Source organism: Alosa pseudoharengus, unplaced genomic scaffold (assembly GCF_046254945.1).
Source record: "Alosa pseudoharengus isolate Yale_2024_CS ecotype anadromous, Long Island Sound unplaced genomic scaffold, YU_APseudo_1.1 YU_APseudo_1.1_scf_46, whole genome shotgun sequence".
In the NCBI taxonomy this organism is placed as follows: Eukaryota; Metazoa; Chordata; class Actinopteri; order Clupeiformes; family Clupeidae; genus Alosa; species Alosa pseudoharengus.
The window spans coordinates 164779-236187 of NW_027468809.1; the positions used below are offsets into that span (position 1 = coordinate 164779).

The 71409-nt window shown below is 46.1% G+C and overlaps 2 protein-coding genes and 3 long non-coding RNA genes across 13 annotated transcripts; 3 read left to right on the plus strand and 2 right to left on the minus strand.

Annotated features, from left to right (window-relative positions):
* The first annotated feature begins 13160 nt into the window (after positions 1-13160).
* LOC143103493 (uncharacterized) lies at positions 13161-16310 on the plus strand. Its single transcript, XR_012982835.1, has 3 exons — positions 13161-13440; positions 13814-14027; positions 15833-16310. It is a non-coding gene; the product is annotated as an uncharacterized LOC143103493 (long non-coding RNA).
* A 66-nt stretch (positions 16311-16376) lies between these two features.
* LOC143103495 (uncharacterized) lies at positions 16377-20658 on the plus strand. Of its 2 annotated transcripts, none has more exons than XR_012982837.1 (10): positions 16377-16924; positions 17490-17714; positions 17824-17889; positions 18014-18632; positions 18727-18803; positions 18935-19121; positions 19212-19333; positions 19485-19713; positions 19928-20074; positions 20242-20658. XR_012982837.1 is itself a non-coding variant. In XM_076267272.1 (10 exons), exons 6-10 carry the CDS (start codon positions 18962-18964, stop codon positions 20496-20498), a joined length of 915 nt encoding a protein of 304 aa, XP_076123387.1. In that variant the 5' UTR covers positions 16383-16924; positions 17490-17714; positions 17824-17889; positions 18014-18632; positions 18727-18803; positions 18935-18961; the 3' UTR covers positions 20499-20655. The 2 variants fall into 2 exon arrangements, 1 of the variants encoding a protein (XP_076123387.1); XM_076267272.1 differs by having other exon boundaries at positions 16383-16924; positions 20242-20655.
* Positions 20659-20676: 18 nt separating this feature from the next.
* LOC143103497 (uncharacterized) lies at positions 20677-21638 on the minus strand. The gene is made up of 2 exons (XR_012982841.1): positions 21161-21638; positions 20677-20967 (listed from the first exon to the last, which is right to left on the minus strand). It is a non-coding gene; the product is annotated as an uncharacterized LOC143103497 (long non-coding RNA).
* A 42-nt stretch (positions 21639-21680) lies between these two features.
* LOC143103496 (uncharacterized) lies at positions 21681-24699 on the plus strand. Of its 3 annotated transcripts, none has more exons than XR_012982838.1 (5): positions 21681-21769; positions 22326-22464; positions 22585-22679; positions 23236-23279; positions 23864-24699. It is a non-coding gene; the product is annotated as an uncharacterized LOC143103496 (long non-coding RNA). The 3 variants fall into 3 exon arrangements; XR_012982839.1 differs by having other exon boundaries at positions 22326-22427; XR_012982840.1 differs by lacking the exon at positions 21681-21769 and adding an exon at positions 22068-22138.
* Positions 24700-27360: 2661 nt separating this feature from the next.
* LOC143103498 (uncharacterized) lies at positions 27361-38865 on the minus strand. 6 transcript variants are annotated; one of them, XM_076267276.1, is made up of 10 exons: positions 34103-38865; positions 32143-32265; positions 31283-31387; positions 31111-31177; positions 28786-28879; positions 28507-28590; positions 28303-28392; positions 28113-28205; positions 27905-27981; positions 27361-27778 (listed from the first exon to the last, which is right to left on the minus strand). In XM_076267276.1, the coding sequence occupies exon 1, from the start codon at positions 38828-38830 to the stop codon at positions 36068-36070; it is 2763 nt and encodes a 920-aa protein (XP_076123391.1). In that variant the 5' UTR covers positions 38831-38865; the 3' UTR covers positions 27361-27778; positions 27905-27981; positions 28113-28205; positions 28303-28392; positions 28507-28590; positions 28786-28879; positions 31111-31177; positions 31283-31387; positions 32143-32265; positions 34103-36067. The 6 variants fall into 6 exon arrangements, 5 of the variants coding, with proteins under 5 accessions (XP_076123391.1, XP_076123389.1, XP_076123388.1 ...); XR_012982842.1 differs by having other exon boundaries at positions 31111-31387; positions 33982-34169; XM_076267274.1 differs by having other exon boundaries at positions 31111-31387; positions 32148-32265.
* Between the last annotated feature and the right edge of the window lie 32544 nt (positions 38866-71409).

Below are 71409 nucleotides of genomic sequence, written 5' to 3' on the forward strand. Positions count from 1 at the left end.
GGCGACATCTTATGAAGCAGAGAACCTGAGTGTTTGTAACTGATTGCATTCCTGTTTCTTGTGTTTTTTTACTGAGGGCAATCATATGAATCATTGATATCCATTGCAACACCCAGGAGAGTAAAAAATAATTTTACAAAATAGGGGAATGCTGCGATCGGCGGACTTTGACCTACACACGCACGCACGCACGCAGTAGCCGGCAGTCACGAGACTCTAATCATGTATAATGAGCACTGCATTAATGGTGTCTCCGTAGCACACATGGGAAAGGCAGCGCTGTGCTACATAGCACTTTAAGAATGTCATCGCAGGTTCGAATCCAGCCTGAAGCACCGTCCGGCCATTTCCGCGGTCTCGCGTTGTTTTACGCGACGGTGCCCTCTGCTCAGCGTCTTCCCGATCGCCGGCGACATCTTATGAAGCAGAGAACCTGAGTGTTTGTAACTGATTGCATTCCTGTTTCTTGTGTTTTTTTACTGAGGGCAATCATATGAATCATTGATATCCATTGCAACACCCAGAGGAGTAAAAAAATATTTTACAAAATAGGGGAATGCTGCGATCGGCGGACTTTGACCTACACACGCACGCACGCACGCAGTAGCCGGCAGTCACGAGACTCTAATCATGTATAATGAGCACTGCACTAATCAGCATCTCCGTAGCACATATGGGAAAGGCAGCGCTGTGCTACATAGCACTTTAAGAATGGCATTGCACGTTCGAATAAGGCCTGAAGCACCGTCCGGCCATTTCCGCGGTCTCGCGTTGTTTTACGCGACGTGCCCTCTGCTCAGCGTCTTCCCGATCGCCGGCGACATCTTATGAAGCAGAGAACCTGAGTGTTTGTAACTGATTGCATTCCTGTTTCTTGTGTTTTTTTACTGAGGGCAATCATATGAATCATTGATATCCATTGCAACACCCAGGAGAGTAAAAAATAATTTTACAAAATAGGGGAATGCTGCGATCGGCGGACTTTGACCTACACACGCACGCACGCACGCAGTAGCCGGCAGTCACGAGACTCTAATCATGTATAATGAGCACTGCATTAATGGTGTCTCCATAGCACACATGGGAAAGGCAGCGCTGTGCTACATAGCACTTTAAGAATGTCATCGCAGGTTCGAATCCGGCCTGAAGCACCGTCCGGCAGTTTCCGCGGACTCATGTTGTTTTACGCGACGGTGTCCTCTGCTCAGCGTCTTCTCGATCGCCCGCGACATCTTATGAAGTAGAGAACCTGAGTGTTTGTAACTGTTTGCGTCCTGTTTCTTGTGTTTTTTTACTGAGGGCAATCATATGAATCATTGATATCCATTGCAACACCCAGAGGAGTAAAAAATAATTTTACAAAATAGGGGAATGCCGCGATCAGCGGACTTTGACCTACGCACGCACGCACGCAGTAGCCGGCAGTCACGAGACTCTAATCATGTATAATGAGCACTGCATTAATCAGCGTCTCCGTAGCACACATGGGAAAGGCAGCGCTGTGCTACATAGCTCTTTAAGAATGGCATCGCCGGTTCGAATCCGGCCTGAAGCAGCGTCCGGCAGTTTCCGCGGACTCACGTTGTTTTACGCGACGGTGCCCTCTGCTCAGCGTCTTCCCGATCGCCGGCGACATCTTATGAAGCAGAGAACCTGAGTGTTTGTAACTGATTGCATTCCTGTTTCTTGTGTTTTTTTACTGAGGGCAATGATATGAATCATTGATATCCATTGCAACACCCAGGAGAGTAAAAAATAATTTTACCTAATAGGGGAATGCCGCGATCAGCGGACTTTGACCTACGCACGCACGCACGCAGTAGCCGGCAGTCACGAGACTCTAATCATGTATAATGAGCACTGCATTAATCAGCGTCTCCGTAGCACACATGGGAAAGGCAGCGCTGTGCTACATAGCACTTTAAGAATGGCATCGCCGGTTCGAATCCGGCCTGAAGCACCGTCCGGCAGTTTCCGCGGACTCACGTTGTTTTACGCGACGGTGCCCTCTGCTCAGCGTCTTCCCGATCGCCGGCGACATCTTATGAAGCAGAGAACCTGAGTGTTTGTAACTGATTGCATTCCTGTTTCTTGTGTTTTTTTACTGAGGGCAATCATATGAATCATTGATATCCATTGCAACACCCAGGAGAGTAAAAAATAATTTTACAAAATAGGGGAATGCCGCGATCAGCGGACTTTGACCTACGCACGCACGCACGCAGTAGCCGGCAGTCACGAGACTCTAATCATGTATAATTCGCACTGCATTAATCAGCGTCTCCGTAGCACACATGGGAAAGGCAGCGCTGTGCTACATAGCACTTTAAGAATGGCATCGCCGGTTCGAATCCGGCCTGAAGCACCGTCCGGCAGTTTCCGCCGACTCACGTTGTTTTACGCGACGGTGCCCTCTGCTCAGCGTCTTCCCGATCGCCGGCGACATCTTATGAAGCAGAGAACCTGAGTGTTTGTAACTGATTGCATTCCTGTTTCTTGTGTTTTTTTACTGAGGGCAATCATATGAATCATTGATATCCATTGCAACACCCAGGAGAGTAAAAAATAATTTTACAAAATAGGGGAATGCTGCGATCGGCGGACTTTGACCTACACACGCACGCACGCACGCAGTAGCCGGCAGTCACGAGACTCTAATCATGTATAATGAGCACTGCATTAATGGTGTCTCCGTAGCACACATGGGAAAGGCAGCGCTGTGCTACATAGCACTTTAAGAATGTCATCGCAGGTTCGAATCCAGCCTGAAGCACCGTCCGGCCATTTCCGCGGTCTCGCGTTGTTTTACGCGACGGTGCCCTCTGCTCAGCGTCTTCCCGATCGCCGGCGACATCTTATGAAGCAGAGAACCTGAGTGTTTGTAACTGATTGCATTCCTGTTTCTTGTGTTTTTTTACTGAGGGCAATCATATGAATCATTGATATCCATTGCAACACCCAGGAGAGTAAAAAATAATTTTACAAAATAGGGGAATGCTGCGATCGGCGGACTTTGACCTACACACGCACGCACGCAAGCAGTAGCCGGCAGTCACGAGACTCTAATCATGTATAATGAGGACTGCATTAATCGGTGTCTCCGTAGCACACATGGGAAAGGCAGCGCTGTGCTACATAGCACTTTAAGAATGTCATCGCAGGTTCGAATCCGGCCTGAAGCACCGTCCGGCAGTTTTGCGCGGACTCACGTTGTTTTACGCGACGGTGCCCTCTGCTCAGCGTCTTCCCGATCGCCCGCGACATCTTATGAAGTAGAGAACCTGAGTGTTTGTAACTGTTTGCGTCCTGTTTCTTGTGTTTTTTTACTGAGGGCAATCATATGAATCATTGATATCCATTGCAACACCCAGAGGAGTAAAAAATAATTTTACAAAATAGGGGAATGCCGCGATCAGCGGACTTTGACCTACACACGCACGCACGCACGCAGTAGCCGGCAGTCACGAGACTCTAATCATGTATAATGAGCACTGCATTAATGGTGTCTCCGTAGCACACATGGGAAAGGCAGCGCTATGCTACATAGCACTTTAAGAATGTCATCGCAGGTTCGAATCCAGCCTGAAGCACCGTCCGGCCATTTCCGTGGTCTCGCGTTGTTTTACGCGACGGTGCCCTCTGCTCAGCGTCTTCCCGATCGCCGGCGACATCTTATGAAGCAGAGAACCTGAGTGTTTGTAACTGATTGCATTCCTGTTTCTTGTGTTTTTTTTACTGAGGGCAATCATATGAATCATTGATATCCATTGCAACACCCAGGAGAGTAAAAAATAATTTTACAAAATAGGGGAATGCTGCGATCGGCGGACTTTGACCTACACACGCACGCACGCACGCAGTAGCCGGCAGTCACGAGACTCTAATCATGTATAATGAGCACTGCATTAATGGTGTCTCCGTAGCACACATGGGAAAGGCAGCGCTGTGCTACATAGCACTTTAAGAATGTCATCGCAGGTTCGAATCCAGCCTGAAGCACCGTCCGGCCATTTCCGCGGTCTCGCGTTGTTTTACGCGACGGTGCCCTCTGCTCAGCGTCTTCCCGATCGCCGGCGACATCTTATGAAGCAGAGAACCTGAGTGTTTGTAACTGATTGCATTCCTGTTTCTTGTGTTTTTTTACTGAGGGCAATCATATGAATCATTGATATCCATTGCAACACCCAGGAGAGTAAAAAATAATTTTACAAAGTAGGGGAATGCTGCGATCGGCGGACTTTGACCTACACACGCACGCACGCAAGCAGTAGCCGGCAGTCACGAGACTCTAATCATGTATAATGAGGACTGCATTAATCGGTGTCTCCGTAGCACACATGGGAAAGGCAGCGCTGTGCTACATAGCACTTTAAGAATGTCATCGCAGGTTCGAATCCGGCCTGAAGCACCGTCCGGCAGTTTTGCGCGGACTCACGTTGTTTTACGCGACGGTGCCCTCTGCTCAGCGTCTTCCCGATCGCCCGCGACATCTTATGAAGTAGAGAACCTGAGTGTTTGTAACTGTTTGCGTCCTGTTTCTTGTGTTTTTTTACTGAGGGCAATCATATGAATCATTGATATCCATTGCAACACCCAGAGGAGTAAAAAATAATTTTACAAAATAGGGGAATGCTGCAATCGGCGGACTTTGACCTACGCACGCACGCAGTCGCCGGCAGTCACGAGACTCTAATCATGTATAATGAGCACAGCATTAATCGGCGTCTCCGTAGCACCCATGGGAAAGTCAGCGCTGTGCTACATAGCACTTTAAGAATGTCATCGCAGGTTCGAATCCAGCCTGAAGCACCGTCCGGCCATTTCCGCGGTCTCGCGTTGTTTTACGCGACGGTGCCCTCTGCTCAGCGTCTTCCCGATCGCCGGCGACATCTTATGAAGCAGATAACCTGAGTGTTTGTAACTGATTGCGTCCTGTTTCTTGTGTTTTTTTACTGAGGGCAATCATATGAATCATTGATATCCATTGCAACACCCAGAGGAGTAAAAAATAATTTTACAAAATAGGGGAATGCCGCGATCAGCGGACTTTGACCTACGCACGCACGCACGCAGTAGCCGGCAGTCACGAGACTCTAATCATGTATAATGAGCACTGCACTAATCAGCATCTCCGTAGCACATATGGGAAAGGCAGCGCTGTGCTACATAGCACTTTAAGAATGTCATCGCAGGTTCGAATCCAGCCTGAAGCACCGTCCGGCAGTTTCCGCGGTCTCACGTTGTTTTACGCGACAGTGCCCTCTGCTCAGCGTCTTCCCGATCGCCGGCGACATCTTATGAAGCAGAGTTTGTAACTGTTTGCGTCCTGTTTTTTGTGCTTTTTTACTGAGGGCAATCATATGAATCATTGATATCCATTGCAACACCCAGAGGAGTAAAAAATTATTTTACAAAATAGGGGAATGCTGCGATCGGCGGACTTTGACCTACGCACGCACGCACGCAGTAGCCGGCAGTCACGAGACTCTAATCATGTATAATGAGCACTGCATTAATGGTGTCTCCGTAGCACACATGGGAAAGGCAGCGCTGTGCTACATAGCACTTTAAGAATGTCATCGCAGGTTCGAATCCAGCCTGAAGCACAGTCCGGCTTTTTCCGCGGTCTCACGATGTTTTACGCGACGGTGCCCTCTGCTCAGCGTCTTCCCGATCGCCCGCGACATCTTATGAAGCAGAGAACCTGAGTGTTTGTAACTGTTTGCGTCCTGTTTCTTGTGTTTTTTTACTGAGGGCAATCATATGAATCATTGATATCCATTGCAACACCCAGAGGAGTAAAAAAATATTTTACAAAATAGGGGAATGCCGCGATCAGCGGACTTTGACCTACGCACGCACGCAGTAGCCGGCAGTCACGAGACTCTAATCATGTATAATGAGCACTGCACTAATCAGCATCTCCGTGGCACATATGGGAAAGGCAGCGCTGTGCTACATAGCACTTTAAGAATGTCATCGCAGGTTCGAATCCAGCCTGAAGCACCGTCCGGCAGTTTCCGCGGTCTCACGTTGTTTTACGCGACAGTGCCCTCTGCTCAGCGTCTTCCCGATCGCCCGCAACATCTTATGAAGCAGAGTTTGTAACTGTTTGCGTCCTGTTTCTTGTGCTTTTTTACTGAGGGCAATCATATGAATCATTGATATCCATTGCAACACCCAGAGGACTAAAAAATAATTTTACAAAATAGGGGAATGCTGTGATCGGCGGACTTTGACCTACGCACGCACGCACGCAGTCGCCGGAAGTCACGAGACTCTAATCATGTATAATGAGCACAGCATTAATCGGCGTCTCCGTAGCACACATGGGAAAGGCAGCGCTGTGCTACATAGCACTTTAACAATGGCATCGCCGGTTCGAATCCGGCCTGAAGCACCGTCCGGCAGTTTCCGCGGACTCACGTTGTTTTACGCGATGGTGCCCTCTGCTCAGCGTCTTCCCGATCGCCTGCGACATCTTATGAAGCAGAGAACCTGAGTGTTTGTAACTGTTTGCGTCCTGTTTCTTGTTTTTTTTTACTGAGGGCAATCATATGAATCATTGATATCCATTGCAACACCCAGAGGAGTAAAAAATAATTTTACAAAATAGGGGAATGCCGCGATCAGCGGACTTTGACCTACGCACGCACGCAGTAGCCGGCAGTCACGAGACTCTAATCATGTATAATGAGCACTGCATTAATCGGCGTCTCCGTAGCACACATGGGAAAGGCAGCGCTGTGCTACATAGCACTTTAAGAATGTCATCGCAGGTTCGAATCCAGCCTGATGCACCGTCCGGCCGTTTCCGCGGTCTCACGATGTTTTACGCGACGGTGCCCTCTGCTCAGCGTCTTCCCGATCTCCCGCGACATCTTATGAAGCAGAGAACCTGAGTGTTTGTAACTGATTGCATTCCTGTTTCTTGTGTTTTTTTACTGAGGGCAATCACATGAATCATTGATATCCATTGCAACACCCAGAGGAGTAAAAAATAATTTTACAAAATAGGGGAATGCCGTGATCAGCGGACTTTGACCTACGCACGCACGCACGCAGTAGCCGGCAGTCACGAGACTCTAATCATGTATAATGAGCACTGCATTAATGGTGTCTCAGTAGCACACATGGGAAAGGCAGCGCTGTGCTACATAGCACTTTAAGAATGTCATCGCAGGTTCGAATCCAGCCTGAAGCACCGTCCGGCCGTTTCCGCGGTCTCACGATGTTTTACGCGACGGTGCCCTCTGCTCAGCGTCTTCCCGATCGCCCGCGACATCTTATGAAGCAGAGTTTGTAACTGTTTGCGTCCTGTTTCTTGTGCTTTTTTACTGAGGGCAATTATATGAATCATTGATATCCATTGCAACACCCAGAGGAGTAAAAAATAATTTTACAAAATAGGGGAATGCTGCGATCGGCGGACTTTGACCTACGCACGCACGCACACAGTAGCCGGCAGTCACGAGACTCTAATGAGCTCTGCATTAATCAGCGTCTCCATAGCACACATGGGAAAGGCAGCGCTGTGCTACATAGCACTTTAACCATGTCATCGCAGGTTCGAATCCGGCCCTTAAGCACCGTCCGGCAGTTTCCGCGGACTCACGTTGTTTTACGCGACGGTGCCCTCTGCTCAGCGTCTTCCCGATCGCCCGCGACATCTTATGAAGCAGAGAACCTGAGTGTTTGTAACTGTTTGCGTCCTGTTTCTTGTGTTTTTTTACTGAGGGCAATCATATGAATCATTGATATCCATTGCAACACCCAGAGGAGTAAAAAATTATTTTACAAAATAGGGGAATGCCGCGATCAGCGGACTTTGACTTACGCACGCACGCACGCAGTAGCCGGCAGTCACGAGACTCTAATCATGTATAATGAGCACTACATTAATCAGCGTCTCCGTAGCACACATGGGAAAGGCAGCGCTGTGCTACATAGCACTTTAAGAATGGCATTGCAGGTTCGAATAAGGCCTGAAGCACCATCCGGCCATTTCCGCGGTCTCGCGTTGTTTTACGCGACGTGCCCTCTGCTCAGCGTCTTCCCGATCGCCGGCGACATCTTATGAAGCAGAGAACCTGAGTGTTTGTAACTGATTGCATTCCTGTTTCTTGTGTTTTTTTACTGAGGGCAATCATATGAATCATTGATATCCATTGCAACACCCAGGAGAGTAAAAAATAATTTTACAAAATAGGGGAATGCTGCGATCGGCGGACTTTGACCTACACACGCACGCACGCACGCAGTAGCCGGCAGTCACGAGACTCTAATCATGTATAATGAGCACTGCATTAATGGTGTCTCCGTAGCACACATGGGAAAGGCAGCGCTGTGCTACATAGCACTTTAAGAATGTCATCGCAGGTTCGAATCCAGCCTGAAGCACCGTCCGGCCATTTCCGCGGTCTCGCGTTGTTTTACGCGACGGTGCCCTCTGCTCAGCGTCTTCCCGATCGCCGGCGACATCTTATGAAGCAGAGAACCTGAGTGTTTGTAACTGATTGCATTCCTGTTTCTTGTGTTTTTTTACTGAGGGCAATCATATGAATCATTGATATCCATTGCAACACCCAGAGGAGTAAAAAATTATTTTACAAAATAGGGGAATGCTTCGATCGGCGGACTTTGACCTACACACGCACGCACGCACGCAGTAGCCGGCAGTCACGAGACTCTAATCGTTGCAACCTGGTCTCACGGGAATCCGTGAAATATCCACGGACGCTTAACTCAAAATCCGTGGTGGGCCCACGGAATCACTGAAATTTCCGTGAAACTCACACGGATTTCGATTCAATGCAAGTTAATGACACTCATATCCCGTGGCTATTTCACGGATCCCCGTTTAAACAACTGAGTGCAGATTTCGTTCAACGGACGTTGTTATCTTATTGGGAAACACACTTTTGATACTTTCAGTTCGATTTTTATTGCCTTTTTTAGTGTCTGTGTAATGTTAGCCTGTCAGGCGTTGCATTCCATCCCTGTTTCAACAACTGAGTGCAGATTTCGCTCAACGGAAGTTACATTTCCGTGAAACACACACGGATTTCGTTCCAATGCAAGTTAATGACAATATATTCCGTGGCTATTTCACGGATCCCCGTTTAACAACTGAGTGCAGATTTCGCTCAACGGATGTTGTTATCTTATTGGGAAACACACTTTTGATACATTCAGTTCGATTTTTATGTAATGTTAGCCTGTCAGGCGTTGCATTCCATCCCTGTTTCAACAACTGAGTGCAGATTTCGCTCAACGGAAGTTGACATTTCCGTGAAACACACACGGATTTCGTTCCAATGCAAGTTAATGACAATATATTCCGTGGCCCACACACGGATCCCCCGTTTCAACAACTGAGTACAGATTTCGGTCAACTGACTTTTATAACTTTGGGATACATGGATATTGAATAATTACAGTCGTTTCAGGACTGCATATTTGCCGTTGGCTTAAATTATGCCCTCATTTAAGTGGGATATTTAATAAAAACGTTCTCACTTCTCATTTCAGCGAGGCATAGTAACCGTTGCTAGGTAAACAAAGCCCATGTCAGAAGCGTATCCCCCACTGATCTATAAAGAACACTGGATAGCGCAACTACGTCACAAACCTGAAGCCTCCGTGAAATCGGCGCGGCGGCCATATTGGGACCACTTGCGAGTCCGAACTACGCTGCTCCGTTCTGAAACCTCACCAAAATGATCTAGCCTAGGCTACTGTGTGCTGCACCCACGGAGAAAATCACTGTAGGCTTTTAATGTTGTCAATGTAGCCTGTCTGGAAGAAGTTAAGTGGGCGTGATAATAATATGAATAATGCTATAATCATGTATATAAAACAGACAGAGGTCTCCATTCAAAGAGACCAGTATCCTATTTATTTCTATAGGTTTTTTCACTATTTTTTTTTATTTGTGCGATCGACCTAGCATGGAGGGGGGAGACAAACAATGTTAATAGGCCCATATCTATATTTCAGTATGCAATAGCTCTTACAAATACAAATAGTTTTGTCATATCATAGGCTAGCCTACATTGGGGTTTTGAACAATTATCAACTTCTTCCGGACGTAGTCCCGTCGCTTTTCTGCCTGCATTCTTTCCCCGGGTGATATAGCCTTATTTTGCAGTATGATTTCGTAATCAATTTTATTAAATTGAAAACATGATTGTCATTGATTGCAGTGTCTATCATAGCTTATGATTAGGCCTATTCAGATCAGAGAAGATGCGTGCAAGGCCAGCTCTCGCAAGCAGCACGTTGCTTGTTACAGATGGCTGATAACGATTTATTTTAAAAAATTTATCAAAAGTTTCCCATCCCCAGTGGGGAATAGGCTAGTAGCCTAGGCTACGTTAGCCCATCTGCAAGTATCAAGTGAGATCAAGAGATGTTCTCGGTAGGCTAAACTAGGGGGAAATGTCTGTTAACAAATCTGGTAGCTAGAAAAAAAGAACATTAACGGAGGATAGAAAATACAAAAAAGGAGGCAGAGAACGGTTCTTGGCTTAATGTTTGGGCAGCAGACGAGTTCGAGGATAGCATAAAGTTTTAAGGTAGGAGAATGAGGACGTTAATAACCTGTGCCCGCTGTGGCATATGGTCGCTTGCAATTGTACTGTATGACTGATCTATAGGCCTAATATTATTTGATAATTAATGAATTAATATTAATTGATATGAATTGTTGTTTCTCCTGGTAGGCTGTGCTGCGTGCGTAGAGTGAATAGAGAACGGCCTTGTCATCACATCACATATGATAAAGAACTGACTCCACATTTCACTTTTGATTTGAGGTTTGTTTATAAAGAGTCAAGACATAATTTAACAATACACTGTTGAGAAAGAACGTTTCAATGGCAGCTGCATTCTCATAGTATAGACCCACGGTTGTCAAACTGGGGTACGCGTACCCCACATTAAAAACGTATTTTCTCCGCATTAACAAAATATTCGAGAGTGGAGACATGGAGGGTAAAACGGCGTTTCTCAAACTGTGGGTCGTGGAGACATGCCAGGTGGGGCGCGAACTGACGTGAGTTTTTATTTATTTATTTTTTATCTGTAGCCTAGGCCCAGGTAGCACCTGATGCGCAATGGACGCACTGTGTTATTCATAGGGAAGCGCTCGTGTCAAGGCAGCTTAGTTAGTCCCGACCTGAATGAGATTTTGAACGAGGTTGTGAGAGTGGTGAATTTCATCAAGACCCGACCCTTAAAAGCGTGTCTATTCTCCGCACTTTGAGAGGAGATGGGAGCTGACCAAAAGGCTGTAGGCTACTGTTTCACAGCGAGGCAAGGTGGCTTTCCCGAGGTAAAGTGCTGTCGCGTGTTTGAGCTCCGAGTCGCCTCTTCTTGGAGGAATTAGCGCATGTTTGAATCTACAAGCACATTCACTAATGAACATTTCTTGACGAAGCTGGCCTATCTTAGCGATATATTTGGAAAGCTCAATGAGTTAAATCTCCAGTTACAAGGCAAAGACAAGCACCTAGCCGATAAGATCATTGCATTCAACAAGACGAGTGTGTGTGAGATAGCCTAGGTGCAGATCTATTTAAAATCATTATATTCAGCACATTTGTAGATTATTGATGAGATTTGTATCATATGTTTATGATCCTATTCACTATTCTCGACAAAATTGATCAAAATAAATATTAATAAAACAATTAAAAAAAAACTTCATAATGTCTCAGGGGGTACATGCCTATTAAAAGTTTGGGAACCACTGGTATAGACATAGAGTGAAATTTCCTTTGAATAGGCTACGTTAATTGTATTGAGATATTTTACACATTTTAGTATAGATGAATAATTTAAGTAAATGCCCATGATTTTTTAAAGACTATATATTTAAAAATAATAGGTTTATATTTCCCCCCTAATATTTTCGAGTAATTAAGTTGCCTCACTTTTTTCATGCATTTCTACTGTAAGCCTATAATTTTCTACAGTGCAGTGGTCCCAATATGGCGGCGGTGTTCCGATTCCATTGGCTTCATTGTTGATGGGGCGGCAACAATGGGATAGTCTATCCAGTGTTCTTTATAGATCAGTGGTATCCCCAGAGAATGTCAACTTAAAAAGAATAGCTTACTGATAGCACTAGTTCTTTCGTCTCAATACTGATTATGAAGTTGTTATAAATGTAATACACTACTGCAGAAATGTTTATATTGCTTAAGGTGGAAATAAAGTTCTTTGGCAAAGAGATGCATTCTGGGAAGTGATGTGTTTAAATGTAATGGCTACATATACCCAAGTTTCTTTCATTCGGAGATTTATGCTCATTATTTTACAAATTTGAGCAAGGATATAAAATATTAAGACTGTACTTTTTCATTGCTATTGATATTTTGGCGCAATTTTGTGCATCGCGTCACTGTGTGCGACGATCCCAGAAACCATTGCCTGGGCGAGATTCCGAGCGGTAAGTACAAGGGTCTAATAAGCAAGAGAAATGCATAGGCATTTAACATGTCTAAAATTGAGTTTTGGCCAAAACAATTATGTCCTCCTATTTGTTTATTTCGAACTCCACTGTAAGAGCTGTATTTGAAAGAGACTGACATAATACAATTCTTTGTTGCATCAAAATAAAATGCAACGTACTTAGCCAGAGCCTCTGCTAGCTAGATAGATTAGCTAATTCGGAACTCTGCTGTTGGTTTATTTACATTGATTTGGACGTGTACTTTTGGCATCGCCAGCTATGTGGCACAATTTGCATATATGTGTAACACGCTTCCACCTAATTTCTGCGCCAGCAAAATTTTGTGTTCAGGGCTCAACATTAACTTTCTGAAGTAGCAGCTACTTGCCAACTGGGCAACCAGACATGGGCTTTTGGATGCCACATTAGCAGCTAGCTAAGCCAAATGGTTTCATCCTGTATAGTTCATGCTACTACTTGAAGTTAAAGCGTTTATAAGTCTGGCAAGGCTAAGTTTATACAAGTACCCAGCGAGCCACAGACACACAGACGATTGTTGCTTTATATATTATGATAGATAGATGGTGCAGATCAGCAGGGGTTGTTTTTTTTTTTTTGGGGGGGGGGGGGGGGGTATGCAAAAGTAGTAGTAGTAGGCGCCAAGTGGATATGATATCTTATGTGTGTGCAATGTACACATGTGCTTCAATCATTCTTGTGTAGAATATAACATGAATGGTTACTGAGCAATTTGATGGTCAGGCGATTAGAGTCAAGGAGATTCTATTCTTGTAGAACATGTAACTAGTAATCATATCATATCTATCATTTTTGCTAATAATGTAGAGATAAAATATCATTCTAATAATGTTTTTTGTCTTTGTTACAGATAATTTACGAGATACATGCTTGTCTCTCTCTCTCTCTCTCTCTCTCACACACACACACACAGACACACACACTCACCCTTTCATTCTCATATAGTAAGTATTCCAAGATTTTTATTTTCACAAATTTGAAAGACACTAAATTGTTACTTTATTATTGTTAACCTGAAGAGCATCGGATTCTGTTAAATATCCAATTGGCATTGGGGGAACACCGAATCATCAATCCACGTTTAATGTAGGAACAGCAAATCGCATAGTGTTATACTAGATACCCTGAGTTGGTCCCAAATATCAGTCTTGAAATAGATGAAATCTTGTTTATTACAGGATTGCCTTTATTACAACTGAGTTGAAAGACTGAACATGTTGTTTAATGGTTCAATCTCTCTAAACAACTGAGGAATTTGTATTTTTAAACAATAGCAATTCTAATTACCGGTATGCTTTTCTTGTTGATTTTTTGCAGCCTGTCATGGGAGGGTTAAAAAAAAAAATGCCCTGCATGTCTTGCATCCATTTTTAATGGGTGCAAAATATGCCCAGTATGCACGGCACCACAGCCACAGAAGCTGAGGCAAAAAAAACAACTAGAAAGCTTCAATGAAAAAAAGGAAACCTGGGAGGCCAATACCAAAAAGAATCAACTGACCTCCCATCTGATGGATGATGCTATTATTCTGGTAAGTCATTTGTGCTACATTCAGTGTCGGTGCTCCGCACAAGCAGAACATGCACTGCGCGTGGGGCACCAAGTGCCTGGGGGGCACCAAAAAAATATAGCTCGTAGAAAATCATCATGCCGCAAATCCTCAAATTGTGGCGGGTCTTTTATTTAGGCTACTTAGGTTGTGCAAACCACAGGCCTTTATTCGAGGCAGGCATTTATTTCTTATAAGGCTTCTGTTGAATAATTTTATGTAAAGCCTGTGCTAACAGTTCTCCTGCCCGCTACCGCATCTGTGTGAGCGCGTCCCTACTGGATATTGTGGCCTGTTCACACGTTATGTCTCTTCCTTGCAAACTTGACTAGCTAAACCATTAATGAAAGCAAAGCAACCAGTTACATCTTCATAAAATATCAATTTGCCAGGCATGCCTTCATGGACAACAGGCCTAAGGTATTTTTTCCTGCGTTTTATGGTGAGACACATTTGGAGTGGCATGGTATCAAAAGCAGAAGATTCTCGGTCTAGTTTGGATTTATGCCTAATTAACTTTTGGATTGTTTGATTATATTGCTCAATGTTGGAACTCATGGCCAATATCAAATATGATTGGTATTTTATGCTTCAATGTTCAGTTTAAATTTAGTTCAAACTGTGTCAGGTTTTCCATCCGCTGTTTATTTGCGAGCCAATAGCCACTTCATTCATTTTTTGCACATTAACCTTACTGTGTGTAGCCAAGCCTTATGCCATACCCAAGTAGCCTAAATCAAGGTAATTTTTAATTATGCATGATTTATTTTGTTATTGAATTCGTAGGCTGGGATTCCTCTCAGCAACAATTATGTTTAAAGGTAGCCTACTGCTTTAGCCTTCAGAAGGGGCAGGCAGCCAGGCTACTGACAGAGCGACGTTGGAGACCCATAGTAGATTTACGACTTTTCATTGCCAACAGTAGGCCTATTAAACCAACCAACAATATAAAGTATCCAAAATAGTGGGGGCACCAGAGTGGCACCATGCATTTGTGCTTTGGGCACCCAAATGGCTAGCACAGGCCCTGGTTACATTACCATAGTACTAATGTTAGGTTAAAGGTTGTATCAGCGATGATGAGCGATTTGTAAAGACAAAACACTTTTATAATGTTCAGCTAATATTTTCTCATGGTCGGCTAGCTCTCCTGTCATTCTAGGCGCTGAAAAAGACTCTGGTATTTTTACGCAGCCCATGCACCACAAACCGCGGAGTCTACCGGACATTAACATTGTGGTTGGTAGTACACCACTAACAATAACCAAGCATTGCATGGATTTTTTAAAAATGAATACTGGTGGTAAGGTTGAGTTATCTCTTGTGTGTCTTGTTTGGTCCTCAGACAAAATATAAAATGAGTTATATATCGGACAAAAACGTCTGCTAAGAAATTTGAACATAAACAATAACAAAAACACAGGCAATATCCGCCAGGATCACTGATACAACCTTTAAGAATGAAGTGTCAAAATGAGTAATACCTCTACTATGCTCCTGTAGTGACACGTTCATACATGAATCATGCACACATGCAAATAGACATGCACACCAAACCCACGCACATATTTTCACACCTTTCCCACATACACTCTCAACAAGTACATTCTCAACTAGTACATTCTCAACTAGTGCATTCCCGTAGCATCTGCTAGCCCGTAGCGTGTTGTAATTTATATGTATGTTGCTTTGGATAAAAGCGTCTGCTAAATACATAAACGTAAACATATATCACTGGCACAATTTATAAATGTTTTTTTAAAGTAACAGGGTTTTTTTTTTTTCAGATTGAGAAGCTCAATGCTGTGGGCTGGAGTCCCGTCCTCCTTCTTGAATACCCAAAGAGAAACCCACAAATGCTTCTCCCTCAGGGCCTGAGGTTAAAGGAGAATTCCGGTGTGATTTTGACCTAAAGTGTTCTGAAACATGATACCGAGTGTGAACGTATGTCATATAGCTCATCTCGGCTTGTCCCCTGCACTCCGAAATCTGGCGCTAGTTAGCCAATGCTACCAAGAGGCGGTCAATGTTGGTGGCTCGGGCATCGGCATAGCCATGCAAATAAATCACTGTTTTACACCATTTACAAGGCTCAACGTATCTCCACACTTCATTGGTATACTTCCCAAGGCCCTGACATTTGAAACGAGACATTGAGAACTTTGAAAAAGCACTGGTAGTTTACTTACAAGACGATTTATACAGACAGTATCTTCAGGAAGTTTAGAGCTTGCAGCCATCTTGAATTTAGTCACGATAAGTCGAGCGACGAGCACGAATGAACAGGATATGGATCAGATTGCAAAAATAATTCTGTGGAAATGCATGGATTCCAGTTGCTGCTTAAAATATGTATTGACGATGTACATGACAACGAAGAGCACCTTACAACAAATGGCATAAACTTAGCTCAAAATGTTTTAGTACTCAGTGTCGTGAATCTTGCATAATGTTGTTGACGGAAGACGTGCTGTAGGCTACACGTGAAGAAGGAGGAGTGGCCGGCCGGCATGTGTGCATACTACATAGCCTACTGACTGCAGCTTCAGCTGGCATTACGAAGGATAAGAGAAAAGGAACAGAAGACAGAATGGTTCGCGCTTGTGCTTTTCCAGGTTGCGGCAAGGAGATGCTATGTTCCAGAAAGTTTTCACAGGCTACCTCTACACGAGTCAACTTGGAAGCAGTGGCTTGTTGTCGATGTCGAGACACCTATCCATATACTGAAACAGAAGGATTACCGTGTTTGTAGTGCACATTTTGATCCAGACGACTTCATTACAACAGGCTCTAACCCTCGACAACGAATGCGTCTGAAGAAATGTGCCATCCCGAAAGCGACACAACCTTCTCCGAAAGCGACACAACTTTCTCCGGAGGTATGAATTTATTTGGTTATTAGACTGTAAATTGTGTGAACCATGTTAGCATGTATAAATCGTGTGCAGCACTGAACATTGTGTTTGCAAACAATTCACGTAGCAGCTAGTTTTGTATTCCGGAAAGAGAAATGAGGCAGATTATGCTACATTTATTATTTAGCCCACCATCATAAATGTTGCTGGAGAGGGACGGAGGGGTGTGGTTTGTTCTGATATTTTTGATAAATACAATATAGAACTTGCCATGTAAGCTAACCTGGCTGACCGTGATTGGGGTCCGCTAAGGTGTTTGGGGGATGGGTTTGCTATGCTGCATTCAGTTGCATTGTTAGGCGTAATGGTGTAAAGTATTAGCGGGGGGTGTTGGGGAGTACATTCCTCACAGTTTGAAGTGTTAGAACTTTCCAGGTAGTTAGAGTACCTAAAAGTAGCAAGTGATGGTCAATGAACAGAGTGGGGCCACTTTGGATTGATTGCAAAACAGATGTGCTGCTGTGTGCATCTAAGTGTCCTATAAACCAATGAATAAATAAACTTATTTTGTGTGTATGTATTTTCTTAGACCAGTACCTCTGAGGACCCGGCAATGTATCCCTCTGAAATGGCTGCTGCCCCCCAGTCCACGCCTAAAAAACCCCATAGACAACTGCAACACAGGAGGTCTGATTGGTCCACTGGCCTCAGTTTTACCATTTCAAGCCCCAAACAGCCATCAGTAAGGCCACGAACTAGGCCATCAGCATCTGGACAATACACTGCACGACCTGCATCATGGCAATACCCACAGGTAAGTCACGTATTGTGTTGACAGTCAGTGTTCACATTTCACTGTAATGTCTGTAACACCTTGGTCACCATTGAAGTATCAATGTGTAATTTTTTTTATCAATTTGAAGGAAAGGACTGAAACACCCCCATCATTGTTGAGTCCCTCAAGGGAAGCCAGTGGTGTGACACAATCAGTGAGTTGAATTTTTAATTTCATATATGGTTCTGGTGATAATGTGCTACACTGATGCTCCATTTAGAAGTAAATGTGTAATCTTTTCCAACAATGACATTATTCATCTGTCCTTTGATCAACAGGAAGATGTAGAGGAAGGAGCTGCAGGTGCTTCAGACACATCTGTGCAAGATATGAGCATTAGTTTTGGGGAAATGGATTTGGACCCTAAAGACACCAGTTTTGTGCCCCTGAGTGACACCACCTCATCCAGCCCAAGCTCTGACTCTGTCTCCAGCTCTGGCAGCACAAATGGATGGGCAGGAAGAAAGTGGCTAGTCGATGAGGCCAAGCTGATGGAGCTTTTTAGAACATGCGCTCAGTGTGGTGTGGCCATTGAGGAAAAACGAGTAGCCACACGTGCCAGCCAGATCCGAATACACTGGACGTGTTTGAAGGGACACACCGGGGAATGGGCATCATGCACTGACCAAAGGAATATGGGCCGCAACAACCTCTTGGCATGTGCTGCAACATTTTTCACCGGAGCCACCTACTCGGACATCAAAGATTGGGCAGACCTGATCAACCTGCAGCTACCAGGCAAGACTCAGTTTTACGCCATTCAATCGAAATACCTCATCCCTGTAATCAATCATGCATACAAGGGACAACAACAAAAAATTCTGGAGAGGATTTCTCAACTTTCTGCTTCGGGGGAAAAACTGGAAATGTGTGGTGATGCGAGGTGTGATAGCCCTGGTAAGCATTGTTATTCATCAGATTTTGGTTGACTTTCAAATATACACAATTCCTTTTTTTTTCAAAATCACAGACATGTTTGTTTTTCCAAAAGGCTACAGCTGCAAGTACAGCACCTATTAATTTCAAGGTGATGCAACAAAAGAAATTCTTCATTTTGAACTTGTACAGGTAAACAAGCATAGATGCCTGTTGTTGTTATGTGAAATAAGCATACAGTTGCTGTCAAGGCAATGAGTTGGGACTATGTACATGCACATGCCCTGTGAAATAACAAACTGGTATTTTTACTATGTTATTAGGTTACAGAAGCATCGAGTTCGGTGGCAATGGAGGCAATGGGCTTTCAGAGAGGCCTAAATCACCTCCTCGATCTCGGGCTGGACATTGGGGTGATGGCGACCGACAGATCGCCATCAATAAGGAAACTAATGAGGGAAAGCTATGGCAACATTCGTCACGAATATGACCCTTGGCATGTGAACAAGAGTATGCATCATATTTACTAGATATCCACACGTGTTTGACTGGTTGTTGCTGGTGAAATGGAAGCTCATATTGTTTTTGAACTCTCCATAGGTCTCAAGAAGAAACTGGTGTCTGTCTCTAATAAAAAAAATTACAGAGAGCTTCGACCATGGCTGAGGTCTATCAGCAATCACCTATACTGGGCATGCAATTCCAGCCATGGTGATGAACAGGTAACCATGAAATTATGAATCATTATTTTATGACCCACATTAGGAAAAATATTTTAGTTAAAACATGTATAACCCAAGACCGTGTTGACACATGAACTCACAAAAGTATTCTCCATAATTTCTAAGGGTTGTATTTTATGTGGTTTTTCAGGAGTGTGTGCGACGGTGGACATCTGTTCTTCACCATATTCGTGGCATCCACAGATGGGAAGAGAATGGGCGGGAGTACCAATGTGCTCATCCACCTCTCTCAGAGGAGGATCAGGAGAAGAAAAAGTGGCTGGAACATGACTCCCCAGCTTTCCGTGCTCTCACAGAGTTGGTTGAGGAAAAAAACCTCCTGCGTGACCTGAGACAGATGGCTCTGTTCAAGCACACTGGTATGCCTTCACAGTCATTGAAATGAGTTTCTTAGAATTGCATTATCTTTGTTATTAAAAAGAGGAAGTGAACAGCTGTTTATTATCTAGTCACACTGTTATCCTTTGTAACCTCAGTCAGCATTCCTTATACATCTTAACTTTTCAACACCAGCTATTATCACTTTACATGACTGATATTGATTGATATATTTCAATTGGACATATTTTGCAGGATCTCTTGAAGTCTTTCACAACGTCACCCTGAAGTACGCACCAAAGCGGCTTCACTTTACATACGACTCGATGAGAGCCCGCACAGAATTGGCCATCATAGATCACAATATCAATATTGGAAGGGAACAAAAAACAACGCTTGAGGGTAAGGAAGCGGCTTTGTCTCCAAATTTTGTGTGTTCTGAACAGTACAGTAATTAGTAGAATAACTAACTTGATTTCGGACTTATTTTACCATGGCACACATAGCTAAACAGTGTTATAGTAGCCTACATAATCAACAACTTATTTTTACTTTTGTCTGTGGGATAGGAAAACCGCAGTACAAGTACATGTACACAAAGACGACACAGCAGTGGGTGGCTAAGCCAGTGTATGAGCCCACCTCTCAGGACTTTCGAAAAGACCTGATGAAGGACGTCTTGAAGTTGAGGGAGGAGAAAAGCCTGGAACCTTGGCCCCGTCCTCCTCCTCGCCCAAGAAGGTTGTTGCAAAACATAGCACCAGTGCCGAGGCCAGACCCGTCTGAGTTGGTGGCCCAAAGGCTGTCGCGGTTCAAGCAACTCTGACTTGTAGTGACATTTCTTTTGTTCTTTTAGAGTATCGTTTTCTTTGCATTTTTTATTTATAATGTACATAGTTTGTTTTTCCTTTTGTGTTTATTTCATGTTCTATGATGCTGTCTACATCTTTGTTGTTTGTCTATAAATAAATATTGTAGTTTGGAATGAAAACAAACAAAATGTGTTGATTTTATATTGTTGTTATTTCAAATGAGTATGAACAATATTATTACCCCCTCACATTGCAATACAAATAATATCAACAAAGTAACACATTTTAGTAATTGGTAACTAGATGATCCTGGAAGCGTCTTCTGCCTCCTGGAATCCATGGTATACTCCACTGGTAGAGGGGTATTTTTTTCTTATTGCTGTAACCACACAGCTTGGCAGAACTTGTCTTTCCCCTCGTCCCAGTTTCTCTCCTTGAAGCACCCACTCAAGGAAAACCCGGTAAGCCACAAGTCTGCACTGTCTGGGAGGTAGGGGGAGGGTCGAGGCGATGATGGGGGAGGGAGAGGCAAGGAAAGGTGAATACACTTCGGTCAATATCATTGTTATCATATCATTATCATAATCAAGTAACTTTAGCTGCCAATTAAAACTACAAATACAGTAACTATTGGATTGATCAAAAGCAATAAAACCCAAGTGTGTAGAGTACTTACTCAGTAGATAAATGTCCATCTTGCCCCTCCGGCGTGGGTCTTCGTGTCCAGTTTAATTTTGGGACATGGAAAAAGGCTTCCAATACCCACAAGTCCAGAAGGGAAGAAAAGCCTTGCGCTAATGTCACGCAGCGTGCGTCTTGAGTGCGATGGTGCAAAAGGTCCCACTCTTTGCAACAAAAACACTCCATATCGGTAGGCATTATCTCACAGCACCGGCAGGAACACCACCATTTCCCCGTGATACGAGGCTGTGTTGTGGCTGTGCTTGCAGCTGCTTGCTCCGCACGCTGTCTCTCAATCTCTCTCCTTTCACGGCGCTCACGCAGCTCTTCCTCCGTATTCAGGCTCAAATAAATAAGGACGCCCATTATACTCAAATGTTTCCTCCTCGTCTTCAAAGTCTTCATAAAACTCCGTAGCTTCATCATCCGACATCCTTGCAATAGCCTAGCTAGCCCACTAACTCCAGTCAACAACTAAAGCGAGTATTCACGTGACTTATCAGCTGTAGTTTCGCTCCTGCTCGTCACTCGACTTATCGTGACTAAATTCAAGATGGCTGCAAGCTCTAAACTTCCTGAAGATACTGTCTGTATAAATCGTCTTGTAAGTAAACTACCAGTGCTTTTTCAAAGTTCTCAATGTCTCGTTTCAAATGTCAGGGCCTTGGGAAGTATACCAATGAAGTGTGGAGATACGTTGAGCCTTGTAAATGGTGTAAAACAGTGATTTATTTGCATGGCTATGCCGATGCCCGAGCCACCAACATTGACCGCCTCTTGGTAGCATTGGCTAACTAGCGCCAGATTTCGGAGTGCAGGGGACAAGCCGAGATGAGCTATATGACATACGTTCACACTCGGTATCATGTTTCAGAACACTTTAGGTCAAAATCACACCGGAATTCTCCTTTAAGTGGGGGGGAAAGTAAATGCCTCAATAACATTAAGGACATTTTCACCTTAATGGTTAAAGGTGATTCCACATTTTCTATACATTATAACGTCTCTATACAACCCCAATTCTGAAAAATGTGGGACACTGAAAATTAGATGACATCAAATAACAAAATGTACAGAAAAATATCATGACATCACTCCTACATTTCACATTTGACCTTATTGTACATTGTGTATTGTTTGTGTTGCTTGTATTCTTTCAGGAAAGAAAGCGCTGACCGATCCAAACAATTTGCCGGGTCAATGAGAGGAGGCCATCTTCATGTCAGAAAATGTGGCTTTCCACCAAGTGTAGATTAGCAATGGTAATTGCGTTAGGGAAGAAAGTCAGTTGCGGAGAATGTAAGATACAGGCCCTAATCTGTACACTGTATGATGAATTATATGATATGCTTGTTATTTGTGTTCTGTATGTATGTTAACATTTTGATTAACATTCTACTATTTGCTTATGTCAAACAGTTTCTAGAAAAGGAAGTGAAGAACAAGAGTGCCCCCACAACAGCCCTATGTACAAGCAGCAGTACAGAAGAGTACTAAAAAAGAGAAAGACAAAGGTTATTTCCATACACAAAATTGAAAATAAAACAATGGATGATGTAACAGTACTTTTTGATCACTTTTAAAAATGTATAATGGCACTGCGGAATAATTGAAATCAGTGATCAGTAACTGTCAGTATCAGTAATCGTACCAGATATTGCGTTTGTTCATCTTTGTGTTTATGTTCAAAATCCCGAACAAGACACGCCAGAGATAACTCACCCCTATATTATATATAAATATAATATAAAGTATTCTCTGAAAAATATTCATGGCATGTTTTAGTATTGTTAGAGATGCTACCAACCCCAGAATGTTTGTCTGCAGTTACTCTATGTTCCAGTTTATGGGACTGTGTAAATTGACCAGGATGTTTTACAGCTCGTATAGGGAATGTAAAGTGAGTGGACCATGAGGAGATATTAACTGAACATCATAAAAAGTGTTACGTGTCTACAAAACGCTGATAGTCACTGATGTGAAGTGTTAAAATTTGAATGTTAAGTTGAGTGCAATGTTATCTTTTTAAGCAAGACACTTTTTTTTTATGTCTTTGTTTGCCTGCCACAGGGGAAGATGGAGATCCTAATAGATTGGGTGCCTTCCAAAATGTGGTGAGTTGGTTATCTTTTACACCAGATACTCACAATTACACAAAGGGAAATTACGTTGTTCCAGCAGCCATACATATACTGTAGGACATGTAAATGTACCAGATTTAGTTATTATAGTCTATGCTATAATTTAGTTATATACCGGTACTGCAGGCTACATGTAAACATATATACCGTAAATCAGTTTATATTGTAACACTCCTGTGTACCTGATGTTTTAGATGGATAGAAAGATACTTTATTGATCCCCAAGGGGAAATTCAAGTATGAACAGTAGGGTTTTATGGCAATTGGTAGTAGAGTGTTGTCTGGGGTGAGTGTGAGCTATAAACTATTTTTTATTCATTTGCACTCTGAACTTGTAAATGTACTAACCTGAGATGTTGATAATGTAACTTTTGTCAATTCAGAATGTCAGGGCCCAGTTTTTTTTATTTCCATACTGTGGAGTATTCAGATATTTTATTAGTTGTAACACTATTATGACATTGGTTAATCTAAACATCCCTCCACTAGAATATCTAATCAAACTGGAATACAGGTTACAGTCTTTTTCACTAACCATCTTCCCCCTTTTTTCTCAGCGGGAAAACCTGTCTGCCAACCTGGGAGCCTGCAAGATAAAGATCTACACACACACACACACACACTCACTCACTCACTCACTCACTCAACAGTCAACAAATATTTTAGCTGAGTGTTGTTCTTTTGTATTTTTTTATATAATATAAGTTAATAAAGACTACTAGTTGCCATATTGAATAGGAAGTATCACACATGTTTTACCACCCTGTTTTCTCAACAGAATCACCGTGTTGTGTGTTGTTAGCTTGTCTCCCACTACTTCTTGTATTGCAGTTGTTAGGACAAACTGGCAGAAGAACTTTCATTCACTAAACATTTAAAAGTGCCACAGAGTAATTACTGCTTTTGATATTTGTTTTAAGTCATTGTTGCTATTGTAGTATACTTGCTGTTGTTTTTGACTGTGGTCTAGAGGGTCCAGGTGCCTTGTGGCATGGGAGCTCCTGTTACTTCTTACATCAGTAAGTGCATCGATGATGTGACACACACAAAGACCCGGCTAACTGGAAGACATGACAGGAGATGTCCATAGGCTGCCGAGAACGCCTTCAGAGCCAAGGATGAAACTGATCTGAGAACAACGAGAGCCAAACTTTCCCCTAGCATCAGTAAAGCAAAACAGGAATACACACAAAAGATAACCTGCCATTTCAAAGACAGCAGAGACACATAGAGCATTCCCATCATGTGCATATAGCAAATTCTACTACAGCGCAGTCAGAGCCAGACAGTAACGGAGTACATTTACTTGAGTACACCAAGCACCTCATAACATCTATATTGTGCTTTTATCTGATGCAAGTGTTTTGATATGAAATAAACATAATTTGCATGACATGGTCAGTTCTGCTGGTCAGTTTTGACCTACGCGACAGCCCTGCAAAGTACCATCCACACAGCTATTCGGCTGCATTTTTTGACAGTTTTCAAGTTCAATTTATTTCTTTGTCCCAAATGGGCAATTTGATTGCAGACAGGATCACATACCACACGACATAAATAGGTCTGACAATGCCTAAAAAGTCAGTAAAACCAAGATAAAACTTAATTAAATAAGTTAGATATAAGAGGAGGAAGTGAATGAATATGGGGGGGGGGTCACTAAATGGACAAATCTATCTTTTCCTGTTGTGTACATTCAGTACTTGAATAGAAAAGGGGATGAAGGAATTTTTGTACCTATGGTTAAAAGCAATAGGATGCCAACAAACGCAAGCCAGGTGGCAGCAGCACGTATTCAGAATACAGGGTTGTATTCTTGTGTCTTGATATATTTGTATCGCTTTGTTGAACACCTGCTTATTAAAATATTCGGTGAGACTAACAAACTTCACTCCCACTATCTTACTGGCCACATTTACTATCTTGGAAAGTGCATTTTTGTCTCTGATGGTGACATTTCCATACCAGCAGATAATGGAGAATGTGAGGATTGACTCAATAAAAGCTTTGTAAAACAATGCCATCAATGTTTTGTCCACCTGAAACTTAGCCAGTTTCCTAAGTGCAGAGAGTCTTTGTTGCCCTCTCTTGCACACCGAGGTGGTGTTCAGGTCGAACTTAAGCCGGTCATCAATCAAGGTGCCTAGGTACTTGTAAGATGATACAATTTCAACATCTTGATCGTTGATGACACTGTGCTTTGGAACAGGGGGAAGGCGTCTGAAATCTATGGACATGTCCTTGGTTTTACTGATGTTCAGATGCAAAAAAGCATCTTCACACCATGACACAAATTCATTGATAACAGGGCCATGCTCATTCTCATGGGAATTCAGGAGACTGACAATTACAGAGTCATCTGCAAATTTTAGAATGTGCCTGTTGTCATACTGGCTGCGGCAGTCATTGTTGTACAGTATGTACAACAGGGGGGAGAGAACACACCCCTGAGGTGAGCCTGTGGATGATGTTAGGCCACTGGACAGCACTTTATTTACCCTCACTCTCTGAACTCTGCGTGAGGAAATCAAGTAGCCAACCAATCAGGCTTGGGTCAAGGCTAAAGTTGTTCAGTAGTTTCTCAATCAGTAGGTGGGGTTGGATGGTGTTAAATGCCGAGGAGAAATCTACAAAGAGCAACCTTGCATGATTCCCACTTTCCTCCAGGTGTTTATAGAGAAGACTTAGTAGAGTGATGGTAGCATCCTGCACCCCCCTCTTGGCCCTATAGGCAAACTGGGAAGGATCCAAGAGAGGTTGCACCTTGATTAGGAGCTCAGCTTTAATCAGCTTCTCTAAGGATTTTGCAATAAGAGATTTTGGATGCACACAAGTTCATGGATCAAACCAAGCACCTCATAACATCTATATTGTGCTTTTATCTGATATATGCAATGATATATGTAGGCTACCTCATGTGCAAAAATGGGAAAATAACATGTATTTAAAAATATTACAAATGTTGCAAGCTTTTGACTTTATAGTCAAGCAGGTGATACATCTTAATAATTCAAGCATGTTTCTCATGTTATATATACAAATATTTTTGTAATTTTGAAATTATAGCTATTTCTGTAATTAGACTACATGCCCCATGACGTGTAGCGTTCATTTCAACGCTGCTTTATAACAATGGCGCCGAATTTGTAGTTCATTAAAACGGCTTTGTATTAAAACATAAACAAATTATTGTTAGGATGCACACTGGCACAGACGACTTTTGCTGGGTATAATATGTAGAGAAATAGTTAAAGCAAGTTAGTACATGACTCATTGGCATTCAATGAAAAGAAGTATAATTCCACAAAATATCGAAAAACGTGTACAGTAGGCTACTTCTGACCCTTGTTGCTAGGCAACGCCCCGTAGGCCTACCTGCTTGGCTGAAGAATAAGGAGGCTCATTATCCTAATCTTTGCTGTTCAAAGCAACATATAAATATATAAAACGATATAACACTTAAATTGAACAGGGAATAAATTAAGATGTTGATCAGACTGTAATAAGGACAAGCAATAGGCTAATAAACAAATGCCCATTCAATCAATGATATAATAACAAGTTGCTTACTGTTTAATGGACTAAGTGCATGTTGAACAAATGTGCCTTTAGACCCCTTTTAAAACACTGTAAACTATCACAGGAACAAAGAGCACTGTGCAACTTATTGCACCCACATGGAACCACTGAGGAAGAGTCTTGAATTTAGCGTTCATGAGTGGTCGACAGAACAAATGGTAATCAGAAGACAGCAGTGGGCGGTTGGGGAAGTACATCTTGATCATTGAATTAAAATAACAAGGAGCAGATCCAGTCAGTGTCCTATAGGCCAAAGTGAGAGATTTCAATGTAATGCTGGCTACTACAGGGGGAGTGTAGGAGAATAGGCCTAGGAGTGGATATGCATGCCCGATATCCATACCCCATCTGCTGGAACATTGGCTCATATATGTATTTTCACTGACACATTATCTATGTATCTATCTCATTTTAATTATGATAGCCATAGTACATGTGAGATTACAACAATAATAATGAAAGTAGTAATACAAACTGAAATGACTAAATGAATGAATTCCTTTATTGTTATTGCATTGGGAAAGAAGCTATTTCTAAATCTGCTAGTGCTAATCTGCTTGTTTTTAGACTCTGTAACATAGGTGGCTAACTGTTTCCAATTGTCCTGTTCTGTTCATGGTACACCAAAACTGTCACACTTGGATATTGAATCAATTACGATGAAAAACACGTAGCTTATCAACAAAGAAAAGTGAGATTGCTTTATGATGATAGATGCTTTACTTTTCCAAAAGATGTTGACACATTAAAGGAAATGACATGTAGTATTGTGATCCTTCTTTATGATCTGCCGCTGCTGCTGGTGGTGTTTGTGGTGCTGGTGGTGTTTGTGCTGCTGTTGGTGTTGCTGCTGGTGCTGGTGATGGGGGTGATGGTGGTGCCTCAACAGACTGCTGCAGCTCAACAGATTAAAGGAAAAGCACATTATTGTTAGATATGTGTGTACAAATCTGTTTTAGTCTGTAAAACACACTGGTATGCAAAAGGTTTTAGACAGGTTCATGCATTTGTATATATACCTGGAGATTGTAATACGCATTGTATGAGCGTACCACCTGCCTCAGCTTTTCAGCAGTGAAAGCTTTACGCCCTTCACCTTTTCCATAAAAAATGGCAAACAATGCATCATTACTGGTTTTATCATATACTCTTATGAAAAGTCAAATCATGTTGCAACAGCTGTGTGCATGCAGTTGAAACAGTAATAGTTGGTCAATATTAACATACCGTCACTGACTGAGGCAAAGGGCAATTCCTCAGGCCACCAAGGCGGCCTGTGTTGTGGCAGATATTCAGACCGAGACAAACCCTGACTCAGTGCTGAGATAGAAGGGTGTTAAAGTGTAATCAGATTCAGTAGTCTGCATCATTTTGATCTTTAAATAAGGAAATTGAAAACATACAATGCCAGTCATACCATGTTCTTTTATCAGACGGCCAATTGCCATCCGGCAATGTGTGCCACTGATATCAGGGTCAACGTATGGCCTCTCACCCCCCAAAGCATCTGTAAGACAGTACGCTCAGTGTCATTAAAAACAAATGTTAAGGTTCCTTTTCTGAACTTCAAGAAAGGATTGACACAGAAACAAACCTTAACACCACTTTCATTTATACATACCACTTGACACACCCCTATTAGTGTACATGTTTAGCAGCTCAGCCTTCCTGTCATTGGTCCAAAAGGCCTCAAGATACTTTGGCCCTAAATGAACCGTAACCGGGAAAAAAACCCTTAAAATCCATTATCAATTCGGTTTGTGTTGCCATGTCAATATCATTTTTATCAAAACTCAGGGCCAGATTGTGACCATACTAAAATAATTGTTCTTCCATTGAATGTCATCTTCGATAGATCTCATCATTGAAATGTTGTTGAATAAAAACATATTACATATACCTGTGAAATTAACGGTGGGTGACTCACTGCTGAAGTCAACCCATACGGCAAAAGCCAGGGGTGCTCCAGCCTCACCACCGCACCAATTCTTCATCTGAAAACAATATTAAAAATATTATACTTTCCCTCTCTTTTAAAAGCAGCCTCCCTCCCTTTCTTTCTTCACTGCACCCAATATTAGCATGAATTAAGACATGTCCCACTGTATTCTGAAAGCCTGACCTACTTTCCTGCAGACTTTTGCATATCATACGATCAGTGTTCATAACTCTATACATGGCACTATTTTGTATATTGGCGAACGAGGTACACATATGATAAGTTTTGAGCTCCAACTCAAAGGCAAAGCAGTTTCAGCCATGCAAACCATATATTTTCTGAAAGCTGGTCAGTTGTAGGTGTGATTTAACATACATTAGGACATGTCATGTGGTTACTATGGTCATATTGTGGTTGTTGCTAGGGTAAATTGAATGGTTGCTATGGTGTTGCTAAGGTAGATATGGTGGTTGCTATGCAAAATAACATGGTTGCTATGGTGGTTGTTAGGGTAAGCATGTTGGTTGCTATGGTGGTTGCTAGCTTGACATTATACAAGTGGTTGCTAGGGTAATTAAGATGGTTGCTTGGGTGTTGCTAGGGTAATTAAGGTGGTTGCTTGGGTGTTGCTAGGGTACATATGGTGGCAAAATAACAAAGCAGTAGAATTGCTAACGTTTAGCCATTTTTACATTTTTAGCCAAAAAACTCACTTATGTTGGTCTGATCAGTATGAAATCAGAATATGTTGAACAACGGGACATTACAAACAAGCCAGGCTCAGTTTGGAGTCGGTGGATTATTCCCGGAAGGAGATAAACGGTTCGAAACATACAAGGTTTCCCTCTTCTGCCGCGGTAACGCTAGGTGCTAGAGGTATGGGACCAAGACGCACGGCACCGCCTTGAGGCCCCTGACAACTGTTCCAAAGGTGGGATATCTGAGACACCCACAAAAAAAACAGTGAAGGAAAAACTTTAAAAAAGTTGACCACTCCCACTTCAGAGGTGGAGTTTTGGGTGGTAGCATGGAGCTACGAGGCTGAAATTCAAGTCAGACCTTCTGCACAAGACCCACATAGAGCGTGCAAAGTTTCATCGCTCTAGCTGTAACGCAAAGCATTGTGCCTACTTTTTTGGCAATTTAAAGCAACACCAAAGAACTTTTCCTCTGTCGCACGCACTATTTGTTTATCCAGCACCAGCTTTGCAAATAACAATGTCCACAGACAAGGTAGAATATGTTGCATGATTTTATGAAAGTACGATGTATTGCGACATCAGATGCAAGTCAAATTTGTAGTTTCTCATGTCTCATTCCATCGAACTACATATCCGCTACCCGATCCGGCAAACTTACATAGTGCGGTTATAGCCGATAGAGGGCCTCGAAGCGGATGCAGAAAGTGCCGTTCACCCTGTTACGAGTTGATGAACCACTGAAACGATTTTGGAAACACTATTTTAAGGTACAAAAAACTCTTTGGTGTTGCTTTAACATTTAGCCATTTTTCAATTTTTAGCCAAAAAGCACACTTATGTTGATCCGATCAGTATGAAATCAGAATATGTTGAACAACGGGACATCACAAACAAGCCAGGCTCAGTTTGGAGTCGGTGGATTATTCCCGGAAGGAGATAAACGGTTCGAAACATACAAGGTTTCCCTCTGCTGGCACGGTAAAGCTAGGTGCTAGAGGGATGGGACCAAAACGCACGGCACCCCCTTGAGGCCCCTGACAAATGTTCCAAAGGTGGGATCTCTGAGACACCCACAAAAAAAACTGTGAAGGAAAAACATAAAAAAAGTTGACCACTCCCATTTCAGAGGTGGAGTTTTGATATGTCAAAGTCAGTAGGAAGGTAGGACATGTCTTAATTAATTGACATCTAGAGGCTATAGGCTTTCAGAAAATATATGGTTTAGGTGGTCAATTCAGCTGTCCCTTAACAGTGTAGGCCTAAATATATCAGCTGTACAATGCGTTTCTCGATCTACAATATGGGCCTATGTACGCCTTATGATGCACCAAAGTCAGTGGGAAGGTGGGACATGTCTTAATGTATATTAATTGACATCTAGAGGCTATAGGCTTTCAGAAAATATATGGTTTAGGTGGTCAATTCAGCTGTCCCTTAACAGTGTAGGCCTAAATGTATCAGTTCAATCTACTTTCTACAATCTGTAGAAACAATCTAAATCTACAATATGGGCCTATATTTAGCACAGCGACAACCATATCTAGCAAAATCACAGTAAAAGTAATGTAAAAGTGATGTAAAATACCTGCCAATTGTCCTCTGTATCCACCGCTGCAGTAGACCATGATGTGAGGATGCACTCCATAACACAGCTGTTAATGGAAGCAAGGACTGAGGTGTCAAGGCCAGCATGCTTCAGCCTCTTCAGGAAGTTGACAAATGAGTAGCCAAACAAGGACAAACAAGGCCTTGCTTACATACTGGCTGTCTTGTAGTTTGACACCACTCTCCTTTCTGTGAGTGTTCTGTTGGAGTAATTTAATGAAATGCAACCCATACATCAGGATATCAGGAGCAAGGATCTGTGAAAACATAAGTAGAGGGGAGAAAAAAAGACATAAAGATATGTCGAGAAAACATTGCAGCACCATCCCTAAACAACACATCAGGACACCTTTCTTTCCTTTTTCATTTGATCACTACTGCAATTCATACACCTTGTACCCTTGTATACAGGTGAGACAAGGGTAAAACTGATGTGGGTATTTATTCTATTATAGAATAGGCTACTAAAATATAACTCCACAACTTCAAGTGTCAACACTGTAGTTTTGAAGGAGTATTTGTAGTTCTTATGCAGGAAAATCAGTATAGGCTACTTTGGACATTAAAAGCTGCATGCACTACGTAGTACACTCAGAAATGCATTATTTTGGAGATAGAAATGTTGCTTTGTTTTTCAGAAAAACGGTAGTAGCATAACAGAATTTTTTGTCACATGAATTACCCAGACCCAAAGAAACAAATAGCTTATTACGTGAAACTGACCTGCTTATAATTTAATGTCAAACACCATCTCAATCACCATCGCACTCATTTCGATAATTTAACCAAATAACCATAACAATTATTTATTTGGCTAATTATCACGCATTTGTCCACGTCTTTTACCATTATAAGACATTCACTAAGAAATTGCACTAATTTCGCGTGATTCTAGTTGTTTTACAGCATGAAGGGTTTTTGGTCATGATAAGTATACCTATATTTTGTTCGAAACAACAAAAAACAACACCATTATTATTATTATTTACTAAATTAACGTAGTTTAACTTACCTTACCCCACATAGCCAGCCAGCTCTCGCTCTACGATGCGTTTCCGCTTTCTTGTGGTGGCGTGTGTCACATGACAGCAACCAGCCTATCACACTGGGGCTGTTTCCTTTTTCGAGCGTCGCCCTGGGATCGTCGCACACAGTGACGCGATGCACAAAATTGCGCCAAAATATCAATAGCAATGAAAAAGTACAGTCTTAATATTTTATATCCTTGCTCAAATTTGTAAAATAATGAGCATAAATCTCCGAATGAAAGAAACTTGGGTATATGTAGCCATTACATTTAAACACATCACTTCCCAGAATGCATCTCTTTGCCAAAGAACTTTATTTCCACCTTAAGCAATATAAACATTTCTGCAGTAGTGTATTACATTTATAACAACTTCATAATCAGTATTGAGACGAAAGAACTAGTGCTATCAGTAAGCTATTCTTTTTAAGTTGACATTCTCTGGGGATACGCTTCTGACATGGGCTTTGTTTACCTAGCAACGGTTACTATGCCTCGCTGAAATGAGAAGTGAGAACGTTTTTATTAAATATCCCACTTAAATAAGGGCATCATTTAAGCCAACGGCAAATATGCAGTCCTGAAACGACTGTAATTATTCAATATCCATGTATCCCAAAGTTATAAAAGTCAGTTGACCGAAATCTGTACTCAGTTGTTGAAACGGGGGATCCGTGTGTGGGCCACGGAATATATTGTCATTAACTTGCATTGGAACGAAATCCGTGTGTGTTTCACGGAAATGTCAACTTCCGTTGAGCGAAATCTGCACTCAGTTGTTGAAACAGGGATGGAATGCAACGCCTGACAGGCTAACATTACATAAAAATCGAACTGAATGTATCAAAAGTGTGTTTCCCAATAAGATAACAACATCCGTTGAGCGAAATCTGCACTCAGTTGTTAAACGGGGATCCGTGAAATAGCCACGGAATATATTGTCATTAACTTGCATTGGAACGAAATCCGTGTGTGTTTCACGGAAATGTAACTTCCGTTGAGAGGAAATCTGCACTCAGTTGTTGAAACAGGGATGGAATGCAACGCCTGACAGGCTAACATTACACAGACACTAAAAAAGGCAATAAAAATCGAACTGAATGTATCAAAAGTGTGTTTCCCAATAAGATAACAACGTCCGTTGAGCGAAATCTGCACTCAGTTGTTTAAACGGGGATCCGTGAAATAGCCACGGGATATGAGTGTCATTAACTTGCATTGAATCGAAATCCGTGTGAGTTTCACGGAAATTTCAGTGATTCCGTGGGCCCACCACGGATTTTGAGTTAAGCGTCCGTGGCTATTTCACGGATTCCCGTGAGACCAGGTTGGTGCATGCTCTCTCTCTCCAACACAAACCAGATTCTGGTACATAACGTTGAAAACAGATAAATGTGTTTATTCGAAGCACACATACAAATACTGTATGTGCGCACTTACGTGACTATCCTACTTCAAGTATTAGCCTACGCACAATAGATTTATCTTCTTTAGCCTATAATGCATAGGCTACACTTTTTAAACAAAAAGCAGCTGTGACAGGCAGCGGCCGCATATATTCTGCGTCATATCTCGCAGCTTGTGAACTCTACAAGCCCCCACCCCTCACTCGACAACCACACGGAGATTCTGTAATGTGCGTGTATGTCGTTCACACATACGTCCGTATAAGGTCAGTATTAGGTCCGCAGGTTAGCATCATATCTGAATCATCCGAAGGGTAGGACCTCCGTTTGACAAACCTCCGCATGTACTCCGGAGGTTATATCTGAAAGCGCTTTCTGTATCGATAGACAAACACACATTAGCAATTGTTGCTATAACCTGGTGTCGTGGAAAATTATCCACTTCCCGAAACCTCCAATCCAACTAGCACTCTGATATCAAAGACCCGAAGGAGAACACCAAGACGAGAAACGCTGAAGACTGTTGATCCTTTATTCACCGTATTGCAGTGATGATACAATCCAAACAATGTCAGGACTGAACCGTCAGGCAAGAGAGTGATGAGTTGCAGCTGCTACCCCGATGAGATCTGATCTGAATGTGCCTGAGCTCTCTCTTTTATGCTCTCAGGGGCCTGAGAGGCGTTCCTATCATCAGGAGCGTCACCAGGCCCCTTCTAGCCAATCAGAACGTTTTGGGACTTGAGATATTGGTGGAAACTCCTTCTCATACAAACATTAAAAAATGTGTGTTGCTAGGCAGAATATATGTGATCGAGTTCTATGTGTAATCTGTTGCCAGGCAGGGTATGTTTTGATTTGGTTCTATGTGTCATCCCAACTTTGGTTTCACTTCCCCTCCCTGGAAGGTCCCTGCATCTCCTCTTCTGCTAGCCCCTTCTATTTATGCCCTTCTGGTAAGCACCTTTCTCTCCCAGGCCCTGTTTTTACTTTCACTCTTAGCCTTTGACAGCTCAGTCTCATGACTTCCAGTAAATGTTGCATAACAGTTGCACAAACAACACCTTTATAGTAAATGGAATGTTTTCCAATAAACCAGCACACACACACACACACAAGTATTATTATTATGTCTAGATAAAATCACCACATATTCCCCCCTTTGAGGCTAAATTAGCCTCACTATGCAGCATAAGCAGTATTTAAACACAGGAGTGTGCCATAACCCCGTATATTGTCATGACACCTCAGGCTATATGCACATGAGCAAGTTACAGGGGAATAGCGTTTATTATTAAAAACCTAATGTTAAACAGGAAACCTTAAACCTTATGTAAGAACTAGTAGGAATGTGTCGGCATCACTGCCCTTATGTGAGTAAGTAATAACATTGGTAAGCAAACCCCGAACGCCCAGATCAAGTGACAGAAGGACCAATTACTCGTAAGAACGAGTTGTGAAATCTTCCCATTTATCGACTAAAACAAATGGCTGGGACCCGAAACGGATACGTCCCCAAAGTGACCTGAAACCTCATATATTTCAACCAGTCACTTTTTGCACACGAGGTTAAGTAAAACCCCATGCTTCATGGCACTCAATGCACTAGGTATGGTATCAGGCATTGGCGCAGCCTAATCCGTCACTCATCTATACCCTACGGGCGCAAGGTTATTCCGTAAACCTTATATATAAGAGTAAATGATAAATCAAGAGCCCTGGACGCCCCGAGCAGGTGACAGAACGACCAATTCCTTGTTATGAACATATGGCTAGGACCCGAGACGGATTTGTCCCCAAAGCGGCTAATGTGCTAGTCACTTTGAGCATAAAAGAATTTTCATGCAACGGCCATCGGTGCCAAATCGGAGTTACATAACAACTTCATGATCCCACTCGTCACTCACCCATCCTTCTTCCAATGGCTCCTTAAGTAAATTCTTATATAGAGTATGTAAATGGTGTATATATGGCCCTTGTCTGGCCTTTACGCACCACCCCCCTTTGTTACTCGCAACGTCATCCCCTTACTCCTCCGGATTCCTCCGGGCATTCACACTAGCGTGAGAACGGGTGAGCGCGCCGGCCGCAGGCGCGCCACACCGAGGGGACGGGCCGCCATGCTCTGCCTTAGGTTGCCCCTGCTGGCCATTGGGGTCGTACCCGTCCTCGAGCACTGACCGCGCCACACACCTGCCACACCACTAGGCGGGCCAGGCCCGACGTACGGCAAGTTGGGGTGAGGTGAGCGCTTCTAGTAGCAAGCTTTGGTTATACCTGGCCGGGTTTGGATGGCCTTGCAGTTGAGGGCTAAACCTCATATAAAATTGACTCAAGATTACTTAATGCGACTTATTCGTGTCAGGTCACAGCCCATAACCCTACTTTTTACTCTGTCACCTGGGCGTGCAGGCATGTGTCTTGTGAATTACCTGTCAGTGCTGTGTATGTGAGTGTGAGTCAGTGTGTGTGTGTAGAGATGGGTGACTCGCAGGACCCCACCTCTACTCGTACATGACCGGGAGAGGAAACTCCGGGGGAGGAAACTCCTGTTCCTGCTCCCGCTCCTGCTCCAGCATTCGGGCGAGGAAGTCGCTCTCCATTACATGACCCTCGTTGAACTCGTCTTCCATTATTCGTCCCACACTAGTTTGCACTAAAAGAATTCTCTCACTTTCATCCTCCTCATCCCACGGTATCATTACATTCTGGACCATGAGCTGTCTAGCAACCACCTTTGAGCAAACCTTTCCACAACATTGAGTAATACAGCAAAACATTCCTACCACTAAGGCTGCTCCTAGCAATAACTTCCCTAGAAATGCTACAATCTTACCCCCCCATGACCCAAAGGTGTCCGTCAGCCACCGGGTTACAGGGGCAAAGATTCCTGAGATATCCGGGATTCCATCAAACGTCAGTCCTTTTCCAGAGTTCTCGTAGGCTTCCTTGTTTACAGCCTTGAGTCTTTTCATTGCGTTTGTGAAGTCGTCCATGTTCTCGCCTTCACCTGGGACGTACGTACAACACGAGTCTGTTCCAACGATCGCGCACACTCCACCTTCCTTTGCTAGTATCCAGTCCACTGCTATCCTGGTTTCCATTGCCATTTTTGTGGTGGCGTTCAACCTCCTGTCAAACGCGTTGAACGCGTCTATAGTGGCATTCATGAACCGCAGGGCGTTGTAGTGGATGTAGTTGATCCATTGAACATTCTTGGCGATGCCTACGGATGCTCCGTAGAAGGGGAGGGCGGCTTCGAATCCGGCGAGTACCTCGTCCCGTGCCTTGAACTGTCTCGGGACGTTGTGGGGTTGTCCGAATATGTCCATATACACTCCATCATCAGCGTCTCTTCGGCTTCTCCTCAGGTTCCCTTTTATCGGCGTTTGCTGGTTGGCCCCTGGGCCGGTTGAGTTCAGTGTTGAGTTGCGTTCTGACCAAGGGACTATGTAGGTTTGCTGGGCCAGGGTGACCCTGGCACACTTTCCTCTCCAGTATTTTGGAAGGGTGTTTCGCAGTCCCCATCGTCTTCCACAGGCCCACCATAAGTCTGCCAGTGGAATATCCTGTTCGTACATCCAATTCACGCTCAGCATCGTGGTGTTTACTTCGACTCCAATCCTCTTCCCGTTGTCGCTGCTTTCTACCAGGCGAAACGAGAGGCTGTTGGATTCGTGGACCCACTTTGCTGTACAGCGTCCTTCAAATGCTCCTACATCTTTCGCGCCCCCCTTGACTGTGCTTTCAGTGGGGTGTACTTCAAAGCATTCAAACCCTACGTCTTCTGGTATCTCATAAAGGTGGTGGGTTTTCCTTGCTACCCTGGCCCCCATGCCCGGGTAGTCTCTTCTACATCTTGCCTCATTCTCTTGGGTCTTGTGTGCCTTTTTCCCTTTTGTTTGTTCTGCATATAAGGGGCCTATACCAGTCCACCCCTTGCGTATCTCCTCACTTCCCAATCGCACAAGACATCCAAAAGGAGAGAGCTTGTCTTCCTTGTATTGCTTTCCTGACTCTTGGTATACTACATCCTCTTCTCCAGTTCCTGGTGCTGGCAGCACTGTCAGCTTTGGTTTCACCGCCGAACACACGTAACACCCTCCTTCTGGTTTTACTGTCTTTGCTGTGTATTTGGCCCATTGCATCCATGAATTATTCTCCCAGGCGCCCAGAGCGCCCGTGGATCTTTTCCTTCTGTTCTTGGTTTGAGTCCCATTAACCTGTTCCTTTTCCAGGACCTTGGGAAGCATGCTTGTACTATTTACATTCTTACTCTCATTTTTGCTTTGAGTCATTGCATTGTCCAGCACCGGGATGTATTCGTTACTTCCCGATGCTTCTGGTTCTGGTGTGTGTGTCTCATCTCCTGATCCTTCTATGTACAACATATTGTCCGTGTCTAGGGCACTGTCGTCGAGCAGCTCCTCTCCATCTCCTCGCAGAGAGTCATTGGGGGTGGCAGTCTGCACCCCCTTCATCGCTCTCGTCGTTCTCTGGGGAGCCCGGGAGGGGCCAGTCAAGGGCCTCTTCGAAGCCTCCAGTCCAATGGGTACCGGGGGAACTGCCCCAGTTGGTCCTCTGGAGAATTCGTCTTGTTTCCTGGCTGGTTCCTGGGCGGTCATCCCCGGAGTGGGGGCCGCCCGTGTCGTGCCCTGAGTCCGTCGGCCTCTCCACCACAGGCTCCGCAGGAAGCCGCGAGCCCTGCTGAGGAGGTGTCCGGGGGGGAGGCGTATGGACAGTGGGTAGTCTGAGTGCGTCGAGGGCCTTGGCCATTTCTGCGGCAGCTTGCTGTGCTCCACTCTGGTCGTTGGCAGGGGCGTCGGCTGGGTATGGGTAATCCCAGTCGCTGTAGAAGTCCCCAAAGTCGATGGTGTCGTTCCCTTGCTGGTGTGATGGTGGCGATGGCGGTGCTTCTTCTTCCGGCCTCGGCGCTTCTTCGGCGTCGCTTCCTGTGAGGTCGGGTGTGTCCGTGGCGTGAGAGCGGGCTGCAGGGTCGGCTGGTGGATCACCGCTGGTTGAGGCTGTGGCAGGTCTGGGTACTTGGGATTCGGGAGCGGCTCCCATCTCAGGTGGATGTCGCCTTCTCCTCCTCCAGCCTGGCTCGGCCCCAGCATCGCCAGCACCTGTAGGCACAGATAGGGGAGGGAGAACAGCAGGCACCCCAGGTACATTGCGCCCAGAGCCATCAGCAGGAGCCGGCAGTATCCTCCGCCTCGTACTCCTACGCGTACTCGGTCCTCCCCTTTGTTCCCCACCACCATCATCCTCCCCGGGGGAGTCTGGTGGGGGTCCTGGCGGGCTCTGGTCCCCGTCATCGTCCTCCCACTCATCTGGACCTCTCGCTCCTTCTGGTGGCACCGCCCTGTAACAAGAGTTAAGGTGATACCACAAATCTGATCCTTGCACTCTTACCGCCCGGGGGGTAGCCTGGGTCACTCTGTAGGGCCCCTCTGCTCTGGGGTCGAGACACGATCTCTTAAACACCCTCAGGTACACCCAGTCTCCCACTTGGATCGGTCCTGGCTCAGTCCTCCGCTCCCGCGCTCTCTCTCTTCTCTTCTGCTCGTTGAAAACTGCCCTGTGAACTTGAGAAAGCTGTTTAATATAACTGCTCACCTCTTGTTCTAGAATTTCCAGCGGGGGCCTCTGATCCCCTCTGAACCGTGGCGTGGGCATCGCCCGCCCCGTCACCATTTCGTGCGGGGTCAGATGCGTGGTTCGATTTTTTTTCACAACGCATTTTCATCAGCGCGATTGGTAGTGCGTCAACCCAATTTAGGTTTGGCAGGTTTGGATCGTCGTGCGCGCTTTGGACGATCTTCGCTATTTTATTCTTCAGCGTTCCGTTCGCTCTTTCGACCATCCCCTGAGACTGCGGGTGGTAAACACAACCAAACCGAGTCTTGATGCACAGCGCCTGTGCAATCTTTTTCCACGTGTTGGCCGTAAACGCTCGGCCATTGTCGCTGCTGATTATTTCTGGGATCCCAAACCTGGGTATCACCTCCCTTGCTAGGAATCGAATCACCGTTTTCTCGTCCTGCCCTCGGCTTGGACAGGCTTCTACCCATCGTGAGTAGCGGCATATTATTACCAGTACGTGTTTGTACGTGTTCACCGTTCGACCCATGTCGATGTAGTCCATTACCAGGTGTTTGAACGGTCCCTCTGGGAGTGGCACGTGTCCCAGGGGCCGTGGTCCTATGCCTATTGTTACGTTGTTTCTGTAATTGTGTGTGGCACAAGTGTGGCAATTTCTTAACACGTAATTGATGCGATCTTGAAGGTATGGGGCCCAGAACCCTTTGTCAAGTATCTGCCGCTTGACCTCCCCCCTTGCGCAATGATCCACATCATGCGCATCATGAATGAGGAGATCAAGGAGTCCACTTGGGGCCACCACCCTTCCGTCATGACTTCGCCAGACCCCATTCCTGCCTTTCGACGCACCCCTCTCTTCCCATAACAATGTCTCGGCCTGCGGAGCTGCATTCTGTGCGTCTTTAATAGCGCTAAGCGTGAGTAAAGGATCCACAATTCTAAAGGTTCGTCCGTCAGGCAAGGTTCGGCCCACTGGGGCTTGTATCACTGTGTCGGTTGCTGTGAAATAGCGATCAATTACGCTCGGTGAGTATCTAGCTTCACAAGGCTTGTCGCAGCACTCAGGGCAACTGGCCCTCTGGCATAGCGCGCAACAGGCGGGATCTACCTGGTGCTCATGGTCGTCATCACACCATTGGGAGCACCACATACACGTATTGTAGGGGTAGGGGCATTTTGTAGGGCAAGGCATACTGTGCATCGCCCTGTTAAGCAGTATTTTGTGCGGCTCATTATCCTGTGGGGATTTAGGGGCTGTATTCAACTTCCTAGCCTCTAACGCCGCTTCCTTAGCTGCCTCATCTGCCTGTGCATTCCCTAGGGTAATGTAGTCCTGTCCCTTACAGTGCGCTTTGCATTTGCATATTGCGAGTGTTTTTGGACGCATCATGGCTGCTAACAACAACTGAATTTGCTCTAGATGCTGAATTGGGCTCCCATCCGATTTCTTGAACCCTCTCTGTTTCCACTGGGCGCCATGCACATGGCAAACAAGGTGGGCATAGGCGCTATCTGTGTGTACGGTTGCATCCTGCCCTTCTGCTAAAGAGCATGCTGCTGTCAGCGCCTTTAATTCAGCTAGTTGCGCTGAACATGGTTGTGTGCACGGTTCGCTCATAACTGTCACAAAGGTTTCTGGACCTTTCATCTGTACTACGCTAAACCCTGCATGCGTCTTGTTGTCATAGTTATGGCTAGAACCATCCATAAAGTAGGTGATTCCTTGTCCCAACGGCTCACTCTGCAGGTCGTCCCTCAGCTTAGAGAAGGCGATTGAGTCCGCCACACAGTCATGTGGCTCGCCCTCATAATCAAGCGGGATGAGATCCGCCGGGTTTCCTGCCGTGTCGCATGCCTTTATAGTGACATCTGGGCAGAGTGACAGATTGTAGTACCTCAACTGCCTCTGAGGCGTCACGCAGAACTTCCCTTGTTCCACTAACTGCGCTATTGCGTGGCTGGTGTGTACCACCACTGGCCATCCCATGGTAATGTTGGAAGCTTTGACGTATGCCGAATATACTGCTTCAAGACCCTGGAAGCATGGTGGGTAGCCTTGGGCCACCGCGTCCAGCTTTGAGCTGTAGTAGGCGATTGCCTGTTTGCCGCGTCCATGACACTGTGTCTGTGCCACGATCGCGGTCATGTACGCGTCTTTTCCTGCTTCCTTCCTGACCGACACGTACAGATAGAAGGGTCTTCCGTAATCCGGCAGTGCAAGCGCAGGTGCTTGCTGTAATTCTCCTTTGATGCGTTCAAACGCCTCATTTCCATCCATTGTCCATGTGAGGCGGTTCCTCAGGTGGCTGGTTCCAGCTTGCACGATCATGGCTCGTAGTGGGGCTATCTTTTGTTCATAGCATTCCACCCAGTCGCTGCTGAAACCTATGAGTCCAATGAACGACATCATTTGCTTTACTGTGTTTGGCCTTGGTGCTTTGGTAATTGCTTCAATGTGTTCTGGGGCGATGCCCTTGTGCCCATGCGAAATTCGGCGACCTAAGTAGATCACCTGGGGCTGTGCAAACTGTAGCTTCTTCCTCGATGCTTTGTACCCCCCTTCGGCCAGAACGGTCAGCACATGGACTGTATCCTTCTCACACGTTTCCTGGTCCGGTGAGCATACCAAGACATCGTCAACATACTGCAGAATCGTGCTCCGGCACACGATGTGTTTTAAGTCCTCCTTGAGCGCCTGGTTGAAAATGTGCGGTGAGTGCTTGAACCCTTGTGGGAGCCTTGTGTACTGGAACGTCTTGCCTTGATATTTGAATGCAAAGAACTCCCTACTTGCGGGGGCCACTCGTATCGTAAAAAATGCTTGAACCAGATCAATGGCGGAGAACGTTGTTGCACTCGCCGGGATGTTGGTCATCAGTACGTTAGCATGTGGGACGTCCGCTGGATAGTCCTCAATGCGTTCATTAACAGGTCTGAGGTCCTGGACCATTCTCCATCGCACTCCATCTGCCTTCAGCACAGGAAATATGGGTGTGTTGCACCTTGCACTTGGGACTTCCTCTAAGACTCCTGCTCCCAGGAGATCTTCAATTGTTCCTCTTATTCCTTCAGCTGCTTCTGCTGAAATGGGGTACTGTGGTTGGAAAGGCAGCGTCGCTCCTGGTTTCAGTCTGAACTCCACAGGGCTTGCTGACTTGACCAATCCTATGTCACCATCTCCCTGCGACCATACCACAGGCAGCACTTTTCCCAATATTCTCTCTGTTCGTTCGGTGCCTGTCTCTGTCGCTTCTTGTAGCATCATCATTTTCCAGGGGGTCGGTCCCGGCCTCCCTGTCCTTTTATCCGTCTCATTGTCTATGTAGTACTTCTTGTATTCCTCCCATTCTGGGTCGGATTTGTTGATGGGCACATGGTTCTCCTTATCCCAGCATCGATATCCTGCTCCTCCCAGTAGGCCATACATGCAGTATGGGTTGCCATAGGGGCATCCCTTAACGTAGGGTATGTCATGAACCTCCTCCGAGGCCATTTGTCCGCCCTGATGGCCTTCCTGGGACTGTATTGCTGGTTGTGCTGTCCTTTTCTTGGGGCACCATGACAGGTGTCGCATGTATGTACTCCATTCCGCATCTTCTTTGCTGAATGGCACATGTCTCGTTTTGTCCCAGCAGCGGCGCCCCGCTCCTGGGAATAGGCGGTAGAGACAGAACCGATTCCCATATGGACACCCTTTAGCATAGGGTATCTCCTCTTTCTCCTGCGGTTCTGTGTCCATGATCTCGATCACTTGTGGGACTCCCCACACGGTGACTGGTCTGTCCAACTTTATCCTGAACATTGGTTCTCCTTCACAGCTTATGGCCGTTTGTAGTCGGTCATTCCCTGTACCTTTCCATTTGATGCACTTGGCCTCGAGCATTACTAGGCCCATTTCTCTTGCTCTGTGACCTCTGGCCACTCTCAGGGTGATGTGTGGCATTGTTCCGGGCATGTTGAAGATTACGCCTAGATCCCATCCTTCCACAAATTTCACCTCAGCGGCTACCCCTTCTTTGGCCACCACTAGTGCGCGTATGTCAAGTGGGATGCGTCCCCACTTACCCACTTCCCTATTCCATTTTTCTTCTCTCTCTTTGTTTGGCGTTTGGTCGAATTTTATCGTGCAGTGAAAAGGGCATCTTGGCGTCCTCAACTGAGCATGAAGGCTGTTTATTTGAAAGGCATGCTCGTTGTAGACCACTCGCTCTATGTTTGGTTCCAATCGTCCAATCCAGTAGACCTGGTGAGTTTCAGTTTGAGATGGGGCATTTATTCTTAGGGCCATTTGTGTTGCCAGTCCTGTTATCTGTACTCCTGTTGGGGAACACTCAATTTGAAGTCTTAGGTTGCACAGCGCATCTCGTCCCAATAGGTTGACGGGCGTGTGTTCTGCTATTAAGACTGGTATCCTGATTTCCTTGTCTTCTATTTGGATTGATACTGGGGCTGTCATTGGAATTAGCTGCGTTTTCCCCGAAAAACCCACTGTCTTCATAAACTTTCCTGACGACCTGGGGAGGTGTTGGGCATCTTTTGGGTGAAGACAAGTATACATTGCCCCTGTATCCACTAAACATTCTACCTCCATGCCCTCGATTAGAACCTGCAGCATTGGTTCTGCGTCAGCTCCCCTTGTCAGGGCGGGGAACTGACCCTCCCCTGGGTTTTCTGGGCCTCGTCAATTCCAGCTTCCCCCGTAAGGGGAGACTGGACCAGAGGGTGCCTGCATCTGCTGTGGAGCTCTCCCTTGTTGGGGAGCATAATTTCCCCCTTGCATTTGTCCTTGGTTTGCCTGTCCTCCTTGGTTGTTCTGGCCTCTGGCTTTTGTTGGGCAATTCCTGGAGATGTGGCCTATTCCTCCGCATATCCAACATTCAATGTTGTTCCCTTGGTTTTGCTGGCCTTGGTATTGTCCTCTTCCATAGCCTCCTCTGCCTTGCCCTCCTCTTCCCTGGCGGGATCCTCCTCTGCCTCTTGGCTGGTACCATTGTTGTCCCTGTTGCTGTTGTTGTGGGGGTCCATATGGCGCTTGCTGCCATGTCTGCATCATGGGCTGCACAGGCTGTGGTTGCATCATTACTGGCTGCTGCATCATGGGTTGTTGTACCACTGGTTGTTGTGCCACTGGTTGTTGTGGCTGTGGGACAGGGGCTGTAGTGGGCATCACTGGAGCTTGGGTGGCTGCCTTCTTTGCCCCCTTTGCCTCCTGGAGCTGTACATGGGTCAGCTTCCTTATGGTCTCCTTTTCTTGTTGCTCCTCCCTGTCTTTCCCTTGTCTGTACAGAGTTACATGGTGCACTACTGCCAGCCTGAATTCCTCTTTGGGCATGGCTGCCACGCGCCAGTCATTTTCCAACTGTGTTCTCACTTCCTTTGGCAGGGCGTCCATGACCGCTCTCCTGAATTGCATGGTGAGAGGTCCTGAATCTTCTGGCCTTTGTTCCATCCTTATCGTCCATTCCTGCGCTGCCTTTTCCACGAAGGCTGCGGGATTATCACTATCTTTGAGCTTCTCTATCCAGACGGCTGAGGGGCTGTACTGGTTGGGGTATGCTGCCCTCAAGGCTTTCCATACATCATTTCGGACACTGTCGAAACACAGGGCATCCCTGTTGGCATTCATCAACCGCCCTAGGTTCTCTCTCTCCAGTACAGCCTCTGTGTCCGCCTTTCCCAATATCAGGCCGAGTAGATACTTTATGTCTCCCACGGCCAGATTTCGGCCTTGAGTTTCTGATTCCAGCCGACTTATCCATCGGCCCGCACCCTCATGCAGGACAGGGAGTCGCGAAATGAGGCCATTCACATCTGAGTGGGTCCACGGCTGGTAGTGGGCCGTTTGATTTTTTGTTATCAATGGTGCCATCACCACTGTCTCTTCTTCATCCGATTCTTCTGGGATGGCTTCCCTCCTTTCCTTTTCTCTTCTGGTTCTTTCTCTCTCCTTTTTTCCCTCCTTTTCCAATTTTTCCAGCTCCTTCTTGTTTTCTTTCAGGCCTTTTTTCACTCCCCCTTCAATTTCGTTGAGTCCCTTCCGTACCCCTTTTCTGATCTCGTCCAGGCCTTTCTCCACTCCTTTTTTCATCCTGCTGATTCCGAACAGTCCTGTGGCGAGTACACTTGGCGGGATCATCATTGGGAGCATTCCGGCCTTTCCTCTGCATGCCTCTACTTGTCGCTGGTGGGTCTTCACACCCTTTTCTCCTCTAAATGTTCTTCCGCAGCCGAGACACACTGCGGGGTCCGCTTCTTTCGGGACCTGTGGCAGTTCTCTCTGAACTTGCTCTACAAGGAACTGTTCCATGATACCCAGTCCTTCTTCTTCATCTTCCGCCGACTCATAGTCTTCTCCTGAGCCAACCTGGCTGTCTGCTCCGTCCATGTCTTCCTCTTCGTCTTCCGCTATCGTACTTGGACTGCAGGATAATTTGAAGGTAAGTCGGCGGGCCCCCTTTTTCTCGGAGGACTCCCGTCCGAGTCCTTGACGGTTTCTTCTCAGTTCCTCGCTCTTTTTCATCTCTTCCTCTCTGAGCTTTCCTTCCCTTTCTTCTTGCGCTACCATGGTCTTCATTCTTTTCAGGACTTCTGTCATTTCTCTATTTAGGCTCTCGCAGCATTCCCTGCAGGCCTTCTTATACTTGGCATGCTCTGGCGTGCTCCCTGGGCCTGCCCCTCCTTCTCCCCACCTTTCCACCTCTATTATTTCCTCCATGATCTCCTCGGCCAGCTTTCCTTCTTTTGATCCGACTCTTTTAGCGGCTTTCAACTCCTTCAGACCTTCTTCCATTCTCATCATTTTTCTCTCATACCGTTCTTCACTCCCTTGTTCCTCTCTTCTTTTTCTTCGGTGTCTGTCTTCTGCTTGCCTAACGGCCTCTTCCACTTCCTTCCAGCATGCCTGGATGTATTCCTTGAGCCTCCGCCATAGCTCCTTGCACCCCTCCATCACAGGTTCCTTGTCCACCTGCAACCTCACCCAGGCCAGGGTTTCCAGGGCCTCTCCATCTCGGGCCTCTTTCTCCTCCTCCCCTGTGGCCTTTATCCATTTTTTCATGACTGCCTCCAGGTGGTCCCACAGCTCTTCAAACCACTGTTTCTGTCTTTCTTCTCTCCCCCCAGGGGCCTGCTCCCTCCTTTGGTCTGGGAGGCGTGGGGGTTCGCTCCTTTCAGCTTCCGGGTCACCCGCACCCGTCTTCTGGCTCTCCCAGTAGGGCTTTTGGGGGCTGGTTACCGGAGATCCATTTGTCTCCCAATGTCCTTTTGTGCTTGCGTGGAAGTCACTCACCACCTGCTCTTCCGTAGCTTCTTCTCCTCCTGTCCATTCCCTCCTTCCATCCGGCACTGTGCCCTCCAGGAGGTATTCTGGGATGGTCGTCCCGGTGGGGGATGATGGTGGAGATGGTCGTGCAGACGCCGGTTGGGGTGTTGATGGTCTTGACTGGGGATGAGCCTGCTCTCTTCTTATCCTCTTTATTTCCTTCAGCACCTCCGCGCAGGATCCTTCCAGGGTGATTCCTTTCACTACTAGCGGGGCCTGCACTGCCAGGTGCACCGTTGGGGCCTGTGGTCCATACACTGGTGCTTGTATCGCCAGGGCCCGCGGGTTTCTTTCCTCCAGGCGTCGGAATATCTCCCGCGCATTATCTTCCTCTCGTGGCACATCCGGGTATAGTTTGTCCTTTTCCCTGTATGGGGGAGGACGTGGCTCCTCCATGGGTGGAGCCCCCGGTTCTGATGTTTGAGTCAAAGCATCCAGTTCCCTTCTCGTGGGCTGTAGTTGGGGGCACTTTTCTGTGATGGGCGTTGTGGGCGGAGTGTCGGGCGGTGTGTCACTCTGGTCAGCCCTCTGCCTCCTCTTCCTTTCCGATATTTTTGCGAAGGCCTCCAGAGTGTTCAACTCCTTCTCTCTCTTTTCCTGCCTCCGTGTGCTCTTGTCATAGCCTTTGTAGTTCATAATTTTCTCCCTCATTTGCGCAATTATTGTCGGGTTGAGTGACCCTTCCTTTGGCCATGCTGTGTGGTCTCCTTTGTATCTTAGGAACCACTTATGGTTGATGCTCTTTACGTCTTTCTCAGCAATGGCATTCTCCTTTACTACTTCCTCCAGGGGTGTCATTACTCTGGTCGCCATTCTTCTTAGAGGTCCAAACCGTAGTCTCTCCTTTCCTGTTCTGCTATGTCCTCCCGGTCCGTGCAGAACAGAAGATGGTCCTTCTTGTACTGTCTTTCCCTTTCTCTCTTGCACCTGTTCTGGTCTTTTTCTTCCCAATCCAGCCGTAGGTCGCTTACTAAGTATAATATAGAATTCCGCACGTCGTCCCACTCCTTGAAGACAGTATTTAGTTTGCCTCTTCTTTCTTCAAATGTCCTTCCTTTATCGTTCACTGCGCTCAGGCTCCACCCGTTACTCCCGTGCTCGGAGATCCTTATCGTCCACTTCTCTCTTATTTTCAGATCACCTGATGTAGCTCCTCCTTCACTTCCTGCTGCGAGGGGCTGTGGTTCCTCCTGCTTCCTCACTGGCAGGCTATTAGGGGTTAGTTCCCCCAACAAAGAAAGCGTTGCCTTTAGGTCTATGTCGTCTCGATACTTGCACCTATACGGGAATTTGCACTTAAAGGGGACTTTACCCACGTATCCTACGTATTCCTGGCCTTTTCCGTCTCTGACGCTTATCTCCCAGTCGTGTTCGTCGTATTCAACGATATCTATGGCCCAAAGCACGTTCTGCTGTCCCTGTTCCATACACCTCTTAGAATCCTTTCTGTCCTTGTCCACGGAGCTCTTGAGTCTCTGTTGGTCTGATGTGTCACTTTCCTTTTAGATGTCGGCGTCTTCGGTGAAATGGTAGACCTTATTGCCCCATATAGACTTGAAGTAGTCTCCTTCAAACTCCCTGTCTTCTTCTTCCCTTCGGCTGAACTTGAGGGAGTCCTCTCTGTCTTGCCTCTCTCTCTCCCTCTGACACCTGTTCTGGTCCTTTTCCTCCCAGTCCAGTCGAAGGTCGCTTACCGTATATAGTATAGTGTCCCTTACTTCTCCCCAATCTTCAAGGACCGTGTTTAGTTCAGCTCTTCCTCCCTCGAGTACCTCCCCTCTATTGTTTATTGCGCTCACGCTCCACCCCCTGTTCCCGCTTTCGGCGACCCTTATTGTCCACGTCTCTTTTATTTCCGAGCCGCCAGATGTGGCCCCTTCCTCACTCCCGGCTGCTTGGGGCTGTGCTCCCTCCGGTTCTTCCTGCGGCAGGGTAAAAGGGGTCAGCTCATACACCAGGGGAAGTGTTGCCTTCTCGTCTATTTCGTCCCGGTACCTACACCTGAAAGGGAATCTGCACCCAAAGGGGAACCGCCCTACGTACCCCACTTGTTCTTGATCCTCTCGGTCTCGGATACTTATTTTCCAATCGTGTTCGCCGTACTCAGTGATATCTATGGTCCAGATTACGTTTTGTTGCTGATGTTCCATATACTCTCAGTCTTTCCTGGACCTAGCTGCTGAGTTTCTGAGCTTTGCTAATCTGATGTATCGCTATCGTCACTCCTTGTGTCCATAGGCGTTCCTAATTCTAATGGGTAAGCTTTCCCTATCAGATGTTCTACTTTCTCTAGTAGCTCTGTGTAACTATGGCACCGATATGCACCGCTCACAAGGCCCTCTCGGTTTCTTGTGAATATGCACCACTTATTGTCCCGCTGTCGAATGAAAGTGATATGCCACTTACTTTCTAAGTTCATTCGCTATTTGTGGGCGTCACTCTGCCTATTCTCTCTAACTTCTTACTTTTATCTATTATTATAACTATCCTCTTTATTTTACCACCGCTATTTCATCAGTGGGGACTTTAAGCCCTTACCTTTCCTTTCAATAATATTTCTTCACTCAAAATTATCCTTTAACCTTTTATTTTATTTTTCACAAAGTACATTTATTGGCTTTATTTCCTCTTTTATTTATTAAAGCAAGTACAAAACTTTTCACTTTAAGCAAAATCAGCAGATTACAAGTTTTTATTAAGCAGCTATTATAGAATTTTATTCCGCTAAGCAGTCGTTTTAGAGGTCTTGCAGCAGTACCTCCCCCTTTTTTCTTTCCCCTAGTTATTTGTCCTTCTCCTCCTTGTAGCTGGAGAATCTCTCTCAAACTTGCGCTTTCTGCCCTCAGGTGGGGCAAAGAGCTGGTCAACCACTGGCCTTGTGTTTACCCCCACAAACTTTCCTACCTGCTCTATCACTGTCTGCAGGGCCAATGGCGCTACGCGGGTGCCTAGCCTGGAGTGGGTTCCTCCGTATTTGTCAAACTGATCAATGTGAACTGAATACTTGTCCCTGTTGTTTCCTTCCTTGTTCCAGAATATTGACACTGACAAAGACCCTCTCATAAAACTGGCCAGCCTACCTCTGTCTCGGCCGACTATCTCCCTCACCTCCCGCTCTATATCCTGCACTGACTGGGGCTCAGCCGGGCCGTGAGCCTCTCCCTGCTCTCTCTCTTGCCCTGGCTCCTGTTCAGGCTGAGACACAGTGGGGCTTTGGCTTGGGCTATACTGGGGATTGGTTGGGCTGTAGCTTACAGAGGGTGGTGGGTTATATCGGGGAGTGGCTGGGCTATTGACTATACGGAATGGGCTGTGGATCAACTGGTGGGATACGGTGTTACCTGGATAGGGAGTTGGAGCTCTCACTGGACCCCCCTGATCTGACTCCTGGCGCCCCTCTTCTTCTGACCCTAAGCTGCTGTAGCCTGTCTCTGGTGGGGCACTGGCTTCCCCCTGTCCAATGTCTGCCTCTATCTCTCCCACACTACTGTTTGGGGTGAACTCCTCTGAGGAGTCTGTGTCGGGCTCTCCTTCACCTGAATCGTCAGAAACTTCAAGGCGGTAAAGGATTTCTCCTAGGGTCTCTGGCCTATGGTCTCTCACAATCCTAAGCTTGGGCACCGTTGCTCTAGCACGGGGCTCGGGGGGGGGCATCTGCAAAAACCTCCAATAGCTGCAACAATCTTCTTATGTTCAGACTATGGTTGTTGTGCAACCTTCTTATGAAAATGCCCGCAGCCGCTTCGATTATGTGAGTCTGACGTCCGTCTGTCAGTGTGACGATCCTCCTTCCCTCGCCGAGCTCCTCTACCTCAAATGTGTATGTGTACTTGCCTTGCATCTATTGTGGGCCCATGCCCAGGCAACAAAACAAAACACAACGGCGCACACTCAGCTTTTACAGAAACAACAACAAATTATGATAAAATATGTTTTGTTCATCACCCTTTTTGTTCAGGACGGTTTTTTACACATTTTAACTCACAGCTAATATTGCAGTTTACCTATTAACCCGTTCTTTTCCCTGAGACACACGAATATTTTAGGGCAGCCCGTGCTCCCTTTACACAAAATATTATTTTAGTTTTCTCCTTGAAAACTAGATTTCCTCCTTGGAAATTAAAACACTATTTCAGTTTTCTCCTTGAAAACTAGATTTCCTCCTTGGAAATCATTACATGGCCATTTAACTCAGTTTTCTCCTTGAAAACTATTTTTAACCGGTTTTCACAATCACAAAACGCTTTTAAGATCAACAGTACAACCCAATCTCTGTCTTGTGTCTCCACTATTCTTTTGAGGATTCTGGTAAAACACCCCTTCCCGGCCTACCCACCGACTCCCACAGTACAGCTCTCCTAATAATAAGCAAAACGCTTACCTTGTTTTGGGCCCTGAGAGCTGCACTGGAGAGGTCTGCTTCACCCGGGACGGAACTGTTTCCCCTGTTGAATCCTTTCAAATCTCGGTAGGAACCTCCAGATCTGTCGTGGAAAATTATCCACTTCCCGAAACCTCCAATCCAACTAGCACTCTGATATCAAAGACCCGAAGGAGAACACCAAGACGAGAAACGCTGAAGACTGTTGATCCTTTATTCACCGTATTGCAGTGATGATACAATCCAAACAATGTCAGGACTGAACCGTCAGGCAAGAGAGTGATGAGTTGCAGCTGCTACCCCGATGAGATCTGATCTGAATGTGCCTGAGCTCTCTCTTTTATGCTCTCAGGGGCCTGAGAGGCGTTCCTATCATCAGGAGCGTCACCAGGCCCCTTCTAGCCAATCAGAACGTTTTGGGACTTGAGATATTGGTGGAAACTCCTTCTCATACAAACATTAAAAAATGTGTGTTGCTAGGCAGAATATATGTGATCGAGTTCTATGTGTAATCTGTTGCCAGGCAGGGTATGTTTTGATTTGGTTCTATGTGTCATCCCAACTTTAGTTTCACTTCCCCTCCCTGGAAGGTCCCTGCATCTCCTCTTCTGCTAGCCCCTTCTATTTATGCCCTTCTGGTAAGCACCTTTCTCTCCCAGGCCCTGTTTTTACTTTCACTCTTAGCCTTTGACAGCTCAGTCTCATGACTTCCAGTAAATGTTGCATAACAGTTGCACAAACAACACCTTTATAGTAAATGGAATGTTTTCCAATAAACCAGCACACACACACACACACAAGTATTATTATTATGTCTAGATAAAATCACCACACTGGCCAAACACATATTCTCTTGTATCACAATTAATGTTTATTAGTGAGTTGCTTTTGTTGTTGTTGTTGCTCTTGTTGTTCTTGTTCTTGTTGTTCTTGTTGCTTCTCTTGTTGTTCTTGTTATTATTGTTCTTGTTCTTGGTGTTGTTGATGTTGTTGTTATTTTTAGGGAAGATCTTGTATGCTCCAGTCACATCTAAAATTCAGCCCTCTACTTCTACTTTTTCACAGGTATTTGCTCCTGATATCCTGACCAACAGAACATGTACAGAAAGAAGTGTTCCACTACCAATTTCGCTCATCTGTGGTTCTCCTGACATGTTGGGAGAGCAGGGATTTCAATTCTGATTGCTCTTCAATTAACATAATCATCCTCAACATCCTCACATCTTGCGCATCCTCACATTCTGCACATCCTCACATCCTGTGGTTCACTGCAACGCGTAGTTACATCAGTACAGCGGATCATTGGCTCATGAACTCCCCACATTGAAAGTTTACTGTTCCACACTGAGTAACATCTCATATTAATAGCTTGAATTTCCCCTTGGGCATCAATAAAGTATCTATCTATCTATTAGCACTATTTTGTAATTGTGCCACACTGACAAATTGCTGCTTCTGTTTGATGTAGTGCTGGGTGTTCTATCCATTATGACAGTCTCGTGACGTTGGCCGTAGCGTTTGTAAGCCAAAGGCCCTCCTCGTAAAAAAATATTTTTATTTCTCCGGCTGTTGCAATTGATATAAGTGCCCTCTGTAAACAGCACAACAGGCAGACAGCAAACATTTAGAAACAGACACGCAATTGGCTTCTTAAGAGATCGCGAGATCGCATGCACGCACGCACCTACACACGCACGCACTCGCGATTGCACTGACTACGCTACCGGACATCGGTAAAATTAACGGGAAGGTCACGTCATGAAGCACGATCAGAAACTGCGACGCCGGCACAATGCTTCAAGTGCTTTAAACAGTGACGTCCAGTCCATTGTGCTACGGGAGCGCTGATTACTGTAGTTCTCGGTTTTCTATCCATTATGACAGTCTCGTGACGTTGGCCGTAGCGTTTGTAAGCCAAAGGCCCTCCTCATAGAAATTTTTTTTTTATTTCTCCGGCTGTTGCAATTGATATCAGTGGTTAATATAAGTGCCCTCTGTAAACAGCACAACAGGCAGACAGCAAACATTTAGAAACAGACACGCAATTGGCTTCTTAAGAGATCGCGAGATCGCACGCACGCACGCACCTACACACGCACGCAGGCTACCGGACAACGGCAAAATGAACGGAAGACCGCGTGACAGAGTTGGTCACCTCATGAAGCAAGATTAGAACCTGCGACGCTGGCACAATGCAAGTGCTTTGCACACCGACGTCTAGTCCATTGTGCTACGTGAGCGCTGTGTCATGTAGTGCTGGGTCTTCTTTCCATTATGACAGTCTCGTGACGTTGGCCATAGCGTTTGTAAGCCAAAGGCCCTCCTCGTAGAAAAATATTTTTTATTTCTCCGGCTGTTGCAATTGATATCAGTGGTTAATATAAGTGCCCTCTGTAAACAGCACAACAGGCAGACAGCAAACATTTAGAAACAGACACGCAATTGGCTTCTTAAGAGATCGCGAGATCGCACGCACGCACGCACCTACACACGCACGCACTCGCGATTGCACTGACTACGCTACCGGACATCGGTAAAATTAACGGGAAGGTCACGTCATGAAGCACGATCAGAAACTGCGACGCCGGCACAATGCTTCAAGTGCTTTAAACAGTGACGTCCAGTCCATTGTGCTACGGGAGCGCTGATTACTGTATGGACAAACTCTGCTTCATAAGATGTCGAGGGCGATCGGGAAGACGCTGAGTAGAGGGCACCGTCGCGTAAAACAACGTGAGTCCGCGGAAACTGCCGGACGGTGCTTCAGGCCGGATTCGAACCGGCGATGCCATTCTTAAAGTGCTATGTAGCACAGCGCTGCCTTTCCCATGTGTGCTACGGAGACGCTGATTAATGTAGTGCTCATTATACATGATTAGAGTCTCGTGACTGCCGGCTACTGCGTGCGTGCGTGCGTAGGTCAAAGTCCGCTGATCGCGGCATTCCCCTATTTTGTAAAATATTTTTTACTCCTCTGGGTGTTGCAATGGATATCAATGATTCATGTGATTGCCCTCAGTAAAAAAACACAAGAAACAGGACGCAAACAGTTACAAACACTCAGGTTCTCTGCTTCATAAGATGTCGCGGGCGATCGGGAAGACGCTGAGCAGAGGGCACCGTCGCGTAAAACAACGCGAGACCGCGGAAATGGCCGGACGGTGCTTCAGGCTGGATTCGAACCTGCGATGACATTCTTAAAGTGCTATGTAGCACAGCGCTGCCTTTCCCATGTATGCTACGGAGACACCGATTAATGCACGGCTCATTATACATGATTAGAGTCTCGTGACTGCCGGCTACTGCGTGCGTGCGTGCGTGTGTAGGTCAAAGTCCGCCGATCGCAGCATTCCCCTATTTTGTAAAATTATTTTTTACTCTCCTGGGTGTTGCAATGGATATCAATGATTCATATGATTGCCCTCAGTAAAAAAACACAAGAAACAGGAATGCAATCAGTTACAAACACTCAGGTTCTCTGCTTCATAAGATGTCGCGGGCGATCGGGAAGACGCTGAGCAGAGGGCACCGTCGCGTAAAACAACGCGAGACCGCGGAAATGGCCGGACGGTGCTTCAGGCTGGATTCGAACCTGTGATGACATTCTTAAAGTGCTATGTAGCACAGCGCTGCCTTTCCCATGTATGCTACGGAGACACCGATTAATGCACTGCTCATTATACATGATTAGAGTCTCGTGACTGCCGGCTACTGCGTGCGTGCGTGCGTGTGTAGGTCAAAGTCCGCCGATCGCAGCATTCCCCTATTTTGTAAAATTATTTTTTACTCTCCTGGGTGTTGCAATGGATATCAATGATTCATATGATTGCCCTCAGTAAAAAAACACAAGAAACAGGAATGCAATCAGTTACAAACACTCAGGTTCTCTGCTTCATAAGATGTCGCCGGCGATCGGGAAGACGCTGAGCAGAGGGCACCGTCGCGTAAAACAACGCGAGACCGCGGAAATGGCCGGACGGTGCTTCAGGCTGGATTCGAACCTGTGATGACATTCTTAAAGTGCTATGTAGCACAGCGCTGCCTTTCCCATGTATGCTACGGAGACACCGATTAATGCACTGCTCATTATACATGATTAGAGTCTCGTGACTGCCGGCTACTGCGTGCGTGCGTGCGTGTGTAGGTCAAAGTCCGCCGATCGCAGCATTCCCCTATTTTGTAAAATTATTTTTTACTCTCCTGGGTGTTGCAATGGATATCAATGATTCATATGATTGCCCTCAGTAAAAAAACACAAGAAACAGGAATGCAATCAGTTACAAACACTCAGGTTCTCTGCTTCATAAGATGTCGCCGGCGATCGGGAAGACGCTAAGCAGAGGGCACCGTCGCGTAAAACAACGCGAGACCGCGGAAATGGCCGGACGGTGCTTCAGGCCTTATTCGAACCTGCAATGCCATTCTTAAACTGCTATGTAGCACAGCGCTGCCTTTCCCATATGTGCTACGGAGATGTTGATTAGTGCAGTGCTCATTATACATGATTATAGAGTCTCGTGACTGCCGGCTACTGCGTGGGTGCGTGCGTAGGTCAAAGTCCGCCGATCGCAGCATTCCCCTATTTTGTAAAATTATTTTTTACTCCTCTGGGTGTTGCAATGGATATCAATGATTCATATGATTGCCCTCAGTAAAAAAACACAAGAAACAGGACGCAAACAGTTACAAACACTCAGGTTCTCTACTTCATAAGATGTCGCGGGCGATCGGGAAGACGCTGAGCAGAGGGCACCGTCGCGTAAAACAACGTGAGTCCGCGGAAACTGCCGGACGGTGCTTCAGGCCGGATTCGAACCTGCGATGACATTCTTAAAGTGCTATGTAGCACAGCGCTGCCTTTCCCATGTGTGCTACGGAGACACCGATTAATGCAGTCCTCATTATACATGATTAGAGTCTCGTGACTGCCGGCTACTGCGTGCGTGCGTGCGTGTGTAGGTCAAAGTCCGCCGATCGCAGCATTCCCCTATTTTGTAAAATTATTTTTTACTCTCCTGGGTGTTGCAATGGATATCAATGATTCATATGATTGCCCTCAGTAAAAAAACACAAGAAACAGGAATGCAATCAGTTACAAACACTCAGGTTCTCTGCTTCATAAGATGTCGCCGGCGATCGGGAAGACGCTGAGCAGAGGGCACCGTCGCGTAAAACAACGCGAGACCGCGGAAATGGCCGGACGGTGCTTCAGGCCTTATTCGAACCTGCAATGCCATTCTTAAAGTGCTATGTAGCACAGCGCTGCCTTTCCCATATGTGCTACGGAGATGCTGATTAGTGCAGTGCTCATTATACATGATTAGAGTCTCGTGACTGCCGGCTACTGCGTGGGTGCGTGCGTAGGTCAAAGTCCGCCGATCGCAGCATTCCCCTATTTTGTAAAATTATTTTTTACTCCTCTGGGTGTTGCAATGGATATCAATGATTCATATGATTGCCCTCAGTAAAAAAGCACAAGAAACAGGACGCAAACAGTTACAAACTCTGCTTCATAAGATGTCGCGGGCGATCGGGAAGACGCTGAGCAGAGGGCACCGTCGCGTAAAACATCGTGAGACCGCGGAAACAGCCGGACTGTGCTTCAGGCTGGATTCGAACCTGCGATGCCATTCTTAAAGTGCTATGTAGCACAGCGCTGCCTTTCCCATGTGTGCTACGGAGACGCTGATTAATGCAGTGCTCATTATACATGATTAGAGTCTCGTGACTGCCGGCTACTGCGTGCGTGCGTGCGTAGGTCAAAGTCCGCTGATCGCGGCATTCCCCTATTTTGTAAAATTATTTTTTACTCCTCTGGGTGTTGCAATGGATATCAATGATTCATATGATTGCCCTCAGTAAAAAAACACAAGAAACAGGACGCAAACAGTTACAAACACTCAGGTTCTCTACTTCATAAGATGTCGCGGGCGATCGGGAAGACGCTGAGCAGAGGGCACCGTCGCGTAAAACAACGTGAGTACGCGGAAACTGCCGGACGGTGCTTCAGGCTGGATTCGAACCTGCGATGCCATTCTTAAAGTGCTATGTAGCACAGCGCTGCCTTTCCCATGTGTGCTACGGAGACGCTGATTAATGCAGTGCGAATTATACATGATTAGAGTCTCGTGACTGCCGGCTACTGCGTGCGTGCGTGCGTAGGTCAAAGTCCGCTGATCGCGGCATTCCCCTATTTTGTAAAATTATTTTTTACTCCTCTGGGTGTTGCAATGGATATCAATGATTCATATGATTGCCCTCAGTAAAAAAACACAAGAAACAGGACGCAAACAGTTACAAACACTCAGGTTCTCTACTTCATAAGATGTCGCGGGCGATCGGGAAGACGCTGAGCAGAGGGCACCGTCGCGTAAAACAACTTGAGTCCGCGGAAACTGCCGGACGGTGCTTCAGGCCGGATTCGAACCTGCGATGACATTCTTAAAGTGCTATGTAGCACAGCGCTGCCTTTCCCATGTGTGCTACGGAGACACCGATTAATGCAGTCCTCATTATACATGATTAGAGTCTCGTGACTGCCGGCTACTGCTTGCGTGCGTGCGTGTGTAGGTCAAAGTCCGCCGATCGCAGCATTCCCCTATTTTGTAAAATTATTTTTTACTCTCCTGGGTGTTGCAATGGATATCAATGATTCATATGATTGCCCTCAGTAAAAAAACACAAGAAACAGGAATGCAATCAGTTACAAACACTCAGGTTCTCTGCTTCATAAGATGTCGCCGGCGATCGGGAAGACGCTGAGCAGAGGGCACCGTCGCGTAAAACAACGTGAGTCGGCGGAAACTGCCGGACGGTGCTTCAGGCCGGATTCGAACCGGCGATGCCATTCTTAAAGTGCTATGTAGCACAGCGCTGCCTTTCCCATGTGTGCTACGGAGACGCTGATTAATGCAGTGCGAATTATACATGATTAGAGTCTCGTGACTGCCGGCTACTGCGTGCGTGCGTGCGTAGGTCAAAGTCCGCTGATCGCGGCATTCCCCTATTTTGTAAAATTATTTTTTACTCCTCTGGGTGTTGCAATGGATATCAATGATTCATATGATTGCCCTCAGTAAAAAAACACAAGAAACAGGACGCAAACAGTTACAAACACTCAGGTTCTCTACTTCATAAGATGTCGCGGGCGATCGGGAAGACGCTGAGCAGAGGGCACCGTCGCGTAAAACAACGTGAGTCCGCGGAAACTGCCGGACGGTGCTTCAGGCCGGATTCGAACCTGCGATGACATTCTTAAAGTGCTATGTAGCACAGCGCTGCCTTTCCCATGTGTGCTACGGAGACACCGATTAATGCAGTCCTCATTATACATGATTAGAGTCTCGTGACTGCCGGCTACTGCTTGCGTGCGTGCGTGTGTAGGTCAAAGTCCGCCGATCGCAGCATTCCCCTATTTTGTAAAATTATTTTTTACTCTCCTGGGTGTTGCAATGGATATCAATGATTCATATGATTGCCCTCAGTAAAAAAACACAAGAAACAGGAATGCAATCAGTTACAAACACTCAGGTTCTCTGCTTCATAAGATGTCGCCGGCGATCGGGAAGACGCTGAGCAGAGGGCACGTCGCGTAAAACAACGCGAGACCGCGGAAATGGCCGGACGGTGCTTCAGGCCTTATTCGAACCTGCAATGCCATTCTTAAAGTGCTATGTAGCACAGCGCTGCCTTTCCCATATGTGCTACGGAGATGCTGATTAGTGCAGTGCTCATTATACATGATTAGAGTCTCGTGACTGCCGGCTACTGCGTGCGTGCGTGCGTAGGTCAACGTCCGCTGATCGCGGCATTCCCCTATTTTGTAAAATTATTTTTTACTCCTCTGGGTGTTGCAATGAATATCAATGATTCATATGATTGCCCTCAGTAAAAAAAGACAAGAAACAGGACGCAAACAGTTACAAACACTCAGGTTCTCTGCTTCATAAGATGTCGCGGGCGATCGGGAAGACGCTGAGCAGAGGGCACCGTCGCGTAAAACAACGTGAGTCCGCAGAAACTGCCGGACGGTGCTTCAGGCCGGATTCGAACCGGCGATGCCATTCTTAAAGTGCTATGTAGCACAGCGCTGCCTTTCCCATGTGTGCTACGGAGACGCTGATTAATGTAGTGCTCATTATACATGATTAGAGTCTCGTGACTGCCGGCTACTGCATGCGTGCGTGCGTAGGTCAAAGTCCGCTGATCGCGGCATTCCCCTATTTTGTAAAATAATTTTTTACTCCTCTGGGTGTTGCAATGGATATCAATGATTCATATGATTGCCCTCAGTAAAAAAACACAAGAAACAGGACGCAAACAGTTACAAACACTCAGGTTCTCTGCTTCATAACATGTCGCGGGCGATCGGGAAGACGCTGAGCAGAGGGCACCGTCGCGTAAAACAACGTGAGTCAGCGGAAACTGCCGGACGTTGCTTGAGGCCGGATTCGAACCGGCGATGCCATTCTTAAAGTGCTATGTAGCACAGCGCTGCCTTTCCCATGTGTGCTACGGAGACGCTGATTAATGCAGTGCTCATTATACATGATTAGAGTTTCGTGACTGCCGGCTACTGCGTGCGTGCGTGCGTAGGTCAACGTCCGCTGATCGCGGCATTCCCCTATTTTGTAAAATTATTTTTTACTCCTCTGGGTGTTGCAATGAATATCAATGATTCATATGATTGCCCTCAGTAAAAAAAGACAAGAAACAGGACGCAAACAGTTACAAACACTCAGGTTCTCTGCTTCATAAGATGTCGCGGGCGATCGGGAAGACGCTGAGCAGAGGGCACCGTCGCGTAAAACAACGTGAGTCCGCGGAAACTGCCGAACCTTCAGGCCGGATTCGAACCAGCGATGCCATTCTTAAAGTGCTATGTAGCACAGCGCTGCCTTTCCCATGTGTGCTACGGAGACGCTGATTAATGCAGTGCTCATTATACATGATTAGAGTCTCGTGACTGCCGGCTACTGCTTGCGTGCGTGCGTAGGTCAAAGTCCGCTGATCGCGGCATTCCCCTATTTTGTAAAATTATTTTTTACTCCTCTGGGTGTTGCAATGAATATCAATGATTCATATGATTGCCCTCAGTAAAAAAAGACAAGAAACAGGACGCAAACAGTTACAAACACTCAGGTTCTCTGCTTCATAACATGTCGCGGGCGATCGGGAAGACGCTGAACAGAGGGCACCGTCGCGTAAAACATCGTGAGACCGCGGAAACAGCCGGACTGTGCTTCAGGCTGGATTCGAACCTGCGATGACATTCTTAAAGTGCTATGTAGCACAGCGCTGCCTTTCCCATGTGTGCTACGGAGACACCATTAATGCAGTGCTCATTATACATGATTAGAGTCTCGTGACTGCCGGCTACTGCGTGCGTGCGTGCGTGTGTAGGTCAAAGTCCGCCGATCGCAGCATTCCCCTATTTTGTAAAATTATTTTTTACTCTCCTGGGTGTTGCAATGGATATCAATGATTCATATGATTGCCCTCAGTAAAAAAACACAAGAAACAGGAATGCAATCAGTTACAAACACTCAGGTTCTCTGCTTCATAAGATGTCGCCGGCGATCGGGAAGACGCTGAGCAGAGGGCACCGTCGCGTAAAACAACGCGAGACCGCGGAAATGGCCGGACGGTGCTTCAGGCTGGATTCGAACCTGCGATGACATTCTTAAAGTGCTATGTAGCACAGCGCTGCCTTTCCCATGTGTGCTACGGAGACACCATTAATGCAGTGCTCATTATACATGATTAGAGTCTCGTGACTGCCGGCTACTGCGTGCGTGCGTGCGTGTGTAGGTCAAAGTCCGCCGATCGCAGCATTCCCCTATTTTGTAAAATTATTTTTTACTCTCCTGGGTGTTGCAATGGATATCAATGATTCATATGATTGCCCTCAGTAAAAAAAACACAAGAAACAGGAATGCAATCAGTTACAAACACTCAGGTTCTCTGCTTCATAAGATGTCGCCGGCGATCGGGAAGACGCTGAGCAGAGGGCACCGTCGCGTAAAACAACGCGAGACCGCGGAAATGGCCGGACGGTGCTTCAGGCTGGATTCGAACCTGCGATGACATTCTTAAAGTGCTATGTAGCACAGCGCTGCCTTTCCCATGTGTGCTACGGAGACACCATTAATGCAGTGCTCATTATACATGATTAGAGTCTCGTGACTGCCGGCTACTGCGTGCGTGCGTGCGTGTGTAGGTCAAAGTCCGCCGATCGCAGCATTCCCCTATTTTGTAAAATTATTTTTTACTCTCCTGGGTGTTGCAATGGATATCAATGATTCATATGATTGCCCTCAGTAAAAAAACACAAGAAACAGGAATGCAATCAGTTACAAACACTCAGGTTCTCTGCTTCATAAGATGTCGCCGGCGATCGGGAAGACGCTGAGCAGAGGGCACGTCGCGTAAAACAACGCGAGACCGCGGAAATGGCCGGACGGTGCTTCAGGCCTTATTCGAACGTGCAATGCCATTCTTAAAGTGCTATGTAGCACAGCGCTGCCTATCCCATATGTGCTACGGAGATGCTGATTAGTGCAGTGCTCATTATACATGATTAGAGTCTCGTGACTGCCGGCTACTGCGTGCGTGCGTGCGTGTGTAGGTCAAAGTCCGCCGATCGCAGCATTCCCCTATTTTGTAAAATAATTTTTTACTCCTCTGGGTGTTGCAATGGATATCAATGATTCATATGATTGCCCTCAGTAAAAAAACACAAGAAACAGGAATGCAATCAGTTACAAACACTCAGGTTCTCTGCTTCATAAGATGTCGCGGGCGATCGGGAAGACGCTGAGCAGAGGGCACCGTCGCGTAAAACATCGTGAGACCGCGGAAACAGCCGGACGGTGCTTCAGGCTGGATTCGAACCTGCGATGACATTCTTAAAGTGCTATGTAGCACAGCGCTGCCTTTCCCATGTGTGCTACGGAGACACCGATTAATGCACTGCTCATTATACATGATTAGAGTCTCGTGACTGCCGGCTACTGCGTGCGTGCGTGCGTGTGTAGGTCAAAGTCCGCCGATCGCAGCATTCCCCTATTTTGTAAAATTATTTTTTACTCTCCTGGGTGTTGCAATGGATATCAATGATTCATATGATTGCCCTCAGTAAAAAAACACAAGAAACAGGAATGCAATCAGTTACAAACACTCAGGTTCTCTGCTTCATAAGATGTCGCCGGCGATCGGGAAGACGCTGAGCAGAGGGCACCGTCGCGTAAAACAACGCGAGACCGCGGAAATGGCCGGACGGTGCTTCAGGCTGGATTCGAACCTGCGATGACATTCTTAAAGTGCTATGTAGCACAGCGCTGACTTTCCCATGTGTGCTACGGAGACGCCGATTAATGCTGTGCTCATTATACATGATTAGAGTCTCGTGACTGCCGGCGACTGCGTGCGTGCGTGCGTAGGTCAAAGTCCGCCGATCGCAGCATTCCCCTATTTTGTAAAATTATTTTTTACTCCTCTGGGTGTTGCAATGGATATCAATGATTCATATGATTGCCCTCAGTAAAAAAGCACAAGAAACAGGACGCAAACAGTTACAAACTCTGCTTCATAAGATGTCGCGGGCGATCGGGAAGACGCTGAGCAGAGGGCACCGTCGCGTAAAACATCGTGAGACCGCGGAAACAGCCGGACTGTGTTTCAGGCTGGATTCGAACCTGCGATGACATTCTTAAAGTGCTATGTAGCACAGCGCTGCCTTTCCCATGTGTGCTACGGAGACACCGATTAATGCACTGCTCATTATACATGATTAGAGTCTCGTGACTGCCGGCTACTGCGTGCGTGCGTGCGTGTGTAGGTCAAAGTCCGCCGATCGCAGCATTCCCCTATTTTGTAAAATTATTTTTTACTCTCCTGGGTGTTGCAATGGATATCAATGATTCATATGATTGCCCTCAGTAAAAAAACACAAGAAACAGGAATGCAATCAGTTACAAACACTCAGGTTCTCTGCTTCATAAGATGTCGCCGGCGATCAGGAAGACGCTGAGCAGAGGGCACCGTCGCGTAAAACAACGTGAGTCCGCGGAAACTGCCGGACGGTGCTTCAGGCCGGATTCGAACCTGCGATGACATTCTTAAAGTGCTATGTAGCACAGCGCTGCCTTTCCCATGTGTGCTACGGAGACACCGATTAATGCAGTGCTCATTATACATGATTAGAGTCTCGTGACTGCCGGCTACTGCTTGCGTGCGTGCGTGTATAGGTCAAAGTCCGCCGATCGCAGCATTCCCCTATTTTGTAAAATTATTTTTTACTCTCCTGGGTGTTGCAATGGATATCAATGATTCATATGATTGCCCTCAGTAAAAAAACACAAGAAACAGGAATGCAATCAGTTACAAACACTCAGGTTCTCTGCTTCATAAGATGTCGCCGGAGATCGGGAAGACGCTGAGCAGAGGGCACCGTCGCGTAAAACAACGTGAGTCCGCGGAAACTGCCGGACGGTGCTTCAGGCCGGATTCGAACCTGCGATGACATTCTTAAAGTGCTATGTAGCACAGCGCTGCCTTTCCCATGTGTGCTACGGAGACACCGATTAATGCAGTGCTCATTATACATGATTAGAGTCTCGTGACTGCCGGCTACTGCTTGCGTGCGTGCGTGTATAGGTCAAAGTCCGCCGATCGCAGCATTCCCCTATTTTGTAAAATTATTTTTTACTCTCCTGGGTGTTGCAATGGATATCAATGATTCATATGATTGCCCTCAGTAAAAAAACACAAGAAACAGGAATGCAATCAGTTACAAACACTCAGGTTCTCTGCTTCATAAGATGTCGCCGGAGATCGGGAAGACGCTGAGCAGAGGGCACGTCGCGTAAAACAACGCGAGACCGCGGAAATGGCCGGACGGTGCTTCAGGCCTTATTCGAACCTGCAATGCCATTCTTAAAGTGCTATGTAGCACAGCGCTGCCTTTCCCATATGTGCTACGGAGATGCTGATTAGTGCAGTGCTCATTATACATGATTAGAGTCTCGTGACTGCCGGCTACTGCGTGGGTGCGTGCGTAGGTCAAAGTCCGCCGATCGCAGCATTCCCCTATTTTGTAAAATTATTTTTTACTCTCCTGGGTGTTGCAATGGATATCAATGATTCATATGATTGCCCTCAGTAAAAAAACACAAGAAACAGGAATGCAATCAGTTACAAACACTCAGGTTCTCTGCTTCATAAGATGTCGCCGGCGATCGGGAAGACGCTGAGCAGAGGGCACCGTCGCGTAAAACAACGTGAGTCCGCGGAAACTGCCGGACGGTGCTTCAGGCCGGATTCGAACCGGCGATGCCATTCTTAAAGTGCTATGTAGCACAGCGCTGCCTTTCCCATGTGTGCTACGGAGACGCTGATTAATGCAGTGCGAATTATACATGATTAGAGTCTCGTGACTGCCGGCTACTGCGTGCGTGCGTGCGTAGGTCAAAGTCCGCTGATCGCGGCATTCCCCTATTTTGTAAAATTATTTTTTACTCCTCTGGGTGTTGCAATGGATATCAATGATTCATATGATTGCCCTCAGTAAAAAAACACAAGAAACAGGACGCAAACAGTTACAAACACTCAGGTTCTCTACTTCATAAGATGTCGCGGGCGATCGGGAAGACGCTGAGCAGAGGGCACCGTCGCGTAAAACAACGTGAGTCCGCGGAAACTGCCGGACGGTGCTTCAGGCCGGATTCGAACCTGCGATGACATTCTTAAAGTGCTATGTAGCACAGCGCTGCCTTTCCCATGTGTGCTACGGAGACACCGATTAATGCAGTCCTCATTATACATGATTAGAGTCTCGTGACTGCCGGCTACTGCGTGCGTGCGTGCGTGTGTAGGTCAAAGTCCGCCGATCGCAGCATTCCCCTATTTTGTAAAATAATTTTTTACTCCTCTGGGTGTTGCAATGGATATCAATGATTCATATGATTGCCCTCAGTAAAAAAACACAAGAAACAGGAATGCAATCAGTTACAAACACTCAGGTTCTCTGCTTCATAAGATGTCGCGGGCGATCGGGAAGACGCTGAGCAGAGGGCACCGTCGCGTAAAACATCGTGAGACCGCGGAAACAGCCGGACGGTGCTTCAGGCTGGATTCGAACCTGCGATGACATTCTTAAAGTGCTATGTAGCACAGCGCTGCCTTTCCCATGTGTGCTACGGAGACACCGATTAATGCACTGCTCATTATACATGATTAGAGTCTCGTGACTGCCGGCTACTGCGTGCGTGCGTGCGTGTGTAGGTCAAAGTCCGCCGATCGCAGCATTCCCCTATTTTGTAAAATTATTTTTTACTCTCCTGGGTGTTGCAATGGATATCAATGATTCATATGATTGCCCTCAGTAAAAAAACACAAGAAACAGGAATGCAATCAGTTACAAACACTCAGGTTCTCTGCTTCATAAGATGTCGCCGGCGATCGGGAAGACGCTGAGCAGAGGGCACCGTCGCGTAAAACAACGCGAGACCGCGGAAATGGCCGGACGGTGCTTCAGGCTGGATTCGAACCTGCGATGACATTCTTAAAGTGCTATGTAGCACAGCGCTGACTTTCCCATGTGTGCTACGGAGACGCCGATTAATGCTGTGCTCATTATACATGATTAGAGTCTCGTGACTGCCGGCGACTGCGTGCGTGCGTGCGTAGGTCAAAGTCCGCCGATCGCAGCATTCCCCTATTTTGTAAAATTATTTTTTACTCCTCTGGGTGTTGCAATGGATATCAATGATTCATATGATTGCCCTCAGTAAAAAAGCACAAGAAACAGGACGCAAACAGTTACAAACTCTGCTTCATAAGATGTCGCGGGCGATCGGGAAGACGCTGAGCAGAGGGCACCGTCGCGTAAAACATCGTGAGACCGCGGAAACAGCCGGACTGTGTTTCAGGCTGGATTCGAACCTGCGATGACATTCTTAAAGTGCTATGTAGCACAGCGCTGCCTTTCCCATGTGTGCTACGGAGACACCGATTAATGCACTGCTCATTATACATGATTAGAGTCTCGTGACTGCCGGCTACTGCGTGCGTGCGTGCGTGTGTAGGTCAAAGTCCGCCGATCGCAGCATTCCCCTATTTTGTAAAATTATTTTTTACTCTCCTGGGTGTTGCAATGGATATCAATGATTCATATGATTGCCCTCAGTAAAAAAACACAAGAAACAGGAATGCAATCAGTTACAAACACTCAGGTTCTCTGCTTCATAAGATGTCGCCGGCGATCAGGAAGACGCTGAGCAGAGGGCACCGTCGCGTAAAACAACGTGAGTCCGCGGAAACTGCCGGACGGTGCTTCAGGCCGGATTCGAACCTGCGATGACATTCTTAAAGTGCTATGTAGCACAGCGCTGCCTTTCCCATGTGTGCTACGGAGACACCGATTAATGCAGTGCTCATTATACATGATTAGAGTCTCGTGACTGCCGGCTACTGCTTGCGTGCGTGCGTGTATAGGTCAAAGTCCGCCGATCGCAGCATTCCCCTATTTTGTAAAATTATTTTTTACTCTCCTGGGTGTTGCAATGGATATCAATGATTCATATGATTGCCCTCAGTAAAAAAACACAAGAAACAGGAATGCAATCAGTTACAAACACTCAGGTTCTCTGCTTCATAAGATGTCGCCGGAGATCGGGAAGACGCTGAGCAGAGGGCACCGTCGCGTAAAACAACGTGAGTCCGCGGAAACTGCCGGACGGTGCTTCAGGCCGGATTCGAACCTGCGATGACATTCTTAAAGTGCTATGTAGCACAGCGCTGCCTTTCCCATGTGTGCTACGGAGACACCGATTAATGCAGTGCTCATTATACATGATTAGAGTCTCGTGACTGCCGGCTACTGCTTGCGTGCGTGCGTGTATAGGTCAAAGTCCGCCGATCGCAGCATTCCCCTATTTTGTAAAATTATTTTTTACTCTCCTGGGTGTTGCAATGGATATCAATGATTCATATGATTGCCCTCAGTAAAAAAACACAAGAAACAGGAATGCAATCAGTTACAAACACTCAGGTTCTCTGCTTCATAAGATGTCGCCGGAGATCGGGAAGACGCTGAGCAGAGGGCACGTCGCGTAAAACAACGCGAGACCGCGGAAATGGCCGGACGGTGCTTCAGGCCTTATTCGAACCTGCAATGCCATTCTTAAAGTGCTATGTAGCACAGCGCTGCCTTTCCCATATGTGCTACGGAGATGCTGATTAGTGCAGTGCTCATTATACATGATTAGAGTCTCGTGACTGCCGGCTACTGCGTGGGTGCGTGCGTAGGTCAAAGTCCGCCGATCGCAGCATTCCCCTATTTTGTAAAATTATTTTTTACTCTCCTGGGTGTTGCAATGGATATCAATGATTCATATGATTGCCCTCAGTAAAAAAACACAAGAAACAGGAATGCAATCAGTTACAAACACTCAGGTTCTCTGCTTCATAAGATGTCGCCGGCGATCGGGAAGACGCTGAGCAGAGGGCACCGTCGCGTAAAACAACGTGAGTCGGCGGAAACTGCCGGACGGTGCTTCAGGCCGGATTCGAACCGGCGATGCCATTCTTAAAGTGCTATGTAGCACAGCGCTGCCTTTCCCATGTGTGCTACGGAGACGCTGATTAATGCAGTGCGAATTATACATGATTAGAGTCTCGTGACTGCCGGCTACTGCGTGCGTGCGTGCGTAGGTCAAAGTCCGCTGATCGCGGCATTCCCCTATTTTGTAAAATTATTTTTTACTCCTCTGGGTGTTGCAATGGATATCAATGATTCATATGATTGCCCTCAGTAAAAAAACACAAGAAACAGGACGCAAACAGTTACAAACACTCAGGTTCTCTACTTCATAAGATGTCGCGGGCGATCGGGAAGACGCTGAGCAGAGGGCACCGTCGCGTAAAACAACGTGAGTCCGCGGAAACTGCCGGACGGTGCTTCAGGCCGGATTCGAACCTGCGATGACATTCTTAAAGTGCTATGTAGCACAGCGCTGCCTTTCCCATGTGTGCTACGGAGACACCGATTAATGCAGTCCTCATTATACATGATTAGAGTCTCGTGACTGCCGGCTACTGCGTGCGTGCGTGCGTGTGTAGGTCAAAGTCCGCCGATCGCAGCATTCCCCTATTTTGTAAAATAATTTTTTACTCCTCTGGGTGTTGCAATGGATATCAATGATTCATATGATTGCCCTCAGTAAAAAAACACAAGAAACAGGAATGCAATCAGTTACAAACACTCAGGTTCTCTGCTTCATAAGATGTCGCGGGCGATCGGGAAGACGCTGAGCAGAGGGCACCGTCGCGTAAAACATCGTGAGACCGCGGAAACAGCCGGACGGTGCTTCAGGCTGGATTCGAACCTGCGATGACATTCTTAAAGTGCTATGTAGCACAGCGCTGCCTTTCCCATGTGTGCTACGGAGACACCGATTAATGCACTGCTCATTATACATGATTAGAGTCTCGTGACTGCCGGCTACTGCGTGCGTGCGTGCGTGTGTAGGTCAAAGTCCGCCGATCGCAGCATTCCCCTATTTTGTAAAATTATTTTTTACTCTCCTGGGTGTTGCAATGGATATCAATGATTCATATGATTGCCCTCAGTAAAAAAACACAAGAAACAGGAATGCAATCAGTTACAAACACTCAGGTTCTCTGCTTCATAAGATGTCGCCGGCGATCGGGAAGACGCTGAGCAGAGGGCACCGTCGCGTAAAACAACGCGAGACCGCGGAAATGGCCGGACGGTGCTTCAGGCTGGATTCGAACCTGCGATGACATTCTTAAAGTGCTATGTAGCACAGCGCTGACTTTCCCATGTGTGCTACGGAGACGCCGATTAATGCTGTGCTCATTATACATGATTAGAGTCTCGTGACTGCCGGCGACTGCGTGCGTGCGTGCGTAGGTCAAAGTCCGCCGATCGCAGCATTCCCCTATTTTGTAAAATTATTTTTTACTCCTCTGGGTGTTGCAATGGATATCAATGATTCATATGATTGCCCTCAGTAAAAAAGCACAAGAAACAGGACGCAAACAGTTACAAACTCTGCTTCATAAGATGTCGCGGGCGATCGGGAAGACGCTGAGCAGAGGGCACCGTCGCGTAAAACATCGTGAGACCGCGGAAACAGCCGGACTGTGTTTCAGGCTGGATTCGAACCTGCGATGACATTCTTAAAGTGCTATGTAGCACAGCGCTGCCTTTCCCATGTGTGCTACGGAGACACCGATTAATGCACTGCTCATTATACATGATTAGAGTCTCGTGACTGCCGGCTACTGCGTGCGTGCGTGCGTGTGTAGGTCAAAGTCCGCCGATCGCAGCATTCCCCTATTTTGTAAAATTATTTTTTACTCTCCTGGGTGTTGCAATGGATATCAATGATTCATATGATTGCCCTCAGTAAAAAAACACAAGAAACAGGAATGCAATCAGTTACAAACACTCAGGTTCTCTGCTTCATAAGATGTCGCCGGCGATCAGGAAGACGCTGAGCAGAGGGCACCGTCGCGTAAAACAACGTGAGTCCGCGGAAACTGCCGGACGGTGCTTCAGGCCGGATTCGAACCTGCGATGACATTCTTAAAGTGCTATGTAGCACAGCGCTGCCTTTCCCATGTGTGCTACGGAGACACCGATTAATGCAGTGCTCATTATACATGATTAGAGTCTCGTGACTGCCGGCTACTGCTTGCGTGCGTGCGTGTATAGGTCAAAGTCCGCCGATCGCAGCATTCCCCTATTTTGTAAAATTATTTTTTACTCTCCTGGGTGTTGCAATGGATATCAATGATTCATATGATTGCCCTCAGTAAAAAAACACAAGAAACAGGAATGCAATCAGTTACAAACACTCAGGTTCTCTGCTTCATAAGATGTCGCCGGAGATCGGGAAGACGCTGAGCAGAGGGCACGTCGCGTAAAACAACGCGAGACCGCGGAAATGGCCGGACGGTGCTTCAGGCCTTATTCGAACCTGCAATGCCATTCTTAAAGTGCTATGTAGCACAGCGCTGCCTTTCCCATATGTGCTACGGAGATGCTGATTAGTGCAGTGCTCATTATACATGATTAGAGTCTCGTGACTGCCGGCTACTGCGTGGGTGCGTGCGTAGGTCAAAGTCCGCCGATCGCAGCATTCCCCTATTTTGTAAAATTATTTTTTACTCTCCTGGGTGTTGCAATGGATATCAATGATTCATATGATTGCCCTCAGTAAAAAAACACAAGAAACAGGAATGCAATCAGTTACAAACACTCAGGTTCTCTGCTTCATAAGATGTCGCCGGCGATCGGGAAGACGCTGAGCAGAGGGCACCGTCGCGTAAAACAACGTGAGTCGGCGGAAACTGCCGGACGGTGCTTCAGGCCGGATTCGAACCGGCGATGCCATTCTTAAAGTGCTATGTAGCACAGCGCTGCCTTTCCCATGTGTGCTACGGAGACGCTGATTAATGCAGTGCGAATTATACATGATTAGAGTCTCGTGACTGCCGGCTACTGCGTGCGTGCGTGCGTAGGTCAAAGTCCGCTGATCGCGGCATTCCCCTATTTTGTAAAATTATTTTTTACTCCTCTGGGTGTTGCAATGGATATCAATGATTCATATGATTGCCCTCAGTAAAAAAACACAAGAAACAGGACGCAAACAGTTACAAACACTCAGGTTCTCTACTTCATAAGATGTCGCGGGCGATCGGGAAGACGCTGAGCAGAGGGCACCGTCGCGTAAAACAACGTGAGTCCGCGGAAACTGCCGGACGGTGCTTCAGGCCGGATTCGAACCTGCGATGACATTCTTAAAGTGCTATGTAGCACAGCGCTGCCTTTCCCATGTGTGCTACGGAGACACCGATTAATGCAGTCCTCATTATACATGATTAGAGTCTCGTGACTGCCGGCTACTGCGTGCGTGCGTGCGTGTGTAGGTCAAAGTCCGCCGATCGCAGCATTCCCCTATTTTGTAAAATTATTTTTTACTCTCCTGGGTGTTGCAATGGATATCAATGATTCATATGATTGCCCTCAGTAAAAAAACACAAGAAACAGGAATGCAATCAGTTACAAACACTCAGGTTCTCTGCTTCATAAGATGTCGCCGGCGATCGGGAAGACGCTGAGCAGAGGGCACCGTCGCGTAAAACAACGCGAGACCGCGGAAATGGCCGGACGGTGCTTCAGGCCTTATTCGAACCTGCAATGCCATTCTTAAAGTGCTATGTAGCACAGCGCTGCCTTTCCCATATGTGCTACGGAGATGCTGATTAGTGCAGTGCTCATTATACATGATTAGAGTCTCGTGACTGCCGGCTACTGCGTGGGTGCGTGCGTAGGTCAAAGTCCGCCGATCGCAGCATTCCCCTATTTTGTAAAATTATTTTTTACTCCTCTGGGTGTTGCAATGGATATCAATGATTCATATGATTGCCCTCAGTAAAAAAGCACAAGAAACAGGACGCAAACAGTTACAAACTCTGCTTCATAAGATGTCGCGGGCGATCGGGAAGAC

What these genes read in the sequence shown, in the direction of transcription:
- LOC143103495 (XM_076267272.1), top strand. Translation starts at nt 18,962, where the DNA reads ATGGAGGCAATGGGCTTTCAGAGAGGCCTAAATCACCTCCTCGATCTC. An exon ending in GGCTCTGTTCAAGCACACTG is followed by an intron (nt 19,714 to 19,927) that starts GTATGCCTTCAC and finishes CATATTTTGCAG; the next exon opens with GATCTCTTGAAGTCTTTCAC. An exon ending in ACAAAAAACAACGCTTGAGG is followed by an intron (nt 20,075 to 20,241) that starts GTAAGGAAGCGG and finishes TCTGTGGGATAG; the next exon opens with GAAAACCGCAGTACAAGTAC.
- LOC143103498 (XM_076267274.1), bottom strand. Translation starts at nt 38,830, where the DNA reads ATGATGGTGGTGGGGAACAAAGGGGAGGACCGAGTACGCGTAGGAGTA.